This window comes from Anabrus simplex, chromosome 4 (genome assembly GCF_040414725.1).
Source record: "Anabrus simplex isolate iqAnaSimp1 chromosome 4, ASM4041472v1, whole genome shotgun sequence".
NCBI lineage: Eukaryota > Metazoa > Arthropoda > Insecta > Orthoptera > Tettigoniidae > Anabrus > Anabrus simplex.
The window spans coordinates 348,452,263-348,524,351 of NC_090268.1; the positions used below are offsets into that span (position 1 = coordinate 348,452,263).

General features: G+C 38.7%; 1 protein-coding gene across 2 annotated transcripts; it reads left to right on the forward strand.

The window, feature by feature from the left end:
• The first annotated feature begins 1,905 nt into the window (after positions 1-1,905).
• On the forward strand, positions 1,906-55,117 carry Atg14 (autophagy related protein 14). 2 transcript variants are annotated; one of them, XM_067146542.2, is made up of 2 exons: positions 1,906-2,036; positions 52,383-55,117. In XM_067146542.2, the coding sequence occupies exon 2, from the start codon at positions 52,407-52,409 to the stop codon at positions 53,979-53,981; it is 1,575 nt and encodes a 524-aa protein (XP_067002643.1). In that variant the 5' UTR covers positions 1,906-2,036; positions 52,383-52,406; the 3' UTR covers positions 53,982-55,117. The 2 variants fall into 2 exon arrangements, with proteins under 2 accessions (XP_067002643.1, XP_067002644.1); XM_067146543.2 differs by having other exon boundaries at positions 1,912-2,017.
• The last annotated feature ends 16,972 nt before the right edge of the window (positions 55,118-72,089 follow it).

A 72,089-nucleotide genomic window follows, 5' to 3' on the forward strand; every position in this document is an offset into this window, starting at 1 on the left:
CTATATAGTACAAATTGGTGGTGGTAATTGTTTTAGGAGGAAGTACAACTGGACAACCATCCTCTCTAAACACTAATCAGAAGAAAACAAATGGAAGGGGACCAACACTTCGAAAAATGAAGGTATCGGCAAAAGAAAGATGAAGGCCGCAAAGTGCGTGGAAATGAAAAACTACCTAGGCCTCGAATGCGCTAATGCCGTCGCGGTCGGAAAAGAACAAGTGTTGACCAGGGGAGGTCGGATGGGCTAGAATAGTGAAAGCAATGTCAAGACTCAGCTAAGAGCCTTGTAGTCACAACCCAAAATAGAATTCTCCCCGTGGGTGGGGGAAATAGAACAACACCCACGGTCTCCCCTGCCTGTCATCAGAGGCGACTGAAAGGGGCGTCAGGCGCTCCTAAGCAGGGAGCTTGGGTTGGCGACCACGGGGCTCTTAGCTGAGTCCTAATTATCATGCAAATAATAATAATAATAATAATAATAATAATAATAATAATAATAATAATAATAATAATAATAATAATAATAATAATAATAATAGTTACGAAAATTAAAGCCATTGGTAGACACGATTCCATAAGAAATAGAAATTCAGTCATTATTAAATTGAGTTAATCTAGGTTAGGCTATTTTAGGGATTACATTAGGATATTATGTTAGGCTACGGTACATTACAGTAGTTGGTTAGTGCGAGTGAAGCGAGTGTTGTGATCTTTAAGTATTTGTCCAGCCATATAATGTACCCTATAAAGCATTTAAGATGAATGGAATTTTGCTGTAAATATTAACTACAGTACAGTATAAGACTGCTATTATTAATAAAATTGTTGTAATGATGGCCAGCTGGACATAAATTGTTGGTTTGAAGTGATAGGCCTATTGTTTGTTGTGATTATAATTGGTAAATGAACAGGAACAAGCATTTCAAATATCTGTGAAACATTTCTACGTTGCATGTAGGGTTAGAATGATACTGTCTGTAGTTTACATGAAAAGGAATGGAATGAAATGGCGTTTGACTTTTAGTGCCAGGAGCGTCTGAGGACAAGTTCGGCTCGCAAGGTGCAGGTCTTTTGATCTGACTCCCGTAGGCGACCTGCGCGTCGTGATGAGGATGAAATGAAGATGACGACACATACACCCAGCCCCCGTGCCAGCGAAATTGACCAAGTATGGTTAAAATTCCTGAACCTGCCGAGAATCGAACCTGGGACCCCTGTGACCAAAGGCCAGCACACTAACCATTTAGCCATGGAGCCGGACACATGAAAAAAAATTTTTCATAAACATCAATACTACTATTACACTTTTCCTGTTACTTTTCTTGTTTGTTTTGAAAGACAATTCTCTTCCTTTGGGAGGTTTCCTATCATATGTCAAAGACTTAGGTGGATTAAGGACGTTGGAAATTATTGGGATAGAGTTCCACTTGAGTAGTTTCCGTCCATCTGCCCTCTTTAGTTCAAATTGCGATTCTTCAAAATGATGCTAGAATAAATACATAATAAGACCTATAAATATAAAACGTTCATATAAACATACTATTGTTCAGGAATAATACGAATGTATAACTTCACTAACCTCGTACAAAAAGCAATTATCTGTAGGTTGCCATTTATCACGCCTACAGTTTTGTATCCACTGAGCTCTCCTTTGCTTATCTCTCGGGAAGCGAAACACTCTAATTCCGACAGTTGTCTTATTTTGACAATGTGGTGCAGCGCAGTAGCCCGTTTTCCTTCAAAATACAAGTAACAACTCACATCATTACATCGGGCACGCCCACATAACAACGATATTTGAGACCCAATATGGCCGCCACCGCAAAGCATTGTGGTAGCGTGACCAGACCTCCCTAGACAGACCTTGTCAGCAAGCAACTTACGTGCTGCTCTCTAGTGGCATGTGAGTGGGATGCGAAACATCAAAATAGATGACGAAATACGAAAAACATACATGAAGTGAATTTAATTATAGATTTAATGATTGTGTGTCAGAAGCAGAAATATAAAGAATTGTAAGAATCCGTATCTCTAGTAAGTATAGTTTACCGTAGCTTGCAGTTGCATCTCCTGAAAGAAAAATGAATGTGTTGTGTTCATTTTACGTTAAAGTGAACAATGAATTCACTTGGATTCCTTAACTGGTCGTAACATGGACATTATTATATCAACGAATGCGTTGCTATACTGAATTAAACCGAAGTTCAGGCTTGTTAAATATAAAAATCTGTTTATATGACCCACCCTTCGTAGTTTTGGGTTTTTACCATTGAGCGATCTTAACCTTGCATATACCGAGTGTAACAATAGGGTACACCAAATTTTCAGGACACATTCCTTACACGTAGATGAAGAAAATAAGGTATATGGACATAAGTACGAAAATGCCTTATTTCCATGTTAGAACTCATTTTCTACTTCTCTATTTGTTCTTAATCCTCAATCCAAAGATTGTTTGGGAGCAGTTCTCTATTTGTCTCTGCATCTTCAGCGATCTGTCAAATGTATTGCAGTCTAAGTCTTTCTCTCTTGTCTTGGAATCATTCCTTTCATTTCAGTAACTAAAAAACTGTTGTGCCTGTAGAAATGGTCAATTCATTGGCTTTTTCTCTTTTGTTTTTACCTGCTCTTCTAGGAATTTCTTCATTTGTAAGCTTTGCTGGCTACGAGATCTTTTCCATTGTCCTCCAGTACCCCATTTCAAATGCCTCCAGAGGTCTTTTATCACATATACCAATCGACCACTCCATTGATTTTTATCCCTTCCATACCCTCTTTACATTCCTAGATCATCTTCATTTCCCGTTTCCAGCTTTCTGGGTCGGATTGTGAATCTAGGACCTCCATCGCTGCCTGTCTCAATATACAAGTTGAAATACACGGGTGACAAATTATATTTCTGTTAATAATAATATTATTTGCTTTACGTCCCACTAACTTAACTACTTTTATGATTTTTCGGAGTTCCCGAGGTGTCGGAATTTAGTCCGGCAGAATGTTGTTGTACCTATTCCCAAGAAAGTCAGTGCAGACAAGTGTGAATACTACTGCACCATTAGTTTAGTATCTCATGCCTGCAAAATGCTAACACGTATTATTTACAGAAGAATGAAAAGACAAGTTGAAACTGAGTTGGGAGAAGATCAGTTTGGCTTCAGAAGAAATGTGGAAACACTTGAAGTAATCCTGACTTTACGTCTGAAGTTAGAGGACCAAAATAAAAAAACAAGCCCACGTATAGTTCGCGAACCTTTTCTTGAGCCCTGAGCTCCATAGTGCTGAATGGGAACTAGGGCTCAAGAAAAGGTTCGTGTACTATATGTGGCTTTCATAGACCTAGAAAAGGCACTCAATACTGTTTATTGGACCAAATTGTTTGAGATTCTGAAGGTGATCGGGATCAGATACCGAGAAAGAAGAATTACGTACAGTCTATTCAAAAATTAGTCTGCAGTGATAAGAATCGAGGGCTTTGAAAAAGAGGCAGCAATCCAGAAAGGAGTGCGGCAAGGCTGCAGTTGGTCCCCTCTCCTTTTCAGTGTTGGCATAGAACAGGTGATAAAGGAAATCAAAGAGGAATTTGGAAAGGGAATCAAAAGTCCATGGAGAGGAAATCAAAACCCTGAGATTTGCCGATGATATTGTTATTTTATCTGACTCTGCAAAAGATCTGGAGAAATTGCTGAATGGTATGGACAGAGTCTTGGAGAAGGAATACAAATGAAAATAAAACAAAAGTAATGGAGTGTGGTCGAACGTCAGGTGATGCAGGAAATATTAGATTAGGAAATGAAGCCTGAAAAGAAGTAGATGAATATTATTACTTGGGTAGAAAATAACTAATGATGGTAGAAGTAAGGAGGACATAAAATGTGGACTAGCACAAGCAAGGAAAGCCTTTCTTAAGGAAAGAAATTTGTTCATCTCGAACATTGATATAGGAATTAGAAAGACATGTTTGAAGACTTTCATCTGGAGCGTGGCATTGTATGGAAGTGAAACATGGACGATAACTATTCAGCAAGAAAGAGAATAGAAGCTTTTGAAATGTGGTGTTACAGAAGAATGCTGAAGGTGAGATGGGTTGATAGAATCAAGAATGAAGAGATACTGAATCGAATTGATGAGAGGAGATCGATATGGCTAAATTTGAGCAGAAGAAGAGATAGAATGACCCGGCGAGTTGGCTGTGCATTTAGGAGCGCGCAGCTGTGAGCTTGCATCCGGAAGATGATGGGTTCAAACCCCACTGTTGGCAGCCCTGAAGATGGTTTTCCGGGGTTTCCCATTTTCACACCAGGCAAATGCTGGGACTGTACCTTAATTAAGGCCACGGCCACTTCCTTCCCATTCGTAGGCTTTCCTGTCCTATCGTCGTCATAAGATCTATCTGTGTCGGTAAGACGTAAAGCAAAAAGCAAAGAACAAAAAAAGAAAGGAAAAGAAAAGAGATAGAATGATAGAGCACATCTTAAGACACCCAGGACTTGTACAGTCGATTTTGAGGGGAGTGTAGGTGGTAAGAACGGTAGAGATGGACCAAAATACAAATTTGACAAACAGATTAGAGTAGACGTAGGATGTAGTAGTTATGTAGACATGAGAAGTTTAGGACAGGATAGGGTGGCACGGAGGGGTGTATCAAACCAGTCTATGGACTGATGACTCAAATAACAACAGGAGTTCTTTTACATGCCAGTAACTCTACCGTCACAAGGCTGACGTATTTGAGCACCTTCAGATACCACCGGACTGAGCCAGGATCAAACCTACCAAGTTCGGGTCAGAAGGCCAGCGCCTCAACCATCTGAGCCACTCAGCCCGACTTCTGAAATCTAGACCAACGCCAGCCATAATCGAGCTAGCATAGCGGGAGATAGTATTGTATTGTGAGTGAGTGAGAAGAATGGGTATTGCTGTGCAACAGTATTGCTATAGGTCGATGGCATGGGCGAATGAAGTGTGTGCTTATGGCTAGTGGGAAGATGAACTTGCAACAAATTGGGCTGCAGGCAACTCTGATGGTAGCAACAGTAGTGGCAATTCTTCTAGTAATATTAAGTGTAGAAGTGAATCCACGGCCAGTAGGATCAGTGAGTTTGGTAGGCATGGGAAGGATTAGGGAAATAGTCAGAGAGGCTTGTCAGGCTGAACAAGTGAGGGAGCTAATTCGTGAGCAGAATAATGAAATGAGAGAAATAAAAGACTGTGAAAAAAGAGCTAAGAATTGTAACAGAAAAGGTGGTGGAAAATTCTAGTGAAGTAGAAGTACTGAAGGCTAAAATAAAGGGGCTGGAAGAAGAGTTGAGACAAGTCAGGTGGCAACAGAAAATGATTGTGCAGGAAGCTAAGAGAAAAATATTTTCATCTAGAGTAGGCCTATAGCAGGAAATGTGAAGGAAGATTCAAATCACTCATTGAATAAAGTGTTGGACATGATAAATAACATTATGAGGATAAATTGTAGGAAAGAGGACAGTGATAACATACACAGGCTGGCAAGAGTTAAAGGGAAAATACTGATTAATGTAAAGATGGTCTCAGCTTTGAAGGTAAACAGAATCATCCTCAGTGCTAGGAGCTTAAAAGGAGAAAGGATTTGGGTTAGAAGAGATATGGATATAAAGACCACCACGGAACAAAGAATCCTGCAATTCCATTTAGGAAAAGCTAGGAATTAGGACTAAAGGCATTCATAAGAGGCAGATGCCTTATAGTAGGTGATGGAAAGTGGTTGCGAACTTGGACCGTTACACAGCTACAAGAAATGTATAAGCAGTTGAGTTCATTGACTCAGGAAGTGCGTTTGCAGGTGGCAGAACAAGGAATCTGCAAGTCAGCTACCAGCGTGCATGCTGCGAACATAGAATCGGATGACTACGGCGACCTTCGTACTACATGGAAGACGAGCAGAACAGGGCAAACAGATGAACTTGCAGTGGAAGGGGACGGACAGCCACCTACCCGTTGAATAGACCTGACTCCTGGACCTAGTGAATCATCAGAGGACAGGAGAAAGACACTGGCGGCTAGAGGTAAATCCTCGAGTTTAAAGGACTTCTGGGCTAAGAAGGGCAAAGGATAGGAAGACAGTATGGTCAAAGAAATTATTAGTTCACCAGAAGGTAGTAACTGGAGAAAGCAAAAGTAATGAGAAGTAGTAACTTGACAGAGGATAAAAGTAAGAAATAACTAGAATGGTATATAGGTTCAGTCAATATAGAGGGTTTTTTGAATAAGATAGGGAATGAACAGGTGAAATTAATAATGGCAGAAATGCACATTCCTATCTTTGTTGAGAATTGGATTGCACCGGGACATGAAGTACATACTGAAGGTTTTAAAAGATATAGCAAGACAAGGGTTAGGAATGTTCGTGCGGATAGATATCCTGGTGGAATACTAACCTTAATAAAGGAAGACTTGAAAGAGAAAATTGAAATAATAGAGACAGATATAGAAGAAATACATCTGGTTAAAACAAAGAAGAAACAGAAGGGGGATATTTACTATGTTTTGGTTTTGTCCTCAAACCTCCAGAGGGCTCGACATTTGCTCTCTGAGTTAGCAATAGAAATAAATAAATTAAAAATTATGCATGAGGGCACAGGTATTGTGCTTATAGGAGACTTAAGTATGAGAATTGGAGACCAGAAACCAGTATATTGCAAAGAGGCAGAGGAAATAATAAAAAAAAGAACTAGTCAAGATAAAGGTTATAATACAGTTGACTCTCGATAATTTGACACTAGTTAATTTGAATCTCTCTATAATTTGAAGTTTTTTCCTTGTCCCTTGAAAAATACTCGATAAATTGAAAAAATCAATGTTATTTGGTCCCCTCGGTAATTTGAAGTTGTAGGAGTGGCATCTTGCTTGCTGACATTCTATAATTTGAAGTCGGCTTCCCTACTTTCTATAATTTGAAGTCAGTAATTACAGTATGTAGGCTGTTGTTATCGTGCACAAACCTGTCGTTTGTTTACATCAGTAATGAGTCTTCTTTCAAACGTTAAAGTGAGTTACAGTATGTTAATGTTTGATTTGTGTAATATTTTAGTTTTAAAATGAGTTCAAGAAAGAACAAGTGTCTTTCCATAAGTGAAAAAAAAGCATGTGATTTAAGCTGTGGAAGATGGACAATTTAAAAAACATGTCGCCAAACAGTTTGGTATTTTACCACCGACATTGTCGATGATTTTGGAAAATAAAGATCGCGTCACCGAAAGTGCTTTAAATGTGAGTAGAAAAGGGTCACGTCAGGGTGAATTTCTCCATCTTGAAGAGTGCTTGCTTAAGTGGATTCGTCAGTGTACAGGACAAAACGTTCTCCTGGGCGGTTTCATGTTGTAGGAAAAAGTCAAGTCTTTTGCGCAGTCTCTCGGAATTAAAGGATTAGCAGCAAGTGAAGGGTGGCTTTCAAATTTGAAAAACCGACACGCCATCACATTTAAAAATATCTGCGGAGAGAGCGTCAGCGTGGATAATTCCATTTGTTCCGAATGGATTGGCGAACTAAATTAACTTTTGAATGGCTATGATCCAAAGAACATATTCAACACAGACGAAACTGGGCTTTTTTTATAAATGTCTTCCTGATCGCACCCTGACGAGAAGTGTCCTGGAGGGAAACTGAGCAAGGAAAGAATAACTGTCCTTCTAGCATGTAACATGGACGGATCTCAAAAGTTGAAACCACTCATTATAGGGAAACAAACAAGAAAGCATGGATGACAGCAGAGTTGTTTAATGAATGGCTAACCTTGGTTAACAGTGACATGAAAAAGGAAAAACACAAAATCTTACTGTTTTTGGACCACTGCACCGTGCATTATAACTCACCACCATTAGACCACATAAAATTGATTCTTTTTTTTTTTTTTTTTCCCCCACCCAACACGACATCAAGATTGCAACCATTAGAGCAAGGCATTATTCAAAATTTAAAAACTCTCTACCACAGAGAAATTGTTTTTCTTTTGCTCGATAGCATTGAAAAAGGTGAGAAGGCGAACATAACAGTTTTGACCGCTATAATCATGATTGATAAGGTCTGGAAAAATGTCAACCCTACCACCATTTATAACTACTTCAAAAAGTGCGGGTTTAAGCAAACCAAAAATGTGGAACAGTCGTCAGAGCCGCCAAAATTTACGAATTTTGACTCAGGATGGGGACTTCTACCTAACTGTGGAGAGTTAACGTTTGAGGATTACGTTAAGTTGATGATGACATCGGTGTCCACGGTGCCCTAACTGATGCTGAACTGTTGGATTTAGCCTCTCTGGATGAGGATGAGGAAGAAAACGAAGAACAACCGCCAATTCCAGTCACATTGAGCGAGGCAAGGACATCTCTTACTACCCTACGCTCCTACGCCCTCTGAACAGACACAAGTGACGATTTCTTCTCAGCTTTCACCACTATCAAAAATTCATTGGACAATGATAGATAGAAGACGCTCACTCAAAAGAAAATTACGGACTTTTTTTTTTCAAAATGAACATTTCTCTATGAACATTCAGATGAACATTTCTGTATGAACATTTAATAATTGTACAAATGTTGTGAAAGAAATGAGTAAGCATAAGTGAAACTCTGTTTATTTGAATTTTTCCCTCCCTCCCTCCCTCCGTCCCTCTTGGTTACTTAAACTCCTATTATTTTGAACTCTCGGTAAATTGAACTTTTTCTCTGGTCCCTTGAGATTCAAATTATTGAAAGTTGGCTGTAATTATGGTGAAAAATTATTAGAAATAAGTTATGTGGTACAGAAGAACTCTATATTTTGAACGTTGTTGGCAGGTGATGAAAGAGGTAACTTAATTTAATGTCTATAACAGAAATAGGTGGTAGTGCACATGCACAACAGCCCCTTAACGTCGATGAAGAAAAAAAAGATGATATATTAACCAACTATTCCATATTACTTCAATAAGTACAACCTTGAGGACATCGAGGTCATAAGGCTCAAGCTGGGTGCAAGGGACACCATTCCTAAACTACTGGTCACGTACTTACGACGCTTTGGCATACCAAATGAGACCATCGTGAGCCGGGGCATACAAACATTGAAAGCCTCGATAGCAATAGTGGAGCATCACCTCTATGCTCCATCCACTCAATTACATCAATCAAAGTAATTTATCTGCTGCCTCTTTGTTTTCTGTATATTGTTTTTTTACTCTGTACTATGTACAAAATTTATATTGTATCATCATGCTAGGAAATCATACACTAGAAAGTGTGGAAAGCTTTACATACCTCGTCAGTGTAATATCTCGAGATACACTAGCCACAAAGGAGGTAGCAAATAGAGTGCAGAAGAGCTCTCACTTTTACCAGCAAGTACGAACACTCCTCTAGGATCCCAAAGTACCAACAAAATCAAAGCTGGTGATGTTCAATCAGTACTTCATACCAATCTTAATAATAATAATAATAATAATAATAATAATAATAATGTTATTTGTTTTACGTCCCACTAACTTCTTTGACGGTTTTCGGAGACGACGAGGTGCAGGAATTTAGTCCCGCAGGAGTTCTTTTACGTGCCAGTAAATCTACCGACACAAGGCTGACATATTTGAGCACCTTCAAATACCACCGAACTGAGCCAGGATAGAAACTGCCAAGTTGGGGTCAGAAGGCCAGCACCTTAACCGTCTGAGCCACGCAGCCCGGCCATACCAATCTTAACCTATGTATTGAAACCTGCACCCTCCCTAAGAAAGACTCATCAAGATTGCAGGCATCCAAGATGAAGTTCCTTAGGTCCACAATTCAAAAAAAAAAAAAACTGGACAAGTTAAGGAATGATGTAGTTAGGACCGAGCTCGATAGCTGCAGTCGCTTAAGTGCGGCCAGTATCCAGTATTCGGGAGATAGTAGGTTCGAACCCCACTCTCGGCAGCCCTGAAAATGGTTTTCCGTGGTTTCCCATTTTCACACCAGGCAAATGCTGGGGCTATACCTTAATGAAGGCCACGGCCGCTTCCTTCCCACTCCTAGCCCTTCCCTGTCCCATCGTCGCCATAAGACCTATCTGTGTCGGTGCGACGTAAAGCAACTAGCAAAAAAAAAAAAAGATGTAGTTAGGAAGGAAGCTGGGATTGAGACTTCATTGTTAGATCGGGTCAGCATGTCCAGACTGAGGTGGTTTGGACATGTAGGACCTTATGAGGATGGAGCCAACAAGGACAGCATATGTTAACTTGGAGAGACATGTGGCTGGGAAATGGATGGTGGGAAGATCAAGAACCCACTGGATGGACATTGCAGATCGGGGAAGGAGACTGAAGGATGTCATTAACAACAGAACGTATCTCAATAAGACAGAATGGAAGAGGCACGCCAACAGTACTCGGGAAACTGGAACTGTAAAATGATGATGATGATGATATTCTTGGTCGGTTTGGCAACCTCAGTCATTTGAGGAAGAATAAATACTAATAAATAACATTCAAAGGAGGCTTTATCACTCATCAAATGGATAAATGTTAAAAGGATGGGGAGAATTTCATCACTTACCCATAATTATAAATCTGATAAGTAAGGAGGAGAACGGTGTAGCTTCTTATCACAGCAATATAAGAGAGAGAGAAAGAGATTAGTGCCCAGACCTTAGAATTCAAGGAATATTTTGAAGGGAGATCTTTTGAAATTATTAAGACAGGAATAAGGCTCGTGAATGAAAATAACCAAGTAGATAGGCATTAAAACTAATAGAAGAAACAGTATTGACAGCTGGACATATGTTGTGTGTGCAGAGGATAAGAATACAAAGAAATAGTGGATGGTACAATGAAGAGTGCAGAATGAAAAAGACTGAATTAATGAAAGCACTAGAAACGTTTAGAACAGCAAGGGGGCATGAATCAAGAATTGCATTCTGTAGTAAAAGAAAAGAGTACAAAGAATTATTGATAACTAGCAAGATACCCGTGCTTCACTACGGTTTTAAAATGAAAGTTATTGTTCAAAGTTTTACATTCTGGAGAGTCCACTGTCAGCTGAGCCTGTAAAATATGTCCTTAGTTCGTACGTCAAACGGTTTTGGGGGAATGATTACTTATTTTTTAATCCACCACTCACTTGAACCTCGTACGGAAGAATTTGAATGTTTTAAACCATATCTGATTTAACATTTAGACCGGGCGAGTTGGCCGTGCGCGTAGAGGCGCGCGGCTGTGAGCTTGCATCCGGGAGATAGTAGGTTCGAATCCCACTATCGGCAGCCCTGAAAATGGTTTTCCGTGGTTTCCCATTTTCACACCAGGCAAATGCTGGGGCTGTACCTTAATTAAGGCCACGGCCGCTTCCTTCCAACTCCTAGGCCTTTCCTATCCCATCGTCGCCATAAGACCTATCTGTGTCGGTGCGACGTAAAGCCCCTAGCAAAAAAAAAAAAAATTAACATTTAGGACGTAAAAGCGTCCAACCTGTGAAATTTTGATTTTGTATGTCGAACAGTAATGGAGAAATGAATACTTTTTTAAGTGGTGAATGTTTTGAAATATTTATCGACATCTAGAATATAGAAGACCTACCTTCATAATAAAAGTTATGTTCGTGCCTGAAATGGTTTCGGAAGAATGGATATTATTTTTTGAGAGTCAACTACCATCCAAACCTCTTAGGGGTCTGGCTCCGTGGCTAAATGGTTAGCGTGCTGGCCTTTGGTTACAGGGGCCCTGGGTTCGATTCCCAGCAGGGTCGGGAATTTTAACTGTCATTGATTAATTTCGCTGGCACGGGGCTGGGTATATGTGTTGTCTTCCTCATCATGTCATCCTCATCATAACGCGCAGGTCGCATACGGGCGTCAAATCAAGAGACCTGCACCGGGTGAGCCGAACAAGTCCTCGGACACTCCCAGCACTCAAAACCATACACCATTTCATTTACCTCTTAGGGGAGAAATGTTTTGAAGTATATGTATTTTATGCCTAGGATATAAAAAAAGAACCTTCTCGTAAAATTACAACTTTGTACGCTAAGTGGTTTTGGAGGGATGAATAATTTAGTTTACAGATCTAACCTCGTTTGACACTTTAGCAGTGGAACGTTTAAAAATATTTCCTATTTAACACCTAACATTTAAAATATATACCGCTATTTGGAATTTTGTCTTGGTACGTTAACCATTTTGGAGGAAGGAATTAATATATTTGGTTTTGGATCTTAACCCCTATTTAACTCTCTGAGGGGTTAAATCTGTTCCAAACCTTATGTTATTTAACACCTAGGATATCATTTGACATTTTACAGTAACTAGGTAATTCAAACAGTTTCATATAAACGTATATTTCTGTTATCATTCCTCATCCCCCAGTCAAAACTCCTTAGTTGTGTATTGTTTTAAGTCCACTTCTTATTTGAATCCTCCAAAAAAGAATTCAAATCCTTTTACAACACCCTTAAGTTGATTCAACCACCCCCCCCCCCCCCAACAAAAATGCATGTTTCTTTATTTTTAAAGAAGATTCCAAATACAAATTTTCGTGTCTGCAACATCTTCAGTTTTTGGGATATAAGTATCCTCATCAAAAGAATTCAACCCCTTTTCAGACCTTTTTACACCCCCCGCCCCCTTAAATGGATTTTATAAAAACCAAAAAAAAAATGTTTCTTTATTTTTAAAGGAGATTCCTAATACAAATTTTCATGTCTGTAATATCTTCAGATTGTGAGATATCAGTATCCTAGTAAAAATAATTCAACCCCTCTTTCAGTTTTTATTCCCTCCCCTCCCCCCCAAGTGATTTTTCTGAAAGAAAAAATGTTTTAGTTACTTTATATTTAAATTATATAGCAATTTTCACGTCTGTAACATTGTCAGTATTTGATGTATAAGTATCTTCATTAATAGAATTCAACGAAGTTCACTTCTCTTACCCCACCCCCTTAAGTGGATTTTCTGGAGATTCCAAATACAATTTCCATGTCTGTAACGTCTTCAGTTTTTGAGATATAAGTATCCACGTAAAAAGAATTCAACCCCTTTTTTCAGACATTTATACCCCTACCCCCCACCACTGACGTGTTTTTTCTGAAAACAAACAAATACGTGTTACTTTTATTTTTAAAAGAGATTGATTATACCAATTTTCACATCTGTTACTTGTTAAGTTTTTGATATATATGCTGTATCTATGCTCATTTTTAAAATGTACCCCCTTTAACACTTCCCCTTAACTGGATTTTCAGAAAACAAATTATGCGTGTGCCGTTACTTTTACAGGAGATTTCAAATACCAGTTTTCATGTATGTATGATGTTACTTTTTTTAGATATATTCATTTTAAGAATTCACCCCCTTTGTCACTCCTATTCACCACCCCTTAAGTAGATTTTCCAGAAACAAAAGAATACGTGTTTCTTTATTTTTTAAAAAGATTCCAAATGTGAATTTCCATTCCTATAACATTTTCAGTTTTTGAGATGTAAGTATCCACATAAAAGGTATTCAACCCATTTTTCACCCCCCTTAAAAGGATTTTCCGAAACAAAAAATATGTATTTCTTTAAAAGCAGATTCCGAATACCAATTTTCATACCTTTAAATTGTTCAGTTTTCGAGATATAGATACACTCACTTTAAATTCACTCCCTCCCCCTTTTCACCCCCTTAGCGATGGAATATCCTAAAATCCTCCCTTAAGGTGCGTTTTTAGTCGCCACGGTGATCAGAGCCGCAATGACTGGGGTTGCCATATACGTTGGCGACAGCAGCCGCAAGCGACGGGCACGTGGGGTGTTTTCTTAGACACGACTCCAGCCGCTAGTCACGCAGTCCAGTCCGTCAGAAATGGACGAGAGCACGGGCGATTTTGTTAGTGATAGGGCTTTCCTTGATATTTGAATGGAAGAAGAAAGAAGAATAATAATAAGAAGAAGAATTGTTAATGTGGTATCTCGGTTCGAAAAGAAGGAAAGTCAACAGTATATTTGCATCGCACTATGAGGAAGCACGCTATAACAATTTAATTAACAGGCATCTTTTAAGTGATGAGACAAAGTTCAGGAAGTATTTCAGACTGTGTTAGTATAGTTATATTCTCTTTTAAAAAGTGAAATTTTGAAAACGCCATGCAGTCGGTACAAGAAGCCTATCAGCCCAGCTGAGAAACTTGCAATCACTCTCAGGTACGGATATTTTAATATTATTTTAACAGTGTTTAGCTCAGCTGGATAAGTGTTTTTACAGTAAGGCATAACGATCAGTAAATCTGTGGTCGTAATAGACTTCAAGATTTGTTTGCTAGTGGCTTTATGTCGCACTGGGACAGATAGGTCTTATGGCGACGATGGCATAGGAAAGGCCTAGGAGCTAGAAGGAAGCGGCCATGGCTTCATTAAGGTACAGCCCCAGCATTTGCCTGGTGTAAAAATGGAAAATCACGGGAAACCATCTTCAGGACTGCCGATAGTGGGATTCGATCCCACAGCACGGTCAACTGGCCCGGTAAACTTCAAGTTTAACAAACCCGCAACTTAATTGAGTGACACAACATTAATTGCACCAATATGTCAATTATTTACATGCCATTCCATCGGTGTAATCTAGGGAATGAAGGAATCATTAAAAATGCATAAAAATGATAATGCAGAGTGGGATTTGCATTTTATTTAAAAGTACATATTACACTGTATATTCATTCCTATAAATTATGACCCAGTAATCTTGACAAGATATCAAGACTGTTTATATCTGAGCACGGCTGGCTTTTATCGGCCCTTGATTGACAGAGGAGAATGCTTGCGGAGGAGGTGTTGAGCAACAGTCACTTCCGTTGCAGCGACTGCGGCCGCCAGCACTGCTCACTGCACCAGTGTGCCGACTCAAGCCGCAATCACAGCAAGTTGCAAACCAAATTCAAACTGCACATGTGCGGAGATGGAGACTGCTGTCGTCGTGCGGCTACAATCGTACCTTGGAAAACGCACCTTTAATGAGCACCTACATTGTAATATGGATGTATCCCCAAAATTTTATTTCTTTATGTCCTGTAGTTTTGACTCAGCGATGATAATCAGTCAGTCAGTCAGGACAAGTTATTTTATATAAATAGATAACAAAAGAATAAAGATACAGTAAAACATGTCTTAACGGACACCTCTCACTGGCGGACACCCCTCATTGGCGGACGATTTTCTAGGTCCGTAATTAAATGCCATGTTGTGTACGAGTAATTTACCCCTCTTATACGGACACCCTTTATTACGGACACGGATACACCATAGCCACGAGAAACTCCAATTAAACCTCTCCTAACGAACACTTTGTTTTTCAAAAAGTTCTGTATTTGTGTCCTGTACAGTATGTATTCGCTTACTTTTTGCACAGGCGGTACTTCCAAGAATCACAGACACCGTAACTTTTGATCCAGGCTGTACACATTCTTGGTAGGCAACACTAAGATACGCTATCACTTCCGGAAGTTGTGTGATGTGACATGCTCGACAGCGCTGGAATTCGTACCTTCACTGTCAGGTTACTTTTCATTGACTCGTGGGCTTTTGATGTGTTCAATTTTACATTAGTAAGTTGGTGTAAACATGGCTCCGAGGAAGTTTTTAACTTTAAAAGAAAAGGTAGGCATAATAGACTATCATAAACATGAGAAGTGTGGTGTGCATAAACTGTCCAAAGTGTTTAAGATTGGAAAGACACAGGCAGCTGAAATTGCGAAAAAGCAAGAGGAACTAGTGAAAGAATGGCATTTAAATGGCAACAAACAGCGCATAAAACTGTTTCAAAGTGGTAGTGGAGCTCTCATTGACAAGGCAACGCTAGAGTGGTTCGATAAAATAAGAAGTCAGAATGTGCCTGTGTCAGGACCAACAATACAAGCAAAAGCGTTAGAATTCGCGACAGGATTAGTTATTGGAGATTTCAAAGCTGGCTAGAAAGATTCAGAAAGCGACATGGTATCAACTTCAAAGTGATTTGTGGAGAATCATCCAGTGTTAATATAGAGATTGTTGACAACTGGCAAGAAAAAATACCTTCAATCATAGATGGGTATGCTCCAGAAAATATTTTGAGTGCCGATGAAACTGGATTATTTTTCTGTGCTTTACCCGACAAAGCTTTGTGCTTCAAAGGAAATCGTTGTACTGGTGGAAAAGTTGCAAAAGAACGTCACCGGTCTTGTTTTGTGCAAGTATGAGTGGAGAACGGGGGGAGTCCCTTGTGATAGGAAAAGCTGCAAAACCAAGGTGTTTTAAAAATATGGATGTTACGAAGTTTGGCATTCAATGGAAAGCGAATAGGAAAGCATGGATGACCAGAGAAATAATGACAGAGTGGCTAGGACAATTGGGCAGAAAAATGATACGCCAGGAGCGAAAAGTGTTATTATTCCTCGATAATGCAGCATCGCATCCAGATACAATTAAGTTGCAAAATGTGAAGATCATCTTTCTCCCACCAAATGTAACATCAGTTTCTCAGCCGCTTGACCAAGGAGTGATCCAGAACTTCAAGGTTATGTACAGACAGTTAGTGATGAAGCACATAGTATCAGAACTTAACGGGAATGAAGTAACCCTTCAAAAACTGACAGAGGGGCTGAATGTTCTCCAAGCAATTTCATGGATAACCAATGCATGGAAAAACGTCACGGCCTCAACAATTCGTAACTGCTTTCTGAAAGCTGGGTTTCCCGCTAGCGGTGGACATCCCAAAATAGAATTGTATACCCTTCCTGACAGCATGGAAACAACACAAGAGTTGATTAATGCAGCAGGTTACAGTGTACAAGTGAACACCTATATTGAAATTGATTCAGATATTCCAACAGTGTGTGAGAGTGGAGACACGAAAATTATTCTTCAGTCAATCCAAGGAAAGGAGGACAAAAATGAAGATTCTGACGAAAGCGGGAGTGAAGGTGATGCTAATGACGACTTTGAAGAAAATACGGAAATGAATGTGCTACCAATAACCTCGTACAGTGAGGCTCTCGGCTTTGTTAAGCGACTGAAAGAATTCTATTATAAACAAAACGATGAAAAAGGTGTAAATTTGACCCAGGATTTAATTGCACATAATGAAAACATCATTGCTAAACCGAAATGGACAAAACAAACGAACATTAAGGTTTTTTTCAAGTGCTAATGTTTTACTGTACTGTGCTAGAGATTGCTACATTTACATACTGATTTGAAGTTTCAAAAACTCATACATTCTTCTTAATTTTAACATGGTGAACGCTAATAGTGTACAGTGTGCTCAATAGAGGTTTCCATAGAAGTGTTTTTGTCTCTTTAATACAGTGCATCGCAGCTGCAGCAGCCTATCTACAACTTTCTCATGTGAGTACAGTGCAGTATATTGTATAATACTGTATACAGTATACAATTAAAGATACATTTGTGAGAATTGTTAACACATACAATACATGGGTTATTGTGTTCCACCTTATGTTTAATGGTACTGGTTTCATAACCTCTCGCGGGTGGACACCCCTTAATAACGGACCTTTTTTTTTTTGGTCCCAAAGGTGTCCGTTATAGGGAGGTTTTACTGTATTAAGAAAGTATGTTATAGAATAAATCAAATCTGTAAAGGTAGAAAAAAATATAATGCTGGTAAATATACAGTAAGTCATGGAGAATGGATTGAATACTTTAAAAAACTGTTAATTGATGAGGATTGTTGGAAACTGCGTGTAGAGAAGATGGGGGTCTCAAGGGGACTGGAGTGCACCCTGCCTAATTTAGATAAGGAAATTTCAGTTGAGGTAGTAAAAGAGTTATTAGATGACAGAAGAGGAAATCTGACTCTATTTCAGGTATGAACAAGGAATTCTGGAAGGAAGTAGGCAAGAATAGCTTTATCCTAGCAAATATAGTCAAAATATTTAGCAAGATTTTTGATGGAGCATGATTCTCAAAAACATGGCAAGAAGGAATCATTTGTCCTATACATAAGAAACATGGTGATAGATCTAATCCAAGTAACTATAGATATTGATGAAAAGATTAATGAATTGGGCATACGGGTGCCTGATCCTGTCAAGACCGAGCTCAATACCTGCAGTCGCTTAAGTGTGACCAGTATCCAATATTTGTGAAATAGTGCGTTCAAACCCTACTGTCAACAGCCCTGAAGATGGTTTTCCATAGTTTCCTATTTTCACACCAGGCAAATGCTGGGGCTGTACCTTAATTAAGGCGACGGCCACTTCCTTCCCACTCCTAGCCCTTTCCTGTCCCATCGTTGCCATAAGACCTACTGTGTAGAGATGAGAAGAATGCAAGAATGAGGAATGTGGCCTGCAAGCATGAACTTCCTGTTCTGCCCAGACAGATCGGCTCTTATCTGCTCTTATCAGCTACATGAAAACATTGACTCACACTTTGCAGTTTGCTGGATTACAACTGACAAGAGCGAAGAGCTGCCAGTAGAAGATAATATAAAGTCGCCTGGGTAGTAGCGGAGTTGCTTTGGTAACCATTGCGTCACTGGCTCTGCTGGTGAAAACCCCTTCGCCCCGTGCCCCACCGGGCATGTGCATTCTTCTGATCTCCCAGCAATATCTGTGTCGGTGTGACATAAAGCAACTTGTAAAAAAAAAAAAAAAAAAAAAAAAAAAAAATCCTGTCAAGACTCCAGTCGGGGTCCTAAAAGGGAATGAGGACAAGTGATAATATATTGGTGGTAAAAACAATAATGGATGAATATATTAAGAAAAATGGCAAGATGTACTGTACATTGCTGTAATCAATTTAGAGAAAGCTTTTGTTTTGGTGAGTAGACAGGCTGTTGTCCATAAGTTGGGGCAGATCAGAGTATCAGGGAAAATGATAAAAGCAATTAAAATACATATTCAGAATTTAAATGTTCTATCAAAGTATTAGTGGGAGAGATCATTTCAAAATACTAAGATGTTATAGAATAAATGGAGAATGGATCAAATACTTTGAGTAAAAAAAACTGTTAAGTGGTGAGGACTGCTGGAAACTGGATGTAGAGAAGATGGGGGTCTCCAGGGGCTGGAGTGCACCCTGCCTAATTTAGATAAGGAAATTGCAGTTGATGAAGTAAAAGAATTATTAGAGAATGATATCTTTCAATCAAAAGGCTTTGAGAAAGGAGCTTCTCCATGTCATTGTATTAATGAGATAGAATACCATTGTAAAGAGTGGAATCTAAAGATTAATCCTCAGAAAAGCAAAATGGTTTTTAAAAGGGACAATAAGCTTTCTAAGAGTGAGCAGTGGTGGATGGGTAAGACAAAGAAGTGGTATAAAAAAATTGGATACATATGGATGATTATAAGCAGCAATGGTAGATGGTCAGAGCAGATAAAAAGCAAAAATGGAGTGAGTGCCTTGGCTATTATAAAAATATTGAATAAAATGTGCCTAACATAGAATATAAAGCGCAGGAAAACATATTTAGTTCAGCAGTTACAGCAAAGGTATTGTATGGAGCTGAAATTTGGGGAGTAAAGCATGGGATTGCCAGGCTGTACTTCAAATAGTGGAGTGAGAATTATGAGTGAAGGGTTAAGTAGCCTATATGGGCAGATGAAGGGGTGTGTATATGGGAAGATATTGTGAAACGAATTTAGTCAAGTATTGGTTGAAATTAAAAATAGACAGAGGAAGTGAAATTCTAGGCATAGCATATCAGCACCAAATGAAACATCAAAATGAGGATTGTTGGGTGGATGGGGTGAAGAAGCTTCCAGAAGACATAGGAATGGGATGTTACTGGGAAAGAAGTTCATCAAGGGATGAAAGGAGATTGTGTAAGAAGGTCGTCCAAAGAGTGAAAGATATAGAATGTAACAGCAAGAGAACACACTGAATTTTGCAGAATAGGTGAAAATATTGCAATAAGGATGCAAATGTTAACAAAAAGGGAAATGAGAGGAATAATTTGGTGGTTGATGGGACTTTACAAAAATAAAGCTTTAAGAGAAAAAAAATTAAAATAAATGTATTTTATATAATACACATATGGAAGTGCCACATCTGATCAAGGACTGTAGAGAAATGAGAAATATATACATGGAAAAGAGAGAAGTAAAATTTAAAATGAACCTGAACTTAACACACTAAGTTATTAAACAGTCTGCCTCCGTAGCGTAACGGTTAGTGTTATTAGCTGCTGTCCTCGGGGGCCCGGGTTCGATTCCCGGTACTGCCAGAAATTTAAGAATGGCAGGAGGGCTGGTATATGGTTCAAATGGTACACGCAGCTCACCTCCAATGGGGGTGTGCCTGAAAACAGCTGCACCACCTCGGGATGAGGACACGAGTTTACTTTTAGTTATTAAACAGAGAATGGAGGAAATCTGGAAGAATGACAAAATTATGTAATATTATCAGGAGAATATGGGAAAGAAATGTAAAGAAGGTGAAAACAGAGAAAATTCCATGTAGTTAATAGCCATAATATTCATTAACATAATCCTGTTCACATTATCGAAGTTCAATATACAGTGGTTTTCTTATGTCCAATATTTTGTCTATAAGATGTCATATAGCTTCCTCTGTACCTCTGTTCCATCTAAATCCAAACAGTTCTTCAGCTAAATTTGGTTCATTTTTATTGCATATTTGGTTATATACACCAACTGGCAAAATTAATGGATCACCTGAATTAGATAGTTTTTTCATGAAAATAATCATTGTAAATAATAAAACAAATGTTTCACAATTTAACATATGCTTTTTCCTTTGAAAATTCAAGTGATCCATAAATGTTGCTGGTCAGTGTATTATTCTTGTCAATATTTTTGACATGTACAACAGTAGACTCAGGGTGCAATGTTCTTCACATTTTAGGTTTCCAGGTTTCTTTGGTATTGCAATTATGAGGCATTTTTTAAAATCTTATGTGATTTTTCTGGTTTTGTGATCAGTTTAAAAATGTAGCCATGTGTTTCATCATCAGGAATCTGCATCATTTTTCCAGTCACTTCATCGTATCCTGGTGATTTATTAGTCTTCATTTCTTTCACAGCCTTAAGATACTCTCCCTTTGTTAAAGAGGGGTTCTAATTGATCACTTGTTATGCCATCTTAATTTTCAAGATCGCTTATCTCGGCTGGATCTTCATACTTTTCTGTGTATTGCTTCCGTCTTTCTCCTACTTCTTTGCTCTCAAACATCAGTTTCCCATTTTTGTTTAATAGACTGTTACTAAGGCCATTGGCTGCTGTTTTGAATTGTTTCAGAATCAGTTCATAAGCTGTTTCTGTTTGTTTTCTCCATCCCTTCCTATATTTCTTTCCACTGTCTCATTATGTATTCTTCTTTTGCCTTCTTTGCTTCTCTTCTGACTAGATTTTGGAGTCTTTTATAATTTCTAACTCCTCTTTCATTCTTTTAATAATTTTCTCCTTTCCTCCAGAAGTTCAAGCATATGTTCTGTAATCCATGGTTCTCATACTTGTTTCATTGTTTATCCTATTTCCTAATCTGCACCTTCTAGGATAGTGCCATTGGATTTTCCTCTAATTTTATGTTGCGCCAGTTTTTGATAGTTTTCCTTGACTCTGTTTTGTTTCTTTTCTAACATATCTGCAGTATTTTTCAAGGTGTTTTTCCTCTTCCTAGTGGTAAGTTAGATTTTAATAATACTAGGTTGTGGTCACTCGCTACATCACCACCTGGGTAACTTTTGCATTGTTTGACTTTATAACACCGAGCTCGATAGCTGCAGTCGCTTAAGTACGGCCAGTATCCAGTATTCGAGAGATAGTAGGTTCGAACCCCACTGTCGGCAGCCCTGAAAATGGTTTTCAGTGATTTCCCATTTTCACATCAGGCAAATGCTGGGGCTGTACCTTAATTAAGGCCACGGCCGCTTCCTTCCCACTCCTAGCCCTCTCCTGTCCCATCGTCACCATAAGACCTATCTGTGTCAGTGCGACGTAAAGCAACTAGCAAAAAAAATGACTTTATAACAGTATCTTATCCTTATCATAATCTATTTGGTATTGTGCTTTATCTGGCTATTGGAGAAAAGTGTTTGTAATTACTAGTCCTTTCACTTCACAAAAGTCTATTAGTTGTTGTGCTCTGTCATTTCTCACATCAAGGCCATACTGACCCACATAATTCCAGTCTTTCCCTTCACCTATAGAAGCATTCTAGACTCCAGGAATAACGAGGTTCTCGTCCTTGGTATTTTCCATCCTATCTTCTAATTGATTGGATATGTCATCTTCATGACTAGTTGGGATGTACACCTGCATCATTACTGTATCAACTCATTCATTCTCTGTTCGCACCATAACTATTCTATCACTGTATTGCACAATGCTCTTAATTTGCATACCTAAGTTTCTACTTACTACTATCCCTACATCTGCATAACTTCCTTTTTCTCCAGAGCGTATAATTCTAAAATTATTATTGCTCCATAAGTCCCCTTTCTCAGGCCATTTTATTTCACTTTCTTCTAGGTTTTTTACATTCTAGCTTTCCTTTTGACTTTCTTCTGTGCTTCATCCATTATAATACCAAGCAAGAGGGGGGACAACACACCCTATCTCAGTCCTGTCTTCACTTCAAACAAGTCTGTCTTCCCAATCCTCGTCTTCACTCTGCTATTGCATTTGCTGTACAATGCCTGGATCATGTGTACTATCTCTTCTGCAACTCCTTTATTTCTCGATGATCTCAATATTCTTTCATTGCGTACAATGAAGATCAGTAAAAGTCATTATTGAAGTGATTATAATTGTTAATCTTCTGTAGCTATAAAAGCCAAAACTACTGGACATAAAGAAATGAAATTTTGGGGATACATTTCTATTACAGTGTAAGTGTTCACTAAGGAAGTATTTTCCTAAATTCCACCTGTAAAAGGTTAAAATGGGGTAAAACGGATTTTGTGTTAAAAAAAAAAAAAAAGATTTCCCAGCCGCAAATTAAGAAATCACACATTAAGATTACCACATTTTGTAAAATGGAATCCTTATGAAACATACCATCTAACTTTACTATACATTAAAATTCACAGCCCATTTTCACACCAGGCAAATGCTGGACCTTGATAAAGGTCATGGCTGCTTCGTTCCTAGTCCTAGCCCTTCCTCATCCTTGTGTTGCGACAGTGAGCCACTAGCAAAATAAATATTCGCAGCCACCTATGTGCTCACTTCCTGCTTAAAATAATAAATACTCCTTTTCCAGAAGAAATTATTTACCACATTGGTGAACTTTATAAAGATTTTGTGTACTAATAATAATCTGCCTGAGCATTTAGCTTTGTTGGTAATCTTTGAGTACAGAGTTTCGTGCAAATTTCAAACTTGCAATTTCAATTTCTGTTTGTGCTTAGTAGTGACATACAGTACCGGTATTGTAATTAGGATACGTCTGAACGTAGTTTAAAATTATTGTAGTGTACTGTACAGTAGTATACGAGTAATATCTTATTAGAAATAGGCGTGCTTAGTTTATTATTGTAAAATTTTTGTGTAGTATAGTAGAGTTATCTGTAGAAACTCTCTTACTAAAATTCTGTTGTAATTAGGACAGGCTTAACTGCAGTATAGAATTGTGTAATTTTTGTGTATTCCTTTCGGTATTCAGTAATTAACAGTAGTTTTTCTCTGTTAGGGTGTTGTAGAATAAAGATAGAATACGACTAAGTAGTATTATAGTGTAGTAGTATATTAATTACCTAATTGTCGTGTGATCTTTGAGTACTAACCTAGACAATATTTCTTTTCGTTCATTTCTTTTTGCACAAAACAAGTTATTTTATTTTTCCTTTTCTTTTCATTTTTTCCATAAAGAATGACTAAAGAGTGCAAGTGTAGGAACTGTGGGTGTGGCGAGGCATTGAGGGGCATGAGGGAGGACTTGGAGAGTTTGAGGGGCATAATTAGGATTCTCACAGAAGACAGGAAGGAAGATACGACTCCCTTAAAGAATGTACAGGTTACAGTAGGTGTACAAGAGGGAGGGGAAGGAAAGGGGGGAACTGTAGAAGACAGGTGGTCTAATGTTCTAAGGGGAAGGAGATTGCAGGCTAAGGGCTCTATTCAGGATCTGAACTCAGGACAGGTGTCTGTGAGAAATAGGTACGAGCCACTCCAGGTAGAGCAACAGAGGGAAGATGAGGAACAGGGAACTGTTGCTGAGATGTGTGGAAGTAGGAGGAAGGGAAAAGGTAGGAAAGGAAAATATAGAGTAGAGGATAGGAAAGACAGGGTCATAGGAGAGGTATAAGGGAGGAGGAAGTAGCTTCTGCAGCTATCAGGAAAGATAGGGCTGACCAGGAGGGGAGGGGATCAAAGGAGGTGGGTAGGGTTGAGGCTCTTTTTTTTGCTAGTTGTTTTATGTCGCACCGACACAGATAGGTCTTACGGCGACGATGGGACAGGAAAGGGCTAGGAGTGGGAAGGAAGCGGCCGTGGCCTTAATTAAGGTACAGCCCCAGCCTTTGCCTGGTGTGAAAATGGGAAACCACGGAAAACATTTTCAGGGCTGCCGACAGTGGGGTTCGAACCTACTATCTCCCGAATACTGGATACTGGCCGCACTTAAGCGACTGCAGCTATCGAGCTCGGTGGTTGAGGCTCTTGTCAATGGGGATTTCATCATTAGACACGTGGGGAAAGTGTGTGGAGGAAAGGGAACCAGGGTAGAGTGTTATCCAAGAATTAGGTTGAGGCAGATGCTGAGAAAAGTAGAAGAGAAGGTGGTAGTTTTTTCATGTCAGTACCAACAATTTAAGGCAGGCTAATATAAGTACCAACATTTGGGGATGTGTGGGATCTGGTAAATGCAGCACGGGTGAAGTTTAAGAAAGCGGAGATTGTTATCAGTGGAATTCTCTGTAGGAGGGATGCTAACTGGAGGGTGATTGGGGATTTAAATGAGACTATGGAGAGGGTATGTGGGAAAACTGGGAGTGAAAATTCTATATCCTAATGGGTGGGTAGGAGATAGGGATCTGCGCTCAGATGACCTTCACTTAAATCGCAGTGGTACGTACATACCTGCCAACTTTCCCGATTTAGGCGGGAGACTCCCGATTTTCGAGAGTTTTTCCCGCCTCCCGATTATTCTATTATTTCTCCCTATTTTAGCTTTTTTTGGTTGGTGAACTTCAAACATTTGTTTTCACATCTCGCCATTTCAGTTTTTTACGCCAGTGGCCGGAAGTCCTTCGCTCATTGGCCGCTTTCAAATGAAATATTGACGTTTATTAATGCGAGAAATGTGCCTGAATGTGTGATGTTTATTGAAATATGTATATCGCGACGCGTATATCGATTGTCAATCTCTCGTTCTTGCGTACTCTGTTCGTGTTCGTTCGCATCAGTCTAGTCGATTCCATTCTCTTCGGTCAATTCCAGAGACTGTATTTGGTCTTGCTTAGTAATTTAGTGACAGAATTTCAATAACGACTACTGACTTTTCTAGAGATTTTAGGAGCCATTTGGAGACGATTTTGACTATAATTTATCTCAATATAAATAAAATAAGAGTTTTGTGTGTACATTGCTCAGAATTTTAAAAGAAAGATATTTCCATACCGGTCATGACCATAGTAACAAGGGGAAATGCACGTTTTAATTTTCCGTAATTTCTGTCTGTCTGTCTGTCTGTATGTATGTATATACGTACGTACGCACGCTCATCACGAGAAAACGGCTGAAGAGAATTTAATGAAACTCGGTATATAACGTCGGGGAATAAGTCGCTACAATCTAGGCCAGGGCCTCTCAGGGTGCATGCGCGTGGTGCATGCACTGTGCACGGTGCAAAAGACGACTTGGCTTGGTTGACCAGAGTGCAGACCCCCACTCCTCGATTTGGAGCAATAGCGCTGTCTCTCTCTTTCCCCACGCCTGTCTCGCTCGCTCCGCCTGTCTCCCTCTCCCCCACTTGCGCCGTAGCGCTCCAAATCCTGGCTGAGTTGAGCCGAGTATAGCCGAGTAGAGCCGAGCATAGCCGAGTAGCCCAGAGACGAAGCGTTGATCCGAGCCATACCGAGCGGCACCGATGCACAGTGCACGGAGCTCTTGCGCCTCGCTCTGCACGCGTGAGATTTTGGGCGTTTGAGAGGCCCTGATCTAGGCCATAAATAATTTTATTCACGCTGAGTGAAATGGTAGTTTAGGGGAAGGCCTAAAATGTATTTCTCAAATATACATGTTGTTATTGGCCATATCAATAAATACTGCATAATTCAAGTTATATATTATTAAATTTCCTATCAATTATGTCTTATCATTTTTACCGTACTGGCTATAGAGAGATATTCATGAATTTGGATTTTTTTTTTTTTTTTTTTTGCTAAGTCCATATCAGCGCCGAGGTACGAGAAAATGTGTGAACAGAATTTTATGTAAAGTCAGGGAATATGAAACTACAGTCTACGCTATAAATAATTTTATTCGCTCTGTTCGAAATGGTAGTTTAGGGGAAGGTGCCAAAAATTTAATTTTTAATTACCTGTCCTACTGGTCATATTGAAAAGTACTACATAACAAAAGTTATAGAGAATACAATTTCCGATTATTTATGTTTTATTCAGTTTTGCAAGAGACAGTTGTCATGATTGATCCGTATTGAAACTGACTTAAGCAAATTATCACAAAAATAATTTATTCTATTATCACCACCTATTCCGTACAAGCCACGTGCTTCGTGGATGAAATCTCCATAATACTGTATACACTTCTAAGGGACATGTTTCGCCCCTTGTTAAGGGCATCAGCCTATAGGTAACCTTAAGGTCAAATGTCTGAAACATTATCTATTCATACATGGATTACAATGAAAAATGTTACACATTAATGGAAAAAAGTCACGAAGGAACGATCGCTTGAATAATAACACAAGAGGGAGTCATGAAAGAAAGGACGACTCACTTTACATTAGATCCTCTAATATCACAGATTCGGAAGAAAACTAAATGTGAAGGCCTCCAATATAGAAAGCTCATAAAATTGATCAACAAGAACATTACATTGACCATTGTTTGTTGTGATGTGCTTTGTTTATTTTGCTGCCATTTATCTCCGATAGATGGGATTACTGCTGTGTATAGAGTATAACAGCCTGCCTGAATATTGGCGGGAAGTAGCTGGGGAGTGGAGAGTTAGATTTCTCTCTTCTTTAGTATGCCATTCCTCTGATTCATAAATTTTCTGATACTGCTGGTACGTAACACACTGGATCATCATAGTATTCCAGCTATTTAATCCCTACTCTGAAGCAGTGATTAGAATGAGCAGTGTGCACACTTAAATGGAATAATTACACAGGAGTGTTCGCGATTGTCTGCAGCCTGGCCATTCAAGCTCTGAAACTTTGAACTGTTAGATCGACACCGTAGTACTTTTCGCTAAAAGTGAGAAAATGTGCTGTTTTCATTTGATCGAAGATATCGTATGACAGCATTTCTTTTAATCACGACACTCATACTGGTGGCATTGTAATGATCTGTGTTGACTTCAGTTGGGAAAACTATAAGGGCAGTCTTTCTGAGAATTCCGTGGCGAAGCACAGGGTACATCAGCTAGTTATTTGATACAAACAGCATTGCGTTTCGCATAATCGCACGGGCGCTTGATGCAATATATTAATCTAAGCATTTGCTAAGTGATGGCATGTAAGTGCATGAGTTCATACTATTTTCAGTAGGCTTGTCAGAGACCGATCATCTCACTCACATACTTTCTGTGAGGGAATAGAGATGTGTAATTTTTAGCCTTGTAGCCTTGTATAGCAACAGTCGGGCTTTGCGACAATAAGTATTATAAATATATCGTAGTAGTGCATTGCGCAAGGTATGTAGAATGAGCCGTTTTGACCAATTGTATCTCCTGATTTCTCCTGATTTTTCCTGATTTTCATATCAAAATCTCCTGATTTTTGGTTTTGTAAAGTTGGCAGGTATGTACGTATAAGTTAGGAAATTTGTTTTGAAGGATAATTGGGAGATACATTCAGGGAAACGGTGTTGTCCAGGGAGTGGTGATGAGGGTACAGAGATCTGGAAGTCAAGTAGGGGATGACATAAAAATGTTAGTGTTGAACTGTAGAAGTATTGTAAAGAAAGGAATAGAATTAAGTAACTTAATAGATATATAGTTTCCAGATATTGTAATAGGAGTTGAATCATGGCTGAGAAATGATATTATGGATGCAGAAATTTTCTCACGGAACTGGAGTGTGTATTGTAGAGATAGGATAGGAATGGTGGGAGGTCAAAGAAGAATTTGTAAGCTATGAAAAAGTTAAAAGATGAGAAACATGAAATTCTAGGTGTAAAGCTCATTTCTAAAGATAATAGGCAACTTGATGTCTTTGGAGTGTACAGACTGGGAAAGGGTAATGCTGACACGGATACAGAATTATTTGATAAGATAATCAGCTACGTGGGAAACGACATGGAAAGGAATGTGATTGTAGCGGGAGATCTTAATTTACCAAATGTCAATTGGGAAGGAAATGCGAACGACAGGAAGCATGACCAACAAATGGCAAAAAAGCTAATATCGGAAGGACAGCTGATTCAGAAAGTGGTGGAACCAACTAGAGGGAAAAATATCCTGGACGTGGTGCTGATAAAACCAGATGAGCTCTATAGAGAAACCGAAGTAATAGATGCTATTAGTGATCACGGAGCGGTTTTTGTGGTAGTTAAAAATAAATGTGATAGAAAGGAAGGTTTTAAAAGTAGGACTATTAGGCAGTACCATATGGCTGATAAAGCAGACATGAGGTAGTTTTTAAAATAATTATGATCGGTGAAAAACAGTAAATAAGAATGTAAACAGATTCTGGGATGGGTTTAAAGCAATTGTTGAGGAATGTGAAAACAGGTTTGTACCTTTAAAAGTGGTAAGGAATGGTAAAGACCCACCTTATAATAGAGAAATAAAGAGACTAAGAAGGAGGTGCAGATTGGAAAGAAATAGAGTTAGAAATGGCTGTGGAAGTAAGGGATAATTGAAGGAACTTCAGGAAATTGAATCTAGATAAGAAGGCAGCTAAGGATAACATGATGGCAAGCATAATTGGCAGTCATACAAATTTTAGTGAAAAATGGAAGGGTATCTATAGGTATTTTAAGGCAGAAACAGGTTCCAAGAAGGACATTCCAGGAATAATTAATGAACAAGGAGAGTGTGTATGTGAGGATCTTAAAAAGGCAGAAGTATTCAATCAGCAGTATGTAAAGATTGTCGGTTACAAGAAAAATGTCCAGGTAGAGGTGGTGACTAATGCTAAAGAAGTATTAAAATTTACGTTTGATAACAATGATATTTACAATAAGATACAATTCTTGAAAACTAGAAAAGCGGCTGGAATTGATAAGATTTCAGGGGATATACTAAAGATAATGGGTTGGGATATAGTACCATATCTGAAGTACATATTTCATTATTGTTTGGTTGAAGGAGCTATACCAAATTAATGGAGAGTTGCTATAGTAGCCCCTGTATATAAAGGAAAGGGTAATAGACATAAAGCTGAAAATTACAGGCCAGTCAGTTTGACATGCATTGCATGTAAGCTTTGGGAAGGCATTCTTTCTGATTACATTAGACATGTTTGTGAAATTAATAACTGGTTCGATAGAAGGCAATTCGGTTTCAGGAAAGGTTATTCCACTGAAGGTCAACTTGTAGGATTCCAGCAAGATATAGCAGATATTTTGGATTCTGGAGGTCAAATGGACTGTATTGCGATCGACCTGTCTAAAGCATTTGATAGGGTGGATCATGGGAGACTACTGGTAAAAATGAGTGCAAAAAAGAGTGACTGAATGGGTTGCTATATTTCTAGAAAATAGATCTCAGAGAATTAGAGTAGGCGAAGCTTTATCTGACCCTGTAATAATTAAGAGGAGAATTCCTCAAGGCAGTATTATTGGACCTTTATGTTTTCTTATATATATAAATGATTTGAATAAAGGAGTGAAATCAGAGGTAAGGCTTTTTGCGGATGATGTTATTCTCTATAGAGTAATAAACAAGTTACAAGATTGTGAGCAACTGCAAAATGACCTCGATAATGTTGTGAGATGGACAATAGGCAGTGGTATGATGATAAACGGGGTTAAAAGTCAGGTTGTGAGTTTCACAAATAGGAAAAGTCCTCTGAGTTTTAATTACTGCGTTGATGGGGTGAAAGTTCCTTTTGGGGATCATTGTATCTGGGTGTGTATATGAGGAAAGATCTTCATTGGGGTAATCACATAAATGGGATTTTAAATAAAGGATGCAGATCTCTGCACATGGTTATGAGGGTGTTTAGGGGTTGTAGGAAGGATGTAAAGGAGAGGGCTTATAAGTCTCTGGTAAGGCCCCAACTAGAGTATGGTTCCAGTGTATGGGACCCTCACCAGGATTAATTGATTCAAGAACCGAAAAAAATCCAAAGGAAAGCAGCTCGATTTGTTCTGGGTGATTTCCGACAAAAGAGTAGCGTTACAAAAATGTTGCAAAGTTTGGGTTGGGAAGAACTGGGAGAAAGGAGACGAGCTGCTCGACTGAGTGGTATGTTCCGAGCTGTCAGCGGAGAAATGGCGTAGAACGACATTAGTAGACGAATAAGTTTGAGTGGCATCTTTAAAAGTAGGAAAGATCACAATATGAAGGTAAAGTTGGAATACAAGATGACAAATTGGGGCAAATATTCATTTATAGGAAGGGGAGTTAGGGATTGGAATAACTTGCCTAGGGAGATGTTCAATAAATTTCCAATGTCATTGAAATCATTTAGGAAAAGGCTAGGAAAACAACAGATAGGGAATCTGCCACCTGGGCGACTGCCCTAAATGCTGATCAGTAGTGATTGATTGATTGATTGATTGATTGATTGATTGATTGATTGATTGATTGATTGATTGATTGATTGATTGATTGATTGATTGATTGATTGATTGATTGATTGATGAAACTGCAATTCACTTATGATCTTTCTAAACGGACATTTTGAAGCATAGATGATGATTTCTGAAAATGACATCACTTCAGCTAAACCACAACCATCATTGCTCCATATCTCAATTAAAAAAAAAAAAGTTTCTTGCAAACGTGGAGCCAGGTATACCGTTAGCGCAGAAAGCACCTAACAGATGCTCACATTAAATATTGACAGACTCGCTGAGAAAAATGGATACCGGGCACGTTGGCCATGCGGTTAGGGTCGCGCAACTGTTAGCTTGCATCCGGGAGATAGTGGGTTCAGACCCCATTGTCGGCAGCTCTGAAGATGGTTTTCCATGGTCTCCCATTTTCACACCAGGCAAATGCTGGGGCTGTACCTTAATTAAGGCCATGGCCGCTTCCTTCCCACTCCTAGGCCCATCGTCGCCATAAGACCTGTTTGTGTCGGTGCGAAAATGGATAGCAATGGCTGCCAGGTATCAACAAGAAAACAGTGAGTTGTACCAAACATCATCAGTGGCTTCTCAGCAAATAAATCCTGCAGTTCATATATCAGCACTTGCCCATTATAAGCAGAACATTCCTGGAAATCAAAGGAAAAGGCGATTACGCCCATGGAAAATCAAAGCTCACAGGGGCATGGCATATGATCCAGATATAGACTGCTTAGGTGATACAGCTATAACCATGCACTACTGGTGTGGTATTAAACGGAAAGATGAAGCGCATGGTATGTGTAGTAATCTGGTAAGATGCAACTCTCACCACTTGAGCCTCCACCTGAACCACTTTATAGTCTACTTATGGGCCACCATCCTGTACATTCCAACTTCATAGATAATATTCAAAAGTATAATGCCTACTTCCAAATTACCATCATTCGGAGCAAAGAAAATTATAGAAGATGGCTTTATGCCAACATTCAGAGTCCAAGGGCAGGTTTACCAATGAATAGGAAGTCTTATGCCATCGCCACAGAAGGAACATGTTTTTCTACAAATATATTTTGTTGGTGAAGATGAAAGAGAAGCATGTATACAATGTTCCAAAGTTTCTGATGTTAAGCACAGGTTAGTAAAGCAGTTACGTAAAAGACTTGAAAATAACATTAGATAAGGTGCCTCCAAACTGTGAACAGTCATTATTCATGCAAATCAGAAGCCTTCTGATTCTCATAAAGGACACTTCAGTGCACCCACAACAAACAAAGAAGCTGTGGCGGTCATCGGTCAGCAGTTCAAAAAGAAAGATACAGTGTTTCATAAATATATAAATCAGTTAATACATATCAGTGAAATACACCCCTATTATGACGCATGACAATATCCTCTTATTTTTTATCATGGAGAGGATGGATTTTACACCGATTTGCCTTAACATGATCCTCGATTGAAGCAACAGTCGGAAAAAAAAAAAAATGTCTGCAGCAAGCTATTATGCTTATTGCATAATGATCCAAGAAGCAAAACAAAATTATCTACTTCAATTTTGCATTTTAAGCCAATTCCTAACAGATATGTATGGTAAAATAGAAACAGGAAGATTGAATTTTATCAAAATAATCAAAAGTAACTACGAGCAGAAAACTATATTCGTTTCAAGAACACTGTAGGAAGACAGGATACCAATGCTGATCAAATAGGTCGACTGATTGTGCTGCCATCATCTTTTTCTGGAGGTCCACAGTATATGCAGGAACGTACTCAAGATACCATGACATATGTCGGTCATTATGGCAGTCCTGATTTGGTTATAACTTTCACTGCAGTCCTAAGTGGAAATAAATTTTGGAGGCATTAGGGAATAGGCAGAAGTCCTTTGATCATCATTACATCATTGCTGGGGTATTTAATCTCGAAATGAAGAATCTGATGGATCTATTGATCAAATGATGCTTATTTGGAGAAGTATGCTGCTTCATGTAAATATAGAATACAGCAGATCTGTGTATTCCGTTGAATACGTTTGCACGTATGTCAATAAAAGAAGTGATCAAGCAGCTTTTGCACTTGAGAATGGAGAAGTTCTTGAGGTCAAATTTTAAGAGAATGGCTGGTATATTAGCAGTTCTGAGGTTCTGTGAAGAATTCGTGGGCTTCCAATTCATGAGCGATATCTGACTCTCACACCACTTGCCATCCATCTTGCTGTACACCTTGAAATAGGACGACTTGTATTTTACCTGACAAAATAAATAACCCCACTCATGTTAACACTCCTGGTGGCCTTCTTCGAATTATGCAAAATTTATGATTTTGCACTAACTTCGGTGTACGTTGAGGTTCCTTCTTACTACACTAGTGTCCAAAAGTTAAGCATAAGTTACGAGTAAGCAGGACAACAGGAAATAGACCGCAAATCGCACGACATATGCACCTACCAATCTTACGTGTTCACTCTGTATAGGAAAGGAGTGTTCCCTGCTTTGACTAGCAGCGTAACCGCAAGGTAAACACAGCCAGTGCCTGCGCCACTCAGGGAAATGTTCCCTCAGTCATGTTTGCCCTGTTATAGTGTACGGAGTGTAGCCTCGAGGTGAACGTAACAACATAATGGCACGACGCCATTTAGAACCCATTTTGCAGAGTAGAATACTCGGCTGCCTGGAAGCAGACCGAAGTCGCCATATCCTTGAATGTGCCACAAAGTGTCATTTCCAGGCTTTGGTGACGATTTCAAGACACAGGAGGTGTTAGGTCGTAGGCCAATACCAGGTCGACCAAGAGTAACCAACCCTCAGCAGTACCGATATCTGGCCTCAACCGCCCGATGAAATCGGAGTGCACCTGCAAGACAATTGTCGGCGGAGTTTGCAGCCATCTCGGGGGTTGCCATTTCCCAGCAAACTGTGTACCGGAGGCTCAGAACAGCAGGGTTGTTTGCCCGACATCCAGCGGTGTGCGTCCCGCTCACTCCAGCACAGAGACGGGCCCGTTTACTGTGGAGCCTTCAACATCGAAACTGGACCATGAATGAATGGAGGCATGTGCTCTTCACAGATGAATCCCACTTCAGTTTGCAGAACGATTCCCGTCACACAGTAATCTGGAGAGAACTGAGTAGCTGATAGAACCACAGGAACATCGTGGAACGTGACCAGTATGGTGGTAGTGGCGTCATGGTGTGGGGCGGCATCGTGTTGAATGGCCGTACGGACCTGCACGTCTTCGTGGGTGGTTCAAAGGTTTGGTTGGTCCAGACTTCCTCTCAATGGACGATAATACCCGACTGCACCGCCCTGCTCTGGTGGATGAATTTCTGGCTGGGTAAGACATTCATCGCATGGACTGGCCAGCGAGGCCTGCGGATCTGAATTCTATAGAACATGCCTGGGATGCATTGGGGAGGCAAATTGCATCCTGTCAGCCTCCACCTTCACATTGCCCTTTCGGAAGAAAGGAATCAACTGCCAGAAGAGCTCTTGAACTATCTTATAGAGAGCTTGCCACGTTGCTGCGAAGCATGTGTGGCCGTTAGGGGTAACCATATGCCCTATTAACAGCATACTTTGTTGTGGAAGACATTGCCAAGTTTTGTTAGTTGTTGTCAAAGGTGTACCTTAGCTATCAGAATCTTTCTGACACTTTTTTTTTTTTTGATAAGTTTTGTGACATAGTGTGTGATTCAGCTTCCGTTTGTTCAGCAATCTGTCTGACATTCCTATCAGGTGGTATGGCCTCGTTTAGTGATTATGCTTAACTTTTGGACACTAGTATATGTCTGGACAGCTAAAAAGTAGTGGGGAAGAAGGAAGCGTGGAGAAAATATTTATGGCTGTCCCAGTGTGAAGAAAAGATGGAGCTTTAGAGAGAGTATACACCACCACTTAAACAACATGGAGTGTTTTCATTTTTAATTATTACTGCATGCGGTACGTGGTCCAACAGCTTTTGAACATCTAAAGATTGTTGATGGTTTTCTTCATCCTTTGTTCCAATCTGTGTGCAAAGCAGTAGGTTTGTTGGAAGATGATAGACAATTGGAATTCAACACTGGAAGAAGCAGCTTTATGTGATTCACCTTTTAAAATGTGAGAACTTTTCACAGTAATGGAAAGCATAAAGACAAACTATTAGAAGACATTAAGCAGGAGATGGAGAGAGCAATAGAAGATCCAAATAGATTACAACAATTAAATTATAAAACAAGTGCATAGTGTTGATGGAAGATGCTGTGTTGGCTTTGGGCAGACAGTGTCTGCAGTAGTATGGCTGACCTCAACCTTCAAAGACTGAAAGGGTTTTCAAAAACGTAGATTACACTGAGAAATTGTCTGCAGCAAGGAATCCAGAGATGGAGAAATCTTCTTCTTAGGTACTCCTGGTGGAACTGGAAAGACATTTCTTATTTTTTTTTTTTTGCTAGGGGCTTTACGTCGCACCGACACAGATAGGTCTTATGGCGACTATGGGAGAGGAAAGGCCTAGGAGTTGGAAGGAAGCGGCCGTGGCCTTAATTAAGGTACAGCCCCAGAATTTGCCTGGTGTGAAAATGGGAAACCACGGAAAACCATCTTCAGGGCTGCCGATAGTGGGATTCGAACCTACTATCTCCCGGATGCAAGCTCACAGCCGCGCGCCTCTACAAGCACGGCCAACTCGCCCGGTACATTTCTTATTAACTTACTCTTGAATGGTAATGTTGCTTTAGGTACCACCTGTACTGGAAGGCACTAAAACAGTGCACAATGCTTTTAAATTACCTCTTGATATCATTATGTTCACATGGTCCTTCCAGTTCATCAATTATTATTCTTTTTGCTGTCATTTCGGCCATCTACTGACCACATTACTTCAGGTGCTCGGGGTTTAACGTTCGCCCGGTATTCCCGCATTTGAATCCTATGCTGTTCCTTCCACGCTTCAGTCTATGTTTTCGGCTTTTCGTGGAAACCATGATGATTTCACCATTGTCTTTGATTGGCCATAGGATTTTCCTTAAGATCTGCCTTTCTTTTATTTTTAATTTCTCGATCCGACCTTTCCTATTCGGAGTAAGGCATTCTGCAGCAAATAAAGCCTCCAGTTGTATTACTGTCCAGTAATATCATGGCATTAATGGATATAGATTTCTTCCTGTAAACATTTTTGGTTAGTTGATATGCCTTTTCCATTTTCCTGATCCATGATGTAAAGGTGGGACTCCAGATCTCCTTATTCCTACCTCTAGCACTCTCGGTGCCGACTTAATATTTGTTAGAAATTTTGTTTTCTCGAAGGAGATCAGGAGTCCCGCCTTTGCCACTTGTGTCTTCAGCTCATTGATTTGTTCTGCGTCTATGTCTAGCGAATCAGAAAAAATTGCAGGGTCATCTGCAAAGGCCAAGCAATCAACGTGACCGGGCGAGTTGGCCGTTCAGTTAGGAGCGCGCAGCTGTGAGCTTGCATCCGGGAGATAGTGGGTTTGAATCCCACTGTCGGCAGACCTGAAGATGGTTTTCCATGGTTTCCCATTTTCACACCAGGCAAATGCTGGGGCTGTACCTTAATTAAGGCCACGGCCGCTTCCTTCACATCCCTAGGCCTTTCCTATCCCATCGCCGCCATAAGATCTATCTGTGTCGGTGCGACGTAAAGCAAAATAGAAAAAATAAAATAAAAGCATTGAATGTTCAGATTAATATATCTATAGCCAAGCCTGACCCCTTTTTCAACACCTTTGCTGCTCATTCCCTTCCTCCATTCACAGATGACTTTCTCAAGTACTCAGTTAAAAAGTAAAGGTGAGAGACCATCTTCTTGCCTGACTCCCGTCCTGATTTCAAAGGCATCCGAAATCTCTCCCATGAATTTCACTTTGGAGGTAATGTTAGTAAGAGTCTGTTAGATAATTGCTCTTGTTTTATTATCTAGGCCAAATTCTTTCAGTATTTCAATAAGAGTGGCTCAGTCAATTGAGTCATAAGCCTTTCTGGAATCTACGAAGGTGACTACAAATTTCTTACTTCTCTGTTTCAGGTAGTAGATGATAAATTTAAGATTCATGATTTGTTCGGCACGTGAGCGTCCCTTCCTGAAACCTCCTTGGTGTTCACCTAGCTGCGAGTCTAACTATTCCTCTGCTCTAGTTTGAAGTGCCTTTGAAAGAATCTTGTAGGTTATTAAGAGCTTTTTTTTTTATGAAGAAGGTGGATCGGTGCAGAGGACCAGCCAAATGAAAGTTCTTCAGTTACCCAAGTGTTGCGAATTACCTCCAGTTATCGCCGTTACTTTATCGATTGCCTTGTTTCCAGCATTTTTTCCATGTTTCGGCAATTATTGAATCTTCCCCTACCGGGCGAGTTGGCCATGCGCGTAGAGGCGCGCGGCTGTGAGCTTGCATCCGGGAGATAGTAGGTTCGAATCCCACTATCGGCAGCCCTGAAGATGGTTTTCCGTGGTTTCCCATTTTCACACCAGGCAAATGCTGGGGCTGTACCTTAATTAAGGCCACGGCCGCTTCCTTCCAACTCCTAGGCCTTTCCTATCCCATTGTCGCCATAAGACCTATCTGTGTCGGTGCGACGTAAAAGCCCCTAGCGAAAAAAAAAAAAAAATCTTCCCTTGGTATTGTGTTGTTCTTTAGCAAATGTATGATCTAATTTCTTTGGTGGGACGTGATGAATCAGAATGGGCAGGCGCATTGTTTCCGAACGTGAAACTGTATTCTGGAGCTTCACAGTTGAGGAGTAATTCAAAATAATTCACGAGGATGTAACAGTTGTCCTGGTTATTGTGGGCAACTTTACCATCTGGTCCCTTAAAATGACTGGGGGGACTATTTGCTGAGATTCCGTTTGAAGGTCTTATAGAAATCTTGAATATTGTTCTTAAAATCATCCTCAATCTGTATTAGCTGGTTCTTATCGAAAGCACACTTAACCTCGCGGATAGTTTTGGCAGCATGCTTACTTGCGTCTAAGAATTTTGATAGATCGTTCTGATTCTTCTGTGAGTTCCATTTCTGCCAGGCAAGCTTCCTTTGCCTTAAAGCGACATCACATTCACAAATCACCATGGATGTTTCTTTGGTTTTGTTAGTGTGACTGTATTGTTAGCTGTCTTGACTAGCGCTTCTTGTAGTTGCTCCCACTTATCTGGATCTTGAGACTCGAGCTTCTGCTGCATGAACTCTTTACTGGATCTGAGCTTTTTTGTATTTTTCACTTTATCTTCTTAGTGGTCCTTGGAAGAAATTTTACCTTAATCTTTGAGAGATAATGGCCTGAGTTAAGATTCGCACTTCTAAGAACTTTGACATTCTGGATCTCCTGTTGTGCTTTCTTTGTGATGGCAACAGGATCTATTTGGAACTCACCAAGGATGGAGTTTAGGGATGTACAAGTTCTCTGTTTTCTAGGCAATTGTTTGAAAGCAGGTGATTTCAGGATTAGGTTAAATGCCTTGCAAAGTTCTGTGAGTCTCTCTCCATTTCTATTTTTTTTCTTTGGTGAGCAGGATACTTTCCCACGATGTTCTGGAATGTTCTCTCATTACTGATTTGCATATTAAAATCACCAAGCAGAATGACTGTATGCTTTTTTTGGTATTTTACAGATAATGATATCCAGTTCCTCCCAGAATTCATCTGTTCTGTTTGGATCCGTCCTATTTGCCTTATTGACTGGAGCATGCACATAAACAATAGTGTAGATTTTGTTCATACAGTAAAACCTCGATTAAGCGTTTTGCGGATTATCCGTCACCAAAAAAGAATTCTCAATTTTTTTAAATAGCGATGTACAGTTGCTCCAAAACTGAATGAATGTACTCTTGATGTCAATATTAATAATGATGTTATTGGTTTTACGTTCCACTAACCACTTTGACGGTTTTCGGAGATACCGAGGTGCCGAAGTTTAGTCTCGCAGGAGATCTTTTACTTGCCAGTAAATCTACCGACACGAGGCTGATGTATTTGAGTGCCTTCAAATACCACCGGACTGAGCTAAGATCGAACCTGCCAGGTTGGGGTCACAAGGCCATCGCCTCAACCGTCTGAGCCAATCAGCCTGGCTCCTGACATCAGTGTATCTTGATACAGTATTCTGTTTTGGAGCGACTGTACATTGACTCTCTAATTCCTGAGTTCACGATCATAAAGTACAGTAACTACTCGACGTACATGCACATAGACTGGCAATTGGCATTGGAGACATGACTTCATATATTTTTTTTTACAACGTAATTTTATGTTGTATAAAATTATTTAACTTTTAACTGTTACGCAAGAAGAGGGATGCTATTCAAATTCAACAGTCATAAAGTTTATTATCCATTCCATTGTTGACGAATAATGTACTGTAATGTGCCCTCTCCTAGCCCACGGAGCGTAGAGTACGGTATGCTAATCATTTCTACTTCAGAATGATACCTACCACACATTTTGGTAGCGTGTAACATCTCCGAGTACCATACGTAGATCTTTCATATCGTTCTCTGTCAAGGTTAAATATTTTCACCACAGGCTACTGCATTGTAAATATTTCACAATGCACAGGAATCGGAAACCAGCCTAGCGGTCCGTCATAGTCAACCTTCGCTATTAGTAGACAGGTAGGCTACATTCTGTACTGTAGTGTAAAGTAAGGAAATGTGAGAAGAGTGACTGATAAAGTTGAACCTTCATTTTCCGTTCTAACAGCCGAGAAATGTTGAGATCGAAATCTTCAGTAAAAAGAAAACATATAGTTTCAACCATACTAAATAACTTTATTTTGTATGGTTGAAACTATATAAACGAACGGTTAAAGAAAGGTGAACTAGTCTCAAATTTAACATCAGAGTTCGTTGTGGGTGTGACAACAGTGTGGGATCTAATGAAGAATAAAGACCAAGTGTTACAGTTTGCGGTGAGTTCTGACAGTTCGCAAGGAATGTATTACAGAACTATTTAAAATAGTCTTATTTGAATCTGGCTTGTCAATACACTTATTAATGAAAGAAAACTTGTTTAACCATACATGTTTCGGGAAGTCAACCATTCTTTGAACTGACCACTGATGTTTCGGGAAATCAACAATTCCCTTCATCAGTGGTCAGTTCAAAGAATGGTTGACTTCCCGAAACATGTATGGTTAAATAACTGACCACTGATGAAGGGAATGGTTGACTTCCCGAAACATGTATGCTTAAATAATAGTTTTCTTTCCTTAGTAAGTGTATTGACAAGGCGGATTCAAATAAGACTATTTTAAATAGTTCTGTAATACATTCAGAATTGTCAATACGGATCAAACAACCATATTAACCTATCATGGTTAAGTTTATCAACATTTCGCAAGGACTCGCCAAAAGAAAAACAATGAAAGCATCATCTTTAAAAGAACTGGATGCTGCGTTATTCGTGTGGTTTCAGCAAAAGAGAGGTGAAGGTGTACCTATTAGAGGTCTGAGGATAACAAGGCAGGCACAGATTTTTCACGAAAAGAAGGGGCTCTCTGGGTTCTCACCAGCGCCCAGTGGTTGGCTACTGAGATTTGAGGACAGACATGGCATTCGAGAATTATACATCGAAGGAGAAAAACTAAGTGGTGACAGCAGTGCAGCAGAAAACTTTAGATACGAGTTTAAGCGCATAATTGAGAGATACAATTTTGTTCCAAGTCAAGTGTACAATGCTGATGAAACTGGACTTTATTGGAAGTGCTTACCCAGTAAAACAGTAGCAGCTGCTGAAGAGAAATTAGCTCCTGGTCACAAATCTAGTAAAGAGCACGTTACCATCTTGGGCTGTTCGAATGCTAGTGGCGACCATAAATTTAAATTATCTGTTGTTGGTAAAGCAAAATATCCGCGTTCTTTCAAAGGAACAGTGATGAAATATTTCCCAGTAGATAATTGTCATAACAAATCTGCATGAATGACGCGATATTTTCAGGACTTGGTTCCATAATAAGTTCGATCCGCGGGCTCGAGATTTCTTGGCGTCCAAAGGCTTGCCATTAAAGGCTGTCCTTTTTCTTGATAATGCACCCTCTCACCCTGTTGTTACAGAGTTGAAATCAGAGGATGGAAACATTTTTGTTTATAATGTAACTTCATTAATTCAGCCGATGGACCAAGGTGTCATCGCAACCTTTGAGGTGCATTATAAGCGGGAATTGCTAGGCCCCTTACTTTCTGAAGAAACGTCAGTGGTTGAGTTCTGGAAAAAATCTTAAAGAAGCACTTTATCTGGCCCAGAAATCATGGGATCTAGTAACCGCTCAGAACATCACTCGATCGTGGAGAAAATTGTATGTTGATGTCGAAAAGCTCACCGACGATTTTTATGGGTTCACTGATGAAGATGAAAATGAGGGATTGATGATCAAAGATATCCTGAAGACTATTGAAAATAACATTCGTTTTGGAGAAGTGGATGAAAGTAACATTGAGGAGTGGCTTCATACTGACGATGTATTGCCTGGACATCACATTTTAACTGATGACGAAATAGTAAATACAAGCACGAATGCGAACTTGGCAGTCAGCTGCGAAGTGACGAGTGAAAGTGAGGGGGATGGGGAAGAAGAGTGCGTCAGAAACCATTGCATACCGCTTCAGACCGCACTGGAGTCGGCTGAAGCGTTAATGGAATTCTTGGAGCAAGAGGGCGATACAGATTTTTCAGACATTTTGTACTTAGAAAGCTCAAAATGGACATAAAGAAGAAAATAAGTTGTAGGAGAGTGCAAAAAAAAAAAAGTAATGGATTTTTTCTCCCTCTCTCTATCCAGTCGTTTCACTCATGACTGAGTATCATGACCCAAGGACTTTGTTGTTTCTTTTATAAGCTGGTACCATTCTGTACGTACTTGCATTTTCCGGACAGTAACTCTCCATGGTAAGTCCATGATCTCTCTTACTTGATCAACCCATCTTTTTGCGACCCGTTCTTGTGCCAGAAACTTTTCCTTGGACAATTAATTTTTCCAAGTTGTCATCCTCTCTTCTCAGTGACCAAAGAATTGCAGGATTCTCTGGTACACAACTTGACATAGACTTTCTTGTATTCCAATTTCCCGGATGACAGAATCATTTGTTCGCCTGGCTGTCCACAGTATTCGCAACATCCTTCTCCATCACCACATTTCAAAATGATTCGGTTCCTGTCTTGAGCTTTTATGGTGCAAGTTTCACATCCATACAGGAAGATCGAGAACACAGGTGAATGGACTAATTTTTTTCTTCATATTCATAGATATTGCTCTATCTTGCCAGATCTTTAATTTTGCCATAGCTGTACGTCCTAGAATGTTGCGACATTTGATTTCTTTTTCGCAGCTACTTGTATCCTCGAGTATTGAACCAAGATAAGGAAACTGACAGACTCTTTGGAGATTGTTCAGGTGCTGAGGCAGCTCAATCTCTGCACCGTTGTTGACAATCATTAGTTTTGTCTTGCTCCAATTAATTTCCATGCCAAGATTGTGACTACTGTTGTACACGATCCATTATCTCAACAAGCTCCTGTACACTGCTGGCTGAAAGTGTGGTGTCATCTGCAAAACGGAGGTTATTAATTCCCTTCCCACCTATCGAAAATCCTCCTTCCCAACTGTCAAGGGCATGCCTCTTGCATACCTACCAACTTTACCGATTTAGGCGGGAGAATCCTGATTTTTGACAGTTCCACCCCCTCCCGATTATTCTATCATTTCTCCCGATTTTAGCTTATATTTGATGAACTTCAAACATTAGTTTTCAAATCTCGCCATTTCAGTTTTTTTTAATGCCAGTGGCTGGAAGTCCTTCGCTCATTGGCCACTTTCAAAAGAAATATCGATGTTTATTAATGCGAAAAAAGTACACGAATGTGCGATGATTATTGAAACCTGTATATCGATTGTCAGTGTCTCGTTCTCGCGTTCTATGTTCGTGTTCGTTCACATCAGTCTATGTATAGACAAGAAAAGTGTTCCACCGATCAATACTTATTTATTGTGAATGAATTATTACACTAGTACCGGTTTCGGCCTATCATCAGCTAGTACGCATGCCCGGTGTGGTACAAATCTTGCCATACCAAAGCAGTTGATGTAGCACTCAACGAAACCTGCCGCATTATTACTGGATGTTTGAGACCTACACCTTTGGAAAAAATGTATTGCCTTGCAGGGATAGCACCTCCCGATATTCGCCATGAAGTGGCAGCCAAGAAAGAAAAGAGAAAGGTGTTGACATCGGAAGCCCACCCTTTGTTTGGATATGAGCCACCACACCAGCGGCTTAAGTCTAGGAAAAGCTTCTTGAGAATAACCGAAACACTTGCAGGAACAGCGCAGCAAGCAAGAATTCAAGAATGGCGCATCGGGAGTCAACATACGAGGATCAGTCAATGGATGACCCCAAAAGAGTAACTCCCTCCTGGCCATGTCACAGATTGGGTGAATTGGAGAGCACTGAACAGACTGCGCTCTGGTGTTACGCGGTGCAGGGTAAACCAGAAGAAATGGGGTTTCGAAGTGGACAGTACCTTGTGTGTATGTGGAGAAGAGCAGACCACAGCCCATTTGCTGCAATGCAGTTCATGCCCATTCAGCTGCCAACAGAAGACCTGGTTAAAGCGAAGCCAAATGCACTTGATGTTGCAAGGTTTTGGGCTCACATAGTTTAATGTGGCTCTTTGCCATTGGAGTATTTATATTATGTTTTATGTTTTTCCTTATCTTTAATTTTAAATGTATGCTTCTGACACGATATAAATATAAATAAATACACAAAATTACAAAGATGTTACGTTAGATCATCTGGATGTCTAATGAAGAATGGAAGTAAAATATATTGCAGTATTGTTATGTTAAAATATTTGTGATTAAAGGTGGTGGTGATGGTTACAATAAACTAAAACCTATTTAGTGTACATGGATATGAGTTCATTAAACGCATTAAAACATATAGGCCACAGTATAAAACACTTGAAAAATTATAACACATTAAAACATAGTATAATGTATTTTAAAAACGTCTATTAAAATTTGAGTTCATGTTGTGTAGCACTCATTCTTCAATCTTCTTGTGGTTGTTGTGCTAATTTAGTTGTATTAGGTGATCGTCGAGAATGTTCTATGGCTGATATACTTTATATTGATGTGTTGTAAGAACTCTTGTCATTAAAATTTTTTGAAAATTGAGTACTGTGCAATTCAACTATTGATGTACTCCAGTAAGTTTTATATATACTGCGAGACAGGGTTTGGTTTTAGAGCAGTTGGTGGCGGCACCTCTCCTGTCTATGCACGTTATGTGGTTGTTATCTGTAAAGATAAGTTAATGCAAGTATAGTGTTCGTATGAAGGAATGCCTGGTGTATGTATGAAAATTAAAGAGTACTTACTATTGTTGTTGTGGAGGTTGTTTACCGGTATGTTTGGAGACTTGCTGTGTTCTGCTATGAGTACGTTTGGGGCTCATGTTAGCTGTGGGGAGGGATGTAGGTGGAGGGGAAGGAGGAGTGGCTATTGTGGAGGTAGGGGCGGGGTTACGCTTGTGATTCGTCGGTTTGTTAGGACGTGTGTTTACTATTTTGAGATAGTCATTCTTTATTGCAGGAATGGCTTTATCAAAAATGATGCTGGTTTTCTCTGTAATGTCGTTAATGTTATGATTGGGGTTAGCGTATTGGTCCGGAGAAATTTCTCCAGAAATACAATAACAAACATAGACGAACTGCTCAGACACGCAAAACCACTAAACAGGACTAATGAAATTTGGTTAAAAGAAGAAATAAAATTCCTATATCGCAAAAACCAACATCTCAATAATGAACTTTATTCAACACATCTCAAAGTATCCCATGAACTCCCACATAGCTATTGGAATTACTTTCAACAAATTTCTAAAGATAAAATAGAAGATTTAGCCATAAAGAAACAAAATACATTAAACAAAAAACTGGAAACACTGAAACAACAAAGCAAACCGAAACCATTAACCATAATCGAAAATAAAGATCCTTCTAATCTTAACAAGAATTCCCAACATAAATTCCACCCACCCATAAAAAATCTCACACTAACCGCATTTGACGATGTAGAGACGGCTATGTTGAACAAGGGACCCAAACACAACTGGGGTAATGCATCATCCTATGAGAATATTATAACTGCCGTCACCGAAACAGAACTCGCTTTACAGAAAATCCCATACGATATACGAGACGAAGTTAGACACGAAATCAGTAGAAAGATCCCGCAATACATCAATAACATTCACAATAATAACCTAAACATGAATACCACCAATAAATCGAACCTAAACAAACTCAAAAACAAAATAAAACAGAACAATCTACTAATAACAAAAGCCGACAAAGGCAACACTACGGTCATTATGGATAAGAATGAATACATAACAAAGACTAAAGAATGTTTCCAAGGCAACACTTTTTCAATAAAACGCCAAGATCCAACCAATAACATACAAAGGAATTTTAAAAATCTACTCAAGAACACACACTTTCTTCTCACCGAAACAGAATCTGCTAAACTTATAACTATGAACCCCCAATTACCATCCGCAAAAGCCTACCCTAAAATACACAAAGAAAATGTACCCATGAGACCGATTATAAACTATAGAGCCAGTCCAACCTATAAATTATCACAATTCATTCAAAATTTTTTGAAAAAGCATTATTCCTTTTTAGCAAACAAAACAATACAAAACTCAATAGATTTTTGCAACAGAACCAAAGAACTAAAGATCGAACAACATCATACTCTTGCTTCATTTGATATAACAAACATATACCCTAACATTCCTATCAAACAAACAATCAAAATAATACATGTAACCTAAAAAACCATAGCAACTTGAGCACCTTAGAAATAGAAAAATTCATTAATATACTCAAATTCGCCATAAACAATAACTACTTCAGATTTCATGATACCATATATCAGCAACAAGGCCTACCTATGGGATCTCCTGCTTCTGGAATATTAGCAAAAATATATATAGACCACCTAGAACACACATCAATCAATAAAATGGATAATATATATTTTTGGTGTAGATTTGTCGACGATATCTTCGTAATTATAGATAATAGATCCACTGATGCAGATACTATACTAGACAAACTTAACACTTTAGACCCCCAAATTAAATTCACTAAAGAAACCGAAAATAACCGTACCTTAAATTACTTGGACTCGACAATAACCAGACACAACAACCACTTATCTTACAAGATCTACAGGAAACCCACACACACATTAAATACCATAAAAAATGACTCATTCATCCTAACACACACAAAAGAGCAGCCTATTATAGCATGATATATAAAGCTTTTAATATCTCAATGACAATAGATCAAAATAATGAATTAAAATTAATCCACATTTCAATTTTAATAGCCAAACATAATGGATACAGCAAAGAAATGGTCAACAAAATCATTCACAAAATAAAATCCCAACCTAAAACTAAATTAATTAAAACAGCCAAACCCAAAAAAGATTGTCCTATTTACCTTCAACGTCAATATATATACTATAACTAATATTTTTAAGAAGCACAACCTGAAAATAGCATTCAAGACCACACACAACAGCACCAACACTATACACAACACCAAAACGGTTAATAATAATAATAATAATAATAATAATAATAATAATAATAATAATAATAATAATAATAATAATAATAAATACAACCAATCAGGTGTCTACCGTATCAAATGTAACAACTGTGACACAAGTTATATTGGACGTACCGGCAGAAACTTCACCATCCGCTACAATGAACACATAAATGCAGTAAAACACAACCATTTTTCATCAATAGGTCAACATGTAGAAGAATCTAAGCATAGTTTCACAGACATCAATAATGACATGACGATATTAAACATAAACTCTAAGGGCCCCCTGCTCAACATAACCGAAGATTTCTATATTTCTCAGGACTAATACGCTAACCCCAATCATAACATTAACGACATTACAGAGAAAACCAGCATCATTTTTGATAAAACCATTCCTGCAATAAAGAATGACTATCTCAAAATAGTAAACACACGTCCTAACAAACCGACGAATCACAAGCGTAACCCCGCCCCTACCTCCACAATAGCCACTCCTCCTTCCCCTCCACCTACATCCCTCCCCACAGCTAACATGAGCCCCAGACGTACTCGTAGCAGAACACAGCAAGTCTCCAAACATACCGGTAAACAACCTCCACAACAACAATAGTAAGTACTCTTTAATTTTCATACATACACCAGGCATTCCTTCATACGAACACTATACTTACATTAACTTATCTTTACAGATAACAACCACATAACGTGCATAGACAGGAGAGGTGCCGCCACCAACTGCTCTAAAACCAAACCCTGTCTCGCAGTATACATGGAGTACATCAATAGTTGAATTGCGCAGTACTCAATTTTCAAAAAATTTTAATGACAAGAGTTCTTACAACACATCAATATAAAGTATATCAGCCATAGAACATTCTCGACGATCACCTAATACAACTAAATTAGCACAACAACCACAAGAAGATTGAAGAATGAGTGCTACACAACATGAACTCAAATTTTAATAGACGTTTTTAAAATACATTATACTATGTTTTAATGTGTTATAATTTTTCAAGTGTTTTATACTGTGGCCTATATGTTTTAATGTGTTTAATGTACTCATATCCATGTACACTAAATAGGTTTTAGTTTATTGTTCACCGAGCTCGATAGCTGCACTCGCTTAAGTGCGGCCAGTATCCAGTATTCGGGAGATAGTAGGTTCGAACCCCACTGTCGGCAGCCCTGAAAATGGTTTTCCGTGGTTTCCCATTTTCACACCAGGCAAATGCTGGGGCTGTACCTTATTTAAGGCCACGGCCGCTTCCTTCCCACTCCTAGCACTTTTCTGTCCCATCGTCGCCATAAGACCTAACTGTGTCGGTGCGACGTAAAGCAAGTAGCAAAAATAAAAAAAAAAAAAAAAAAAAGTTTATTGTAACCATCACCACCACCTTTAATCACAAATATTTTAACATAATACTGCAATATATTTTACTTCCATTCTTCATTAGACATCCGGATGATCTAACGTAACATATTTGTAATTTTGTCTAATGACTATAAATGTTATGTACTAGCTGATGATAGGCCGAAACCGGTACTAGTGTAATAATTCATTCACAATAAATAAGTATTGATTGGTGGAACAGTTTTCTTGTCTATACATCGAATCCAATCAATACGGAAAACGAAGCTTATAAATAATAACACATCAGTCTAGTCGATTCTAGAGACTAGTTGCTAGATATGGATTCTTTTTTAGTAATTTAGTGACAGAATTTCAATGATAATGACTAGTGACATTTCTAGTGATTTTAGGAGCCATTTGGAGACAATTCTGACTAATTTTTCTCAATATAAATAAAATAAGAGTGTCTGTACATTGCTCAGAATTGAAAAAAGAATGATATTTCTGCACCGGTTGTAACCACAGTAACAAGGATAAATGCACATTTTAATTTTCCATAATGTCTGTCTGTTTGTATTAGCTTCACATAATCACGTGTGCCCCCCATACGAGAAAATGGATGAAAAGAATTTAATGAAAATCGGTATATAAAGTCGGGGAATAAGTCGCTACAATCTTGGTCATACATAATTATATTCACGCTGAGTGAAATGGTAGTTTAGGGGAAGGCCTAAAGTTTAATTCTCAAATATTTATGTTATTATTGGCCCTATCGATAAATACTATATAGTTAAAGTTACTAAATTTCCTATCATTTATGTCTTATACATTTTTACCCTACCGGCTATGATAACAGAGATACTGGTATTCATGAATTTGGATTTTTGTTGCTAAGTCCATATCAGTGCCGAAGTACAAGAAAATGGGTGAACAGAATTTAATGAAAAGTACTACATAACAAAAGTTATAGAGTACAATGTCTGGTTATTTATATCTTATTCAGTTTGACCGTACCGACTATAATAATATTAGTGGTGATGGTGATTAAATTGTGAAGATGATTATAAGAATGAGAAAAAGTCATGAAGGAATAATCGCTTAAATAATAACACGAGGGAGTCGTGGAAGAAAGGAGGTCTCACTTTACATTAGATGCTCTAATATCACAGAGTCGGAAGAAAACTAAATGTGAAGGCCTGCAATATAGAAAGCTTATAAAATTGATCAACAATAACATTACATTGACCATTGTTTGTTGAGATGTGCTTTGTGCATTCTGCTGCCATTTATCTCCGATAGATGGGATTACTGCTGCGTACCTAGTACAACAGCCTGCCTGAATATTGGCAGGAAGTAGCTGGGGAGTTAGATCTCTCTCTTCTTTAGCATGCTATTCCTCTGGTTCATAAATTTTCTGATACTGCTGGTATGTAACACACTGGATCATCATTATTTTCAGAAACTGAGGAGATCGTTCCCTATGGGAATCAACATCTATATCACCGTAGTACTTTTCTTTAATGAGAAAATGTGCTGTTTTCCATTTTATCGAATATTTCATATGACAGCATTACTTTTAATTGTGACATTCGTACTGACGTCATTGTAATGACCTATGTTGACTTCAGTTGGGAAAACTATAAGAACAGTCTTTCTGAGATTTCCATAGCAAAGCATGGGTACAACAGCTAGTTATTTGATACAAATAGCATTGAGCTTCACAGAATCACGCGGGTGCTTGATGCAATATATTAATCTATGCATTTGCTAAGATGGCATATAAGTGCATGACCAATTCACACATGTGGAACATGTTCGTACTGTTTTCGGAAGGCTTATCAGAGACCGATCATCTCACTCGCATACTTTCTGTGAGGTAATAGAGATATGTAATTTTTAGCCTTGTGGCCTTGTATAGCAGCAGTCGGGCTTTGAGACAATAAGCTGTATTGTGCAAGACATGTAGAATAAGCAGTTTTGACCAGTTATATCTCCTGATTTTTCCTGATTTTCATATCAGAATCTCTTGATTTTTGATTTTGTAAAGTTGGCAGGTATGTTCATGATATATTTACCATAGATGTTAAATAATTGAGGTGATAAGATACAGCTTAAATGACACCCAGATAAATTAATTAATTATTTATGGTGTGCTGGTAATTTAGGTGAATATTTAGTATGTATTGATGTAGTTTTGACTACATTTTGGTTTTAAAGATGGTTTAATGCACTGCATTTTAAGGTTATATGGTATGTATTTTATGTACTTTGAAGTCCATTAAAAGTAGTAGTATGGATTATCTGTTTTTAAAATTTTTTTATTGGTAAACGTTCACCCCTACATGGGCATTAGAACGGATAATCGAGGTTTTACTGTACTTCGAAAGGTGAGGGTTGAGACTCAGCTGTTAGGAGAGGAAAAATATATGACGGAATCGAGGAACCTTTTGTTGACACTGAATCCAGTACCAAGGTGAGGAATATTTCTTAACTAGGGCTAATAGCTTAACACTCATATGTGATGTGGAATGCCATAACGGGGTATATATACGATTTTTCACGATTTCACGCTAAGCTTTTAACATTCAAAGACCGAACATTACTGCCTACTGGCCATGGGTACGTATTGCGGGGCGCAAGTATACTTGCACGACCGTAGGTCGGTAATGTCTTTGAGGTTGAGCCAGAGGTACTCCTGAAGCCTGTGGTAATGTGATGGGGAGGGCTCACGGAAAATAAACGGTGGTTGGTACGCGTGGATGCTGACGGGGTGGAAGGAGTACCTTTGGTTGTAGGGCTGTTTTGTCTTATGTTATGTGTAAAAAAAAACAAGGCATCACTGGTATATGTCTTTAAATGACTGTACAGTTGAAGGTGTGCCGTAAAACTACCTCAGTCCACAATCAATTTCCATTTATACAGGTGAAAGTTGTATGTTGCCTGAGGGCAACAGTATGCAGTAAAGGGTTAAAAGTAGTAGTATGGATTATCTGTTTTTAAAAATTTTTTATTGGTAAACGTTCACCCCTACATGGGCATTAGAACGGATAATCGAGGTTTTACTGTACTTCGAAAGGTGAGGGTTGAGACTCAGCTGTTAGGAGAGGAAAAATATATGACGGAATCGAGGAACCTTTTGTTGACACTGAATCCAGTACCAAGGTGAGGAATATTTCTCGCTACGCACTTGCCTGGTTTACCCTTTAAGATCCTGTAACCCTGAGATTCAAAGGCATGTTCATCTTTAAATCTTGTTTCATGAATTGCTGCAATTAGGATTTGATATTGTGAAAGGATGTCAGTAAAATGTTTCAGTTTGCCAGGTTTTAGCAGCGAGTTCACATTGAAGGTTGCAAAGAAGTTCCGTTGCTTGTATTTGATCTTGTATTTAGGAGTCTCCGATATGGACCATTTATATTGGTATTATATCAATTTACTCATTTGGTACAAATATTTCACGTTCCCTATGGGAATCAACTCTGAGCATGTCGGTGCAAGCTCCCCAGAATCCAAAAGCCTGCATGCATCACTCAAAATGACGGTGGATTGGATACCACCTGGGGTAGTAGCTTCTGATGAACTTTCCGCCATGCTTTTGACAGTTGAAAAACTGTTGATTGGAGCCGGCGATGTTTCACACCGACCAAGTTACTACCAAGTTTGTGAGCCTTGGAGAGAGCTTAATGTTCAGCTCAGGCTGGCATTTCTTCTATGATGATGATGATGATGATGATGATGATGTTTATTATTGTTGTTGTTGTTGTTGTCATCATTAATCTTCATAATCAGTGAGGGCAAGTACACTTGAAACCGAAAATCTGTTCTAAATGGAAAGCACAAGGACAAGAAAAGGAATAAATAATACAAAATATTTTCCTTTTTTTTTTGGATAAATTTTCTTTTGACTTGAATCATTTTAGTAGATATTTGCTATCTGTTGGCCATTTTAAAAGATGATATTCAGAAAGGAAGGGAAAATTTCTTCCTTCATGATGTTCACAAAATGACAGATTAATATTCTAGTTTTATGATAATGAATATTTTTGTCAAGACCATACCTTTAAATGATTATAAGAAATAATAAAAGTTTCCCAAGAAACTTGTGGGTGAGTATGTTTGACATCCCTTTGATTCTAACGAAAATCTAGTACACCAGACTGGCAAATACCAAGGATTATCTTACATACCTTAAGACATCAACAGTGTGAGAATATGTTCGTTGGTTGGCGTATTCACTACTAAATTGTTGGTTCAGTAGATTTTAGTTGAAAAATTGTTGCCTCAGTCTAAAATTTTTCAGTTTTATGAGACATCATTCTCTAGATGCAAACATGAAAAAAATAAAAATAAATTTTCAATTAATAAAATAAATCTTTCATGAAATAAGATTAAATAAATTGAGTATATTTTTTTGTGAATTTTTTGTTGAATTAAAGACTTGTTCGAGAAATACAACAAGTGTTTGCAGTGACTGCCTTTAAGTGTACTTTTAGTCCTTAATGTTGTATGTAGTCTTGCTGTTTTCCTTAAATCTTTGTTATTCTATATTAAATCAAATTCATTATTTTCAGAAACTGAGGAGATCGTCATGTGCAATGGCAACAAGTGGATCAGATTACAGTTGTGAAGCACCAGCCGATTTTCATTTGTCTTCTTCCACGGAGAATAGTGGTAGTAGATTTACTTCATCTGTTGAAAAGTGTTATCTTTGTATTAAACCAGGAAAGACATTCTACTGCAAGCAGTGTATACAAAATGGAGACTTTGTTCATTCTACTGGACATTACTCAGAAAGGTTTGCTGAAAAGCAGTTACATCTTCTTCACTGGAGGAAGAAAAGACTCTTAGTTGAAGATCAGTGTAGAGCTATAATATTGAAATGTTTGGAAGCTAATCGGTTGCGATGTGAAATTGATGCTTGTCGTGAAAGAATTAGGTTCCTGCGTTTGTTAATGGAGGATACTAAACAGAAAATTACAGAAAGTGAATATAAGACTGCCACGGTTTCTGAAATAAACCAGCATCGTAGTGAGAGATTGCCTCGTTATGAAGAACGAGTTTGTAAATTGGAGCGCTATGTCATCCAGATGGCAGCTGATACTGAGAAACAGCGTCGGCTTGTTCATCAAATGCAACATGAGCTGAAGAAAGTAATCAGAGCAAGTATTCAACAACTTGTCCAGTACATTTTTCCTATTGCACAAGTACAACCACCACCTAAAGATGCTGTTTCATCTTGTACTTCTCCCATTCAACAAATAAAAATTGCTTCTACCGCTTGGGACAGTAACATACAGAGACATTTACTCGTGGTTCCTGTGATGAATGAAGATGGGAAAGAGATATCTCATGCTGGTCAAGTATCGAGTGCAGATGATAATGTAGCTGAAGACACTGTGTGTGCCTTGGCTGATGCAACTCGGACAGCTTATATTCGTGGTCGTTGGGTTTTTACTGACAGCTCTGGCGAGCTTCAGCATTGCATAGTATCTCCTTCACTTCCAAGCTCAGGTGACTATTCTGCTTATTCCACCTGGGTGTCTGCCAATAAGGATGGAGTACCTGGTGGTAATACTGAAGATGTTGGTCACAATCCTGCATATAATATAAGTGCTGCTCTCACATACACTACTCAGCTTGTTAATGTGTTAGCATTCTATTTAGATGTGCGACTTCCTACAAGGCTCTGCTATAGTGATTTTTGTGGACATGAGATGACTGATCAACAATTTGCTAGAAGGGTAGCTAGACTGAATTCAAATGTTCTACATTTATGTTTCTCACAGAATGTTAATCCTGAATTGCTACATCCAACTCGGACCCTGCAAAATATTCTGCATTTGCTAAACACACGAGTTAGTGATCTTGGAAGGCAAGGTCCCTTAGAAGTAGATCCTGTTCTTGCTAAATCCTTAGAAGATCAGCTGGCCAAAGATTTGGAGTACAATGAAGACTCAGGATCTGAAGATGAAAGTGACAATGTACCATGGGAGTGGGAGGCAGTGCCACATATCCCATGTCCTGAAATCAATGTGGGTCCTATTAGCAGTACCGTGTCGCAACAGTCTCTTACCAGCACTCACCAAGCAACAAGTGTGGCTGGTGGTTTAGTGACTAGTGCAGTAGCTAGTTTGGCCTCAATATGGCGAGGATGGACTGGCAATCGGTAGAGTAAGATGACTGTGGCAAGTCCTCCTGGGTAATGCTCTTTTTCTTTGTTGACAGGCAGTGCTGCCCAACTTTACTCCTTATGATCTTAGAGAGTCCATGTTACATGCATTAAACCTCGTACACGCAGTCATCTTGAGAATTAGTGGCTTTTGATATTGCTTGAATTTTTATTCTACAGAATTGCGGTAGGCATCATGCCTTATTTTACTCCTTCTTCCCAACTTCTAACACATTACAAATTTATTTTCTTATATCCGAACATAGGTCAATCCAGTGATCTTTAATTTCAGTTGCTATTTGATGGATTTTGAATACAGAGGCCTAATGTCTGATCTGTTCAGTGATCCAAGGAAAGCGACCATCTTGAGATTTTGGATAATTGTAGACCTAAGGCTAAGAACAAAAAACTACTTTAAGAGATATTGATGGAAAACATTACCAAATGCTCCAGTTCAATAATTATGCCCTTTTTGTGTGACAACTGAGATAATGGTTCCCGAATGAATCAAGGTTACTTTTTCTCTGATTTAAAAAAAAAAATAAATATATTTTTCAGATTTCATAACCTTAATATAGCCATCATCCACCTCAGCATAAAACTGCTTTTTTACATGTTACAAGAAACTTATAGCCTTACCATAAACCGAGAAAGTCTTTTTCCTGATACGTTTCTGCTTATGCAGGTCGTTCAATAAACCGAGAAAATGCTTAGTATAATGATGCCTGCTAATTGTACATAATTCACATGTTCAGGAGTATCCAGTGTCCTTAAGCTTACTAATCATTGACACTATTTACAACTTAAAATTAACTGAAAAACCCTTCACTGTGCTGCACCAGGGTGGTTGGTTCAAACTGAATTGCTTGAAGACAATGCGAAACTAAATTTTAAAACAATATTAACCAAGCTCACTAGCTGCAGTCGATGAAGTGCAGCCAGTATCCAGTATTCGGAAGATGTTCGAACCCTACTGTCGGCAGCCCTGAATATGGTTTCCCATGGTTTCCCATTTTCACACCAGGCAAATGCTGGGGCTGTACCTTAATTAAGGCCACGGCCGCTTCCTTCCCAGTCCTAGCCCTTTCCTGTCCCATTGTCGCCATAAGACCTATCTGTGTTGGTGCGACGTAAAGCCAAAAAAAAAAAACAAGAAATGTTCACTTCACTGAACAAGTGTTGAGCTCATATGGTATTCCACAAAGAGCATAACCACAACATAACCCTAATCTCTACTGAATTATCTTGGAATGCTTATTTGAAAACACTACATACCGGTATTATATCATTGTAGGGAAACAAGAATATGCCAGTAACCTTCTTGTACAAGTTACAAGAGAATTTATATTTGAAGATGCACCTATGGCCGGTTTCTGGAATGACAGTTACGTGGTGATACGTTTAAAATGAGTTGCCGAAACATCAGTTATCAGCTTCTTCACAGTTATCTGCGTGTCTATTAACTGCAGCTAGTGCTGTAGTTACCTCTATGTTAGAACTGATTCCAACAAATACCTATATGAGGCGCCACTCCATACCGTTTTGTACAAGGTCTTATTTTAGTTTCATAAACATTAGTAAGTGATAATGAACTGGTTATAATATATTTACAGTCATTTATTGTAGTATTAACGTGCTTGGGTGTGCTGGAGTCGACAGTATTTCAGTCAGTACATTTACTTCCACGTTATCACTGGCTTTAGTCACTGATTCCACTTATATGGTGTCATCTGTCCCAGCTGTTTAGTTTACAATCTCCTCGGAACATGGCGCCTCTACTGTAGACATACCGGTATCTTCCAATACGGGAAATGAATTGTCAAATAAAATAGAACTCGAATCAAACGGATTTTCATCAGGCTCAAATTGATCTTTCAGTGTGGCTGTAATGTTAAGATCTCTTTCGTCAGGCTTTGAACCATGTGTCCCACCAACAATTAGTGAACACAATCTGAAATTATGGAGTATTTACCATTAATATTTACATTTGCATTAAATAATAAATACCTTAAGTGCCAGTATGCATTTAATATAAGCCTGCTGAATAATAAATATGGTGTTGTCATTGCTTTTTTAAAATGTTATTATATCCTTTAACCGGTGATGTGAGGTCTCATAGACTCCCAATAAACATAAAACATCTGGACTTATTTAATTAAAACTCTTGCAGGGAGCTGTAGTTGATGTTATCTTCTAATCTGTGTCAACATACTTCACACCCTGATCAGGGTTAGCTCGCTACGTTTGATTGAAATTCTCATGTGGGCTTCACGTCAGCAGTTACAAGAGTATTTTTGTCAATGTATGTTGCGTGGTCAGTGTAAATCATCTCAAATTACTAGTTCGTTGCAGTTATTAAGAACTACAAATTCTCAGTTCGAGGAGTACATTAGGGAACTACTAATGAAAAATTTAGTAGTATGGCTATTTTCTTCTGGCTATTGGCAATAGCAGTTTGTAATGCTTTTGTGTTGTTCAAGTTTTGTTATAAAAGCCTGAGGAGAAAAAAAATGGAATTCTTGAAGGGTTTGATCTGAACAGGTGAAATTACATGTCAAAGAAGAATGATAAATGAGTGAGTTCCCAAAGAGATATGAGCAGGAATAAGCAACATTTTGCACATAAGACTTGGCGCCGAGATATGGAAGAAAAACTGACGAGACGGTAATCATATCATACATGTTCAGTATCCTTGAAGAGAATAGCAGCATATGCGTGTTTTAAGTAGGAGTTTTTGGTTTGTTTGCAGTCTACTAAAAAAGTCTGCAATAGTTGCAGCGAGAAGAAATGGATATTGCACCATCAGTGCAGAATTTCACTGTTGGAATGATAGGTTCCAAAGTGTGCTGCACATTTTCATTTATGTTAATATTTTCGTTTATGCTTGTGTTCTGGATCAGTGAAAAGTGATCTGTGTGGTAATTGCGGTATAATTTTACTGACGACAACGATCAAGGTGAAATTGAACATGATCTGCGTTCTATGAATAAGAAAGAAGGGGACACATATCAATTTTTGCATTATTAGATCATACCTGTTCATATTATGAGAGATTATTACATTCTGAATCAGATTTATTGAGATGACTGTGTGCATATTTGCCAACTATTTTATATTGTAGAAAACTTCTGTTAGTAAAAGTAACTAGATATTGCCAAAATAACCCTAAAAACATTAGCGTAGAGACATCTATTGGAGGTCAAGAGCTACTAAACATGACGATAACTGTACTGTTTATTACCAAGGCTTATAAATCGGGATTTAAGTTTCCAGAAACTCATTAAAGTTAACAGCGCAGTTAAAATTACAAGTGCATTTAGGTAACTCACAGGTAAGTGTAGTGTACCAGAAACCGGCCACTAATATCATAACAGTTGCCTGGTGACACTAATCCACATGAAAAAACTTGGGGTACTGTAATCTTGCATATTCAGTTGTTTGCCTTGGAATAACTCTTATTCAAACCTTAGAAAGACATTCTGGGATAACTCTCTTGAATAATTATGGTGCCTACAGGAAAAACATCCACTGTAACTTGAACAATCTTATGATAGTGCCTCGTGGAAGACCCCTCTTTCATACTTGACCTCACATGGTCATAACAAACACTGGCTATGGCCTGTTATCTACCTCTCAGGGCAAATTACTTCATTGCAGACCTCCTACCATTTGAATGAATGAATGAATGAATGAATGCTCTTCTCATCGTAGACTTCTCACTATCACAACTTACTCAACATCAATCATTGGCTATCATTGGCTGTAGCATTATTTCATCAAAGACACTCTATCATGAACATCATATAACAATATTCCTGTTCTGGGCATTTACTGTTAGAAAAACCTCTCAAGGCTGTTCTACCAAAGCATTACACTACTGAGCACACAAATATGGGATTCAACATCTCCAGCATTCCATAACAAGACTGAATATCAAGCACCTAACTTAAAACATAACCTTCCTCGCATTCATGTTCATTGGATATGTTACATTGAAGATTTCTAAGCCTAATTGGACATGATCTAGCATTAGAAATAAGACTAAGTAATAGCCTCCACAATACACATTTCAAATAGCCAAGGTTCCCTCATTGAGTCCACAATATTACTCAATAATTATGTATTTGTCCTATCATTTTAACAAATATGTTCAGGTGAAAGTTGATCACACGCATAAACTCAAAATTAAGTAGCAAAGATATTACCATATTTACAAGAATAATCCCCGCATACTTTTTTAAAAACTTTGACACACGAAATTGGGGTGCGAGTTTTATTTGCGTCAAGGTTGGCAACAATCTCCTGGTTCACACAGTTTTTGATGTTGGGTGTACAGTTACGCTTTGTGTAACTGCAGATGGAAGAAAACTACCCCATATGTCATATTTAAATGGAAAACAATTCAGACTTTTAATTAAAAACTGCCTTTACATTTTTTAAAGATTAATTTAAATTCGAATGTTCTCAGTGTCACGATAGAAAGAGTCTTCCGGAAAGTGCAGAGGTAGCTTTCTGCACTTTCACTTGCTTTGGTGTGTCTACAGTGTGTTTCATAGTTGCGAAATTTGAGAGAAATCGTCATTCATTAGTATTCAGCGTTTTAAGTAGCACCGCAATATCATATAGCAGGCAGTGTTCAGAGAAACAGAATCAGCGAACACTGACGATGCTGATAGTTGGCGAAAAAGCGTGGCTCATAATTATAATCAATTCGTACACACCAAACAATATTGTCAGTGCCGATGAAACTGTATCTTTCTTTTTTAATGCTGAGATCAAACGGACTTATGGTTTTAAAGGAGATGGGGTTACTGTACTGGGTTGCAATCCAGACCGAAGCAAAAGACTTCCTCCCCTCATCATAGAAATGTTTGATAAGCCACGATGTTTCCGTGCAAGTACAAGGCATCTAAAAATGCAAACAGTACAGTAATCCAAAAAATAAGGCACTTGTACAGGGGAACCAGCATAATTTGTCCTCATCTTTGAATCGTGTTATTTTTTCTTTTGTTGCATGAAGTTATGTTTGCCAGTGATTTATCCGAGTGCTTTATTTAAATAATGTAAATGCACCTTGTTGGATACATTTCGAAAATAGTTTTTTTTCCATGGCATTTGAAAGATTTAAATTGTGAATCAAGGTGATTGCATGCATTAATGGGTCTTAGAATACTTTGTGGCACAGCATGGGTTGGCATTTCTGAATTACGAGAGAAGTAACATGGAAAATATCATACAATCGTACTGTCCTGTGCTTCAATGCACATGGGAGCGAGAGACTTCCTCCCCTCGTCATAGGGATGTTCGATAAGCCACGGTCTTTTAAGGGCATCGGCTACTTTCCGTGCAAGTACAAGGAATCTAAAATGCACACAGTACAGTAATTCAATGAATAAAGCACATGTACAGGGGAACTGGCACAGATTCCTCCTCGTCTTTGAAATTTTTTCTTTTGCTGTGTGAGGTTATGTTTATCCAAGTGCATTATTTAAATACTGTAAATGCACCTTGTTGGATACATTTTGGATTTTTTTTTTTTTTTCCCATGCCATTTGAAAGGTTTAAACTGTGAATCATTGTTAATTGTATGCAGAAACGGGTCTTATAATATTTTGTGACACGGCAAAGTTGGCATTTCTGAATTACGAGTTGGAGGTTGATTCAAAATCACGTAATTCGAAGTCACATTTTTGCGTTCCTGTGACTTCGAATTAACGAGGTTTTACTGTATCGCAAAACTAACAAACGAGATCGCAGGTGTGTCTGTTTAAAGCATTTACATTGTACAAAAAGAATTATTTACCACTGATCGTGGAGTATGACAAATTTGTAAGTAATTTAGGAGAGGATTCTAGTGATGCAAGACACAAAGAATCTTCCGATCTACAGCGAATCGAGCCTATTGCAAATTCAGATTAATAAAATACCTGTCATGTAAGAAGGCCTACTTGCTCATTTTCATGGCAAATATATTTTATAGCAGTGATAATGCATTTTTATCATCTCACATATGCTCAGGCAACGTAGCTATATCAGTCATGTTCATTCCCCTGTGGGTGGGGGCGGTAGAATAATACCCACGGTATCCCCTGCCTGTCGTAAGAGGCGACTAGAAGGGGCCCCAAGGGCTCTGAACTTTGGAGCGTGGGTTGGGAACCACGGGGCCCTCAGCTGAGTCTTGGCATTGCTTCCAGTTACTTGTGCCAGGCTTCTCACTTTCATCTATCCTATCCAACCTCCCTTGGCCAACTCTTGTTCTTTTCTGACCCCGACGCTATTAGGTTTGCGAGGGGTAGGGAGTCTTTCATTTTCACGCCCTTCATGGCCCTTGTCTTCCTTTGGCTGATATCTTCATTTTTCGAAGTGTTGGATCCCTTCCATTTTTTTCTCTCTGATTAGTGTTATATAGAGGATGGTTGCCTAGTTGTACTTCGTCTTAAAACAATAATCATCACCACCACCACCTCAGTCATGTTCTTATTTTGCGTGAAGACCACGTGGAACTCGAGGAGTGATATGAAATGTTTGTTTATACTTACGTTACTCTTTCGCTGGAAGGAATTTTAGTTCATTTCAATTAGGGTGCGGAGATTATTTGGCGGTGGGGATTATTCGCGTAAATATGGTATTCCCGAAAATAAACTTAAAATAATGTCTACACATTAAACAAATCTTACAGCCCATTGTATGGTACTCCTGCCTTAAAAACAAGATATGCAAAAAAAAATGGTTCCTTTTATTTAGTAAATGATTATGTACAATGTTACTCAAATGTTATTCTCGTGAAGGTGACCTTTTCACGCAGAGCTAAGCATAGCTCATATTTTTTAGCAACTCATCAATGTGATCAGAGTGGTCAGAAGACGACATTGGAAACCTGTTGCTTTTCTTCTTCAATATGTGATCCAGCTCATATTTTTTAGCAACTCATCAATGTGATCAGAGTGGTCAGAAGACGACATTGGAAACCTGTTGCTTTTCTTCTTCAATATGTGATCCATCATGCGTACCTCAAACCAGCGTTCGTGCCCTTGGCACTGCACTTTGAAAATACACTTTGAAATACTTAATTTAAAAGAAACACATTACAAATTTTATGTAATTTTCACATGCTTTAGCACCATGAAGATCAAAATGTAGCCATCCTCTTCTTTTGCATTTGTCAAGTAGTAGTTCCTCATAATGCATCATACATTTTTCATGACTTCAGTTAGGCAATTACAGTTAAGTTTATGATTTGAACGTATCCGATAATGAGGAAATAATTTACAACATTCACTTGAGTACTTTAACAACCTCTCAGCTGGCCATGTAAGCATTGTCTATCTGTCATGGTAAATAATGCAATACCATGGCCATCGAGAAACATGAAATTTTGGACTACATTCAAACGAATATACCATTTCAAATATTCTGATAAAAGATACTCTACTGCATTCCACCTCATACAAAGTTCTAAATACCGGTAATACTGTTTTAACAGTCCACTCAACCCATGTAAAACTTCCTTCCAACTCATAAATTATAACAGTCTACTTTTTACCAACACACAGTCATTATTTTGATACCTTTATGCAAAACTGACTTTGAAAGATAGCCATGTTATTACACCATAGTTATTACTCGGGCACATACTAGCCTAAAACAGACTCTTCAGCTCATTTAAAGGATATTAAACAAATTACCTCCATTGAGAGAGAGTAAAAGCTACTGTTCTTGCACATATTTCCTGTTTTCTATCACTTTTTGACTAGAATCTTGATTACTCAGAGCACAAACTGATGCGGATCTTGTCCCTGAACACATGAAAGGAAGATGTCGCTGCAAATTTCTGCAATCTTATGTCATTTTCATGGCACACTTGGTAGGTGTTGCTATCTGGCTGATCACATAGTTCACCAACTTGAAATTGGGACAACTTGGATCTGAAAACTCTGTTACACATGGTTAATTAAATCATGTTTTGACCATTGTACTTATTTAAATGTCTCACAATTGATGAATTTTTATAATTTCCACATTGAAAATCCAGAAGTATCCCACCTTTTTAGCTTGGGTTGACTCACCTAAGATACTAAGGGATGTTCGGAAATGAAACCTGTTATGAAACCACAAATCGACCAAATGAAGAAATATGTCAAAAACTTGAAAATCTGCTCAGTTTTCCTTGAATTTACACACCATAAAATTTCATATAAGTAACATCCATCCCTTATTGCATCTTAAATTTATCCTTGGGCAGACGTCATGTGGAATTCTGATTGACTGGAGACTATATCACCTGATAATGTGAGATTACAAATCTGAAGCCTGCATAGCAATGATATCTGGAGTGACATGCCTGAGTATCAAATGACAGCCTTAATCAGAGGGTGCAGTATGTAACTGCTCCAGTTTGCCTCAAGCAGTGGTGTGCAGGATGGTTTACATGTGGTAATGAGCAGCAGTAAGAAGTCCAGAGGAAGGGGGTATGTGATTGTACTTTTTCTTGTTGTGTAAAGTTGGACAGCACTGTTATTAAGCAGTATTTATGAATTCCTATTATCATAGGATATGGAAATATTTAAAATTTTCATCCCTGTTTTGCAATTTATGGAAGTTAACATCCTAAAAACTAGACAGAAGATCTTGCTTACAACAGCTGAACAGTATGTGGAGCGTGGCATTGGTACTTAATACTAGATTCCAGAATGGCCTGATACATCTGATACCCAGTATAGGAAAAGTAAGATGACGTGATCCTATTGCAACATGCTGAAATGTTAAAAAGGAAAGTATTGATATTGAAGATCCTCATCTTCAGCTTTCAAAATATCATGACATTCTTTTGAGTAAGCAGCTCTCAGCCTCAGCCATTTCTTGACATATTATGCAGGTACATGCTCTATTATTATGCTCGCCTACCTTTAAAAATACTCTTATCTTCATGAACTTACGATTCCTTTCATCCTGGCTCTCAATTTCCCATCATGATTTGGTATGAACCTGAACATTGCACATAATCCAGCATTCCTACTTATGCAACCTATCCTACAAATGGAGACATCTTTTGTACCTTGACCAGTATAGTTTATCAGGTTCCTCCATGGCAGTGTAGTCACCAGTAAGTTGTGCAGCCACAGTAAATTTAATTTTTTTCTACTTTTGTCGTCTTCATTAGCTTTCGCCACTTTGTCTTTCCTTCTTATTTCAATTTTTAAAATATAAGTTTTACCATTCAGTGGTATTCTATATGGTTAGCTTACCTGTTAACTCTGTGCATATTCATAATTGTACAGAGCGATCTATGTAAATAAAGCTTATTTCAAATAATGTTTCCATTCTTGTCCATTTCATAGCTTTTGAATTAGTTTGTTTTTTAAACATTTCTAAATGTCTGTACAAACTTCAACCTAAATTTGTATTTAGAACTAGCATATGTATCCGTTCTTTGCACGGGAATTGGTAATCGATTTCACGATTCCTTAATTAAGTTATGCGAAGTTAATGTTTAATACGGCATGTTAGGCCTAAACTGATATTCTTCTACGAAAGCACGTGGCAGTAACATGAAGTACCGATAAAGCTGAACAAAGTGGAGAAAGAATCAGGTAGATCACAGAGTTTATTGAACGATAAAGTTCCTGGTCTGAAGTTGTGCCTAATTCTCCCTATTTCTTGGTTACATATTGATGTTCATCTGGAACCGGGATTGACAGTGTGGCTGAAGACTCATGAAACCAATCATTGATGATAACCTCCCTTATTATCTGTTCTATCAGAAAGAGTAAATTGGCTCTTTAATTAAACCATTTAACCCAACTTGAAATGACATGACAGTCCATTAATGATAACTCCCTTGTAATATTCCTAACGAAAAGGTGCACATGAGAGAAAACTTTTTTGAAATTGATTTTCATTAAGGCTGGTAGTTTTCCATTAAGGTTGGTCATGTATATTTTGTGGGAGGGTATAATCACTGTTTCAACTTCGTATAAACCCCAAAACCAATCCAGGATTTAGAAGTACCAGTAATATTGACCACAATACCTACCCAAGGACAGATATAAAGTTTGGTGGAAATATGTAGAGTAGTTTTCCAGTTATAAGAACTCAACAAATGGACAAACAGATAAATCGACAAAACAGAAAAAAGAGTCTGCTCGAAGTTGGACTGACAAAACGGTCCGTTAATGATATCTCCCTTATTAATCTTCCTGTCAAAATGATGCATATGAGAAAAAAGTTTTAAAAATAGATTTCCATCAAAGGCAGGTAGATTTCCATTAAGTTTGGTTGATTATATTTTGTAGAAGTGCAAAATCATGGTTTCAGTTTTATATAAACCCCCAGTAAATTCAGGGATTTAGAAATAATATTGGTCCTAAAACCTACCCAAGGATAAGTGGATTCTAAATATGAAGTTTGGTAAAAATATATCCAGTAGTATTCAAGTTATAAGAAGGTCACTGTGATTTTTGGTTTCATGTAAACCCCAGTCAGTTCAGGGATTTAGAAACAATATTGGCCCTAAAACCTACCCAAGGACAGGCGGATTCTAAATATGAAGTTTGGTAGAAATATATCCAGTAGTTTTCAAGTTATAAGAACTTAGACCACCGGGCAAGTTGGCCGTGCGCGTAGAGGCGCGCGGCTGCGAGCTTGCATCCGGGAGATAGTAGGTTCGAATCCCACTATCGGCAGCCCTGAAAATGGTTTTCCGTGGTTTCCCATTTTCACACCTTAATTAAGGCCACGGCCGCTTCCTTCCAACTCCTAGGCCTTTCCTATCCCATCGTCGCCAGAAGACCTATCTGTGTCGGTGCGACGTTAAGCCCCTAGCAAAAAAAAAAAAAAAGAAAACTTAGACAAATAGACACCAAAGCTAAAAAATATGCAGATTGTCATTTTGCCAAAATGCTCAATGTACAGACACATGGTCATTACAATTTTATTCATATAGATAATCTAAGCCAAGAACAGATCATTTCAAAATCCTCCAATAAACTTCAAGAGTGATGGCTTTTTTTTCTCAGTTATTACTGGTTCTACATTAAAATATTACATGACAGATCTAATTGTATCATTTCCAGCATTCTTTTCTTTTCAGACTTGTAGGCCCCAACAGGGGAAAACTTTCTCAAGTTACAAACTTAGAAAATGATTACAGGTTGACAAAATTCTAAAAAGGTGAACATACTTCAATCAAAATTCATATTTGGAATTAATATAACTCTAAAAGATCTGTTTTCTCTTATTAAACAGCATAATTTTTTAAAATGTGAGTATCATTTAATAATCATGAACTAGAGTAAAGGTTTACAGAAAACTGAACAGTTATCATACATTTTCTGTAATGTTACTGATAGATATTCCTTTTGCTTGAATAGTTCTTCTTTCCAACACTTTTTTGTTCGGTCCATTTCATTTTCTGTTTAAGAAAACAAACTCTGCAAAAGTTTTTTTTTTCTTCCCCTGGCAAACTGAAGAACCTAACAGTTATAAAATAAACTCTGCAAAAGTTCCAAATGGCTTAACATACTTCAAATCAAAATAGTATTCAGAATAGACTTAAATGAAACTATAGCTTAAGGGTCTGATTTTCAAAATCAGAATTGTTTTGCTTTCAGTATTGTTTGAATATACCAAAATAGCCCAGGGATTTATAGCATGACCAAAACAGTTATTGCAGGTTTTCCCTATTATCACAAGCAAACATTGCTTTTACTTAAATAATTATAATCAAAGACAAGCAGTAAGCATAAAATATGTTACAGTAGAACCCTCGTTTAAGGAAATTGGAGAGGATATAGAACAACTACAAATAACTCTGGACAATTTGCAAGACAAAACAGAAAATTTAAAGAAACTGAAAAACAAAAATAACATAAACAAAAAATAGATAAATGACATACAATGAAAAAGGTATTTACAGACAACAGAATAGATTAGAACGAATGAAAAGCTGCTGGGCAATTCAGAAAGAAGATGATGACCAGAAAATGATTGACTGAAGTGGTCCAATAAGGTTGTAAAAGCAGAGGAATGAGAATAACCCTGCTAATCTGAACACAAGGAAAAAAAAATAAAATTAAAATCCCACCTGCAATGTAGAGGTATTTAATCATAACACTGTCCTTAAAATAATTACAAATTATAAGGTAGCATTTTGCAGAATAAAACATTTGTTGTATAACAACATCATTAGTGCATTTTATTGTACGTACTTGTATTTTAAAATGCACTGTTTGGCAGTATTTTCCTCTTTATTATATAACTTTCACATCTGTATGAAAACACAGTAACTTTCACCTGCCTAGAGAAATCAGCAATCTTCTTTTGGCGTAAGGAACTAAACCTGCTAGATGGTGCAATATTGTGCCAGAGTGACATAAACGTCATGTCTGTCTGCATGGCAGCAGTGCGCTGTTCTACGTAGCATAATAATAATATTTTAGGAGCATTTGCATCACCTGAACCTAATACAAGGTTCTTTGGGGCATCTTCTGCTTCACTACCAGTATCTTTAGAATTGTCATTAGGTTGATCCTAGACCATGTTTTTATCACAGAAGTCTTGATGACTGTTGTATTGACTGCTATCCACTCTTGAACTCAATTTTCCCCTCCATCTTCGCATCCGGAGATTTAGTGAACAAGTTGTAGGAGGTCATTATTGTTCGATGTTTGATTGGATGGAGTTTCTTCAAACATGACACTTGGCCACAGTTTCTACCACAATTTTGAAGTAAATGTTTTTTACAATTGTTCTAAGCCTCTGCTACCCATAAATGACATCCTTTATATTCTCTGTTTTTTTCTTTTCTTACTAAGATGGAACTGATATCGCCTTCAATTAGAGTTCATAGAAGCATTTTCCAATAAATTCATTTCATGTTTTGTAACACACCTTGATCCAAAAGTTGCAAGATTTAGGCCACATTCGGTGGCAGAAAGATTGTTTTTCATGTCTCCAATAACTAGCTGCTAATCTGAAAGATGAGATTGAGCATTGTGAATCAAAAGTAAAACTCGAAGTATCGTATTCACAAAGACGCACTCACGTGATACTGTCAGTTGTGTACACTGTTTTATTTACATATTATATACACATTATACACGCACATTAACGAACCACCATCCCAAACTCTAATGAATGGAAGAAGAAAAAGAAGAAGAAGAAGACTGCCATATTAGCGTGTCAACCAATTACCAAGACAACAAAATCACAACATGAGTTCACGTACTTGACTAACAACTTTCACTAGCAACAACTCAACTCAACTCCCAAACTCGAATGAATGAATGAACGAACGAATGAATGGAAGAAGAAGAAGAAGATACAACATGCTTTCTCTTATCTTCTCAAGTCTCCAATAACCTATGTACAAATGGATAGTAGCAATCAATCAATCAGTCAGTCAATCACTACTGATCTGCATTTAGGGCAGTCGCCCAGGTGGCAGATTCCCTATCTATTGTTTTTTAGAAATGTATTGAACATCTCCCTTATTCCAATCCGTAACTCCCCTTCCTATAAACAAATATTTGCCCCAATTTGTCCTCTTGAATTCCAACTTTATCTTCATATTGTGATCTTTCCTACTTTTAAAGACACCACTCAAACTTATTCGTCTACTGCAGGATCAGCCAACTGGCTGGCGTGTGGTGTAAGAGAGCCTGTGTGACGTCGGAGAGCCCATGTGACGTATGAGCACAGAAGGTGGGGAGACGCTGTCGTAGAGTGAGACGAAGAGACAGCCTCGCTTTGTAGTACTAGTAAACACGTGCAGTGCTATACGTAGTGGTGGTGGTAGTGGTACAGTACGTATGGATGAACCGGGCACATCACGGTGCGACAAGCTACCTACCCCTCCGATCTTTTTATCTTTATGGGAAGATCTATATTTATTTGTTGAAAATGATAGGAATGCTACAGCTAAATGTTTAGTTTGTATATGTAGAAATAAAGTTGCTTTATAACACTTATGCTACTTCATAACAGAGTTACGTTACAATAAAATATGTAGAGAGAAATATGTACTGCACATGCCGCATTGTACCTGCAGCACTTGGGCCTCCCCCTACGAATGACGTTGTGTTTCCCCTTGCCCCTCTAGCCTTCACTTCTCAGTTTAGAAAGTTTACTAAGTACTTTGTTTCGCTGCCCGAGCAGAGTGTGTGACGTATTACCTGACATCACACGTACACGCAGTTGGCTGACACTGGTCTACTGATATCATTCCACACCATCTCTCCACTGACAGCTCGGAACATACCACTTATGATATAGATGTTGATTCCCATAGGGAACCTGAAATGTTTGTTCTGAATGAGTAAATTTATAATACCAATATAAATGATCCGTTATTGGACATTATAAATGTTCCAGTTAACTTATTCCTGGTTGCCAGCGCTTCGCCCCAGTATGCTGAGTTGGGCTCATCAGTTGGTAAATAGCACCAAATACGGTAGAGACAACACGCGACACGCTGCGGGATATCGAGGGACAGCAATTAGAGCCTTGTCTAGTGGAGTGACCTGAGAGTTACTGATTCTGTCATAAGAGCATATGTATTTGTTTGTGAAGTTTTGGGGGTTATTTATGCATTTGCATTAAGTTGACATAAGTAAATAGTAGCATGTGTCATTCCTTTATATGTGCTGCGTTTGGCTGCAATAACTATGAAGTGCAGAAGGATTCGCGGTCTTTCTTCTGTTTCCATCATGACAAGAAAATGTAAGTAAATACTGTGTTTGCATATACGTATATTCTTCCAGTTTTTATAAAAGGCCTACTTCCTAAACATCTGACCTGCACAACCCATATTTTAACTGGCTAAAAATATAATAAGCTTATTTATTGTATTAGTGCAGCAGTTAACCTTCAATACCGATGTGTTGTTGTAGGTGTGATCTGTGGGTTTTGATTTAATTCAGGAAAATGCATATACATATGTGTGTGGCTGGTTGTGTTCCAAGTTACCCCATTTGGAATGCCATAAAGCGTTGTCAAGCATTGAAGAAAATATGGGTGATTTAAGAAATGTGGTGATGATGCAAATTTATTTTACCCTAATGTAATGGCAAGTATTGCTTATAGGGAAATTTTGAATGTTTTTGCAGCTAAATTTATAGATTTTCTTTCTGTTAGTAGGCTTCAAGTTAAAAGGCGAAATTTATTTATCCATTTCCATTTATACATTTCCAATGATATTGGAATTTAGCATGAATTTTCAGGTCACGCCACTAGGAGTGCCACTTGCGAATTGTCTCCCATTTTAACAAGGCTAAGTCCGGAAGTGTCGCATATTCACCCACCAAGACGCATGGCTAATGCATACCGTGTTGGTCACTGCATAGGCTACTTGGAGCCACCAGCACTGCCAATGCATCTGATGGCCAGGCAGGCATCAATTTTTGGTAATGAGACAAAGTCTCTCATAGTGCATTTATACCAAATAAAGTCCGTACTGGCAACCTGTCGTACATAACTATGTACATAATAATAATAATAATAATAATAGACGTAAACAACTTCATAGCCACATCTCGCAAGTCATAATAATAATAACACCTACTAATCAAGCTTGATATTTTCATTATTTTCCCATGGGTTTAGAGAATTGTTTCCAAGTTATACTAGTCCATTACACACTTGCATCAGAAGGGACAGTCCATTTTCCCTGTTAAACCTTCTACTGAGGGAACAAATTGTTTCACAAACCAGTCCTTAAATAGAACACTGGTTATCCAAGCTTTGCTCTGATTTCTGTAACAAACAGGGAGAGAGTTTTTAAGTTGATTTTTTTAGGGCTCATTGGTTTTCATATTTTCTTGTTACCCTGAGCAGTAATTTATTTGTTGCCGCAGAGTTGGTACGGGCCTAGTGCAGACGACAACTCTTTTGAAGCAAGCCTTTCTGTATGAAATATTTTGAAATTCAGTTCAGTCTTGTCAGCATTGACCAGGCGATGTAGCTGTGCGGTTAGGAGTGCACAGCTGTGAGCTTGCATCCGGGAACCCCACTGTCGGCAGCCCTGAAGATTGTTTTCCGTGGTTTCCCATTTTCACACCAGGCAAATGCTGGGGCTTAACCTTAACTAAGGCCATGACCTGTTCCTTCACACTCCTAGCCCTTTCCTATCCTATCTTCGCCATAAGATACCTGTGTCGGTGCGACGTAAAACAAATTCTCAAAAACAAAAAATTCTCTCTTGTCAGTGTTGTAAACTAGTTGTAGCAATTTATTTTCTGACAAAATCTATTCTGCAAACTCAAGTATTCTACATCGGATCGACTTGCAATTTTTCGTTGCTTATCATTAGTTGCTAGATCCTGTGCCTCATTTTCCAGTGGTCTAACCAACCATTGCTAGCAGTAAATGCTGAATTGATAGTCATAACTTTGTTGAGTGGTATGCCTTTTCTTGAATCAGTGTGGCACTAAAAGGAACACCTTTTTATCTTTCCTAAGTAAACCGTAAGAAAGTTGCCTTGTTAATTTTATCATGCACAGACACTGTGGAGTTGTTCCAATGGTTTTTTAATTCATCGTGTCACATTTTTTTCAATTTTCCTTTTTTCCCCCTTTTTTTTTACGCACTGTAGTGGCTTTCCTGCTGCCAAATACATTAGCCAGTTGTTTAGCATTTCCCCCCTTGTCCAGTTGCTTCAGAACTTCCAGTTTTTCTTTTAACTTGCACTCAACCGCACAAACATTGGATGTTGCAGAAGAAGACTTTCTCTCAAAATCCTCTTGTTTGAAATAGTAATGTGCAGGTGGTAGGATGGCAAGTACACTGAAGAAAATGAAAATTGCAACACCCAGAAGGAGTGGTGCTACATTGCTGCAATTGAACATGCAGGACGTGTTCGGTTGTGATTCGATGATTATATTTTCAGGTCCTTGTGACCGCAAGTTTGGACAACAATCAATACAGGATGTGCCCACCACGAGCTGCAATTCATTGATGAATTCGTCGAGGTATGGAGTCAATAAGGCCCTGGATCGCTTCCTGAGAAATTGTAGCTCATACTTACTGCACTGCACAGGTCAGTTGTTCCAGAGTTGTGGTTAGCTGAGGGTGGTTGGTCAGTTGTCAACCCATCACGTCCCACACATGCTCAGTAGGACTGAGGTCCGGGGATCTGGCAGACCATTCTAAGGTGATGTCTTGGAGAGCTTCTCTGGAGATGCGTGCAGTGTGAACCCAAGTATTGTCCTGCTGAAACATCCCATTAGCAATGGTCGCCATCATAAGGACAGCCACTGGATTGAGTACCCTATCAACGTACTGTTGAGCAGTCATAGTGCTCTCAACAAGCACTAATTGTGATTTCACATTAAAGCCAATAGCTCCCCAGACCATAATGCTTGGTGTTGGCCCTGTGTGCCTCTCGACAATAAGATCTGGGCGGCCCCTCTCCCCGGTACGTCGGTGCACACGATTCTGACGATCACTGCGAGCAAGACAGAAGCGCAATTCATCATTTTTTTTTTGTTAGGGGTTTTATGTCGCACCGACACAGATAGGTCTTATGGCGACGATGGGATAGGAAAGGCCTATGAGTTGGAAGGAAGCGGCCGTGGCCTTAATTAAGGTACAGCCCCAGCATTTGCCTGGTGTGAAAATGGGAAACCACGGAAAACCATCTTCAGGGCTGCCGATAGTGGGATTCGAACCTACTATCTCCCGGATGCAAGCTCACAGCCGCGCGCCCCTACGCGCACAGCCAACTCGCCCGGTCGATTCATCAATAAAGACAACCCTATGCCATTCGTCGACCCACGTCGATCTTTCTCGACACCAGGCCAGCCTTACACGTCGCTGTTGTGGGGTCAATGGAACACCTTCTGCAGGGACACGGGCTCGTAAGCCAGCTGCACGCATGCGATTACCAAATATTTGTTGTGTAATGTGGGGTGCCACAACTGCTCGAATTTGCGCTGCTGTTGCATGGGATTCCATCCGGGCCATCCGAATGATGCGGCGATCCTCTCTCACAGTTGTCTGTCGCGCTGGGCCTGTGCCAGGTCTACGAGTGTGGGTACCTTCATTTGACCACTGCTGCCATACACGTTGTACTGTAGATGCCTGTCGGCCAACACGTGCAGCGACAGTCCTTAGT

Coding starts and splice junctions, on each gene's coding strand:
- Atg14 (XM_067146542.2), top strand. CDS start 52,407: ATGGCAACAAGTGGATCAGATTACAGTTGTGAAGCACCAGCCGATTTT.